Source organism: Oncorhynchus keta, unplaced genomic scaffold (genome assembly GCF_023373465.1).
Source record: "Oncorhynchus keta strain PuntledgeMale-10-30-2019 unplaced genomic scaffold, Oket_V2 Un_contig_23566_pilon_pilon, whole genome shotgun sequence".
Classification (NCBI taxonomy): Eukaryota; Metazoa; Chordata; class Actinopteri; order Salmoniformes; family Salmonidae; genus Oncorhynchus; species Oncorhynchus keta.
The window spans coordinates 1-58,256 of record NW_026283450.1 but is presented as its reverse complement, the minus strand read 5'-3'; the positions used below and the strand labels follow the sequence as shown (position 1 = coordinate 58,256).

The following is a 58,256-nucleotide window of genomic DNA, read 5'->3' as shown; positions in this document are numbered from 1 at the left end:
TTGGAGTGATTAAAACTAGTTTACATACACTTAGGTTGGAGTCATTAAAACTTGTTTTTCAACCACTCCACAAATGTCTTGTTTACAAACTATAGTTTTGTCAAGTCGGTTAGGACATCTACTTTGTGCATGTCATTTTTCCAACAATTGTTTACAGACAGATTATTTCAGTTATAATTCACTTTATCACAATTCCAGTGGGTCAGAAGTTTACATACACTAAGTTGACTGTGCCTTTAAACAGCTTTAAAAATTCCAGACAATGAAGTTCTGGCTTTGTGGTCCTTCTGTAGCTCAGTTGGTAGAGCATGGCGCTTGTAACGCCAGGGTAGTGGGTTCGATTCCCGGGACCAACCATACGTAGAATGTATGCACACAAGTCGCTTTGGATAAAAGCGTCTGCTAAATGGCATATATACTATATACTTTAGAAGCTTCTGATAGGCTAATTGACATCATTTGAGTCAAGTGGAGGTGTACTTGTGGATGTATTTCAAGGTCTACCTTCAAACTCAGTGCCTCTTTGCTTGACATCATGGGAAAATCAAAAGAAATCAGCCAAGACCTCAGAAAAACAATTGTAGACATCCACAAGTCTGATTCATCCTTGGGAGTCATTTCCAAATGCCTGAAGGTACCACGTTCATCTGTACAAACAATAGTACACAAGTATAAACACCATGGGACCACATACAGCTCAGGAAGGAGATGCATTCTGTCTCCTAGAGATGAAAAGTGCGAATCAATCCCAGAACAACAGTAAAGGACCTTTTGAAGATGCTGGAGGAAACAGATACAAAAGTATCTATATCCACAGTTAAACAAGTCCTTTATCGACATAACCTGAAAGGCCACTCAGCAAGGAAGAAGCCACTGCTCCAAAACCTCCGTAAAAAGCCAGACTACGGTTTGCCAACTGCACATGTGGACAAAGATCGTACTTTTTGGAGAAATGTCCTCTGGTCTGATGAAACAAAAATAGAACTGTTTGGCCATAATGACCATCGTTATGTTTGGAGTAAAAAGGGGGAGGCTTGCATGCTGAAGAATACCATCCCAACCGTGAAGCACGGGGGTGGCAGCATCATGTTGTAGGGATGTCTTAAACAATTTAAAGCCAATGCTACCAAATACTAATTGAGTGTATGTAAACTTCTGAACCACTGTGAATGTGATGAAATAGATAAAAGCTGAAATAAATCATTGTCTCTGCTATTATTCTGACATTTCACATTCTTAAATGTGATGATCCTAACTGACCTAAGACGTAATTTTAACTCTGTTAAATGTCATGAATTTTTACAAACTAAGTTTAAATGTGTTTGGCTAAGGTGTATGTAAACTTCCGACTTCAACTGTATGTAGAACCTAAAATGGTTCTTCGGCTTTCCCCGTAGGAAAACCATAGAAAAACCCTTTGAATAACCCTAGGTTCTACCTGGAACCCCAAAATGTGTTCTGCCTGGAACCAAAAAGGGTTCTCCTATGGGGACAGCTGAAGAACCCTTTTGGAAATCTTTTTTAAAAGATTTTCCTCCACACGACTCCATAGTTTACTTTATATCATAACAGTGGAGAAGTATTTAACATAATATAAACGGGTAGCGTTTCAGGCTGTGTACACACACACACAGCCAGCCAGCCAACCAGCCAGCCAGCAGAGGCTGCTGACAAATGGCAGTCCAAGGGTATTAATCTCCCTGCAGTTCGTTTGCACTGACTGTCTTCTACATGCAACAAATGTCACTCCCCTTTGCCAGAAAAGCACTCTTACTTAGTCATGTGTTTCTCCAAACCAGGGACAAGGGAAGAGGGAGGGACCTTTTGTACAGTTTAAACCATTTTAAAAGTATGTTCCTCCAGTGTTGATGTACCCTCTAAAAGATTTCTCCTCACATGAACTGCCCTGCAGAATACTATGGACTAGAGGAAGGTAATGGTGTGCATCTCAGCCCTGTACTTGAGGATTGCCTTTTGGTTGTATTGTGGTTGTCAGACCAGGGTCAACCATATATGTTAAATACTTTCAAATACTTGAGCTACACTTGATTTAGTGTGCAATTGAACCAATGGAGTGGTCGCACAAGGCCAATCAATATCCATGCTACATCAGGTATCTAGAGGTATTTACCATTTGACCCAGGTCTCCCTCTGGTTTGACTTGTGTGATTGTGTTTCTGTCATTTTCTTTCATTTTTGCCAAACTAGCAGTAGATGTAGTGTTTTGATTGATGTATTGATTGTTGGTGAATAGACACTGTCCAGCCCAGAGAAAGATGAATAGTGCAGCCAGGCTGTCCTATTGACCCGTTATGGATGGAAGGGACCACAGCCACTAGTCAGACACAGTACTGCTGCAGCAGGGCCACTCACTGGCCCTCCAGAATATGTGCAAAGTTAAGAAGAAAACAAAGATCATTTGACAACATCATACTGTTTAACAATGTTTTACATTTCAAGGGTAAAATATGATTATGGCTTGGCATGTCTGGTGAAACGTTTTGCATGGTGATTTCATATTGACAATATGATTGTATTTATTCAACAAATCAGCCATTGCATGCAAATCCATGGACAGCCTTGGCAGTCCTGATTTGAATGGAATTGCATGATTGCATGCTGTACTGTGATCTTCAGTGATCAGCTAAACCCAGATTGATTTCACAATCAATCAGATTATACAGTCAGTGTGTCTAATGCTGTGTTGTACCCAGCCAGGGACTATGAGATTATACAGTCAGTGTGTCTAATGCTGTGTGTTGTACCCAGCCAGGGACTATGAGATTATACAGTCAGTGTGTCTAACGCTGTGTGTTGTACCCAGCCAGGGACTATGAGATTATACAGTCAGTGTGTCTAATGCTGTGTGTTGTACCCAGCCAGGGACTATGAGATTATACAGTCAGTGTGTCTAATGCTGTGTTGTACCCAGCCAGGGACTATGAGATTATACAGTCAGTGTGTCTAATGCTGTGTGTTGTACCCAGCCAGGGACTATGAGATTATACAGTCAGTGTGTCTAATGCTGTGTTGTACCCAGCCAGGGACTATGAGATTATACAGTCAGTGTGTCTAATGCTGTGTTGTACCCAGCCAGGGACTATGAGATTATACAGTCAGTGTGTCTAATGCTGTGTTGTATCCAGCCAGGGACTATGAGATTATACAGTCAGTGTGTCTAATACTGTGTTGTACCCAGCCAGGGACTATGAGATTATACAGTCAGTGTGTCTAATGCTGTGTTGTATCCAGCCAGGGACTATGAGATTATACAGTCAGTGTGTCTAATGCTGTGTGTTGTACCCAGCCAGGGACTATGAGATTATACAGTCAGTGTGTCTAATGCTGTGTGTTGTACCCAGCCAGGGACTATGAGATTATACAGTCAGTGTGTCTAATGCTGTGTTGTACCCAGCCAGGGACTATGAGATTATACAGTCAGTTTGTCTAATGCTGTGTTGTACCCAGCCAGGGACTATGAGATTATACAGTCAGTGTGTCTAATGCTGTGTTGTAACCAGCCAGGGACTATGAGATTATACAGTCAGTGTGTCTAATACTGTGTTGTACCCAGCCAGGGACTATGAGATTATACAGTCAGTGTGTCTAATGCTGTGTTGTACCCAGCCAGGGACTATGAGATCATACAGTCAGTGTGTCTAATGCTGTGTTGTATCCAGCCAGGGACTATGAGATTATACAGTCAGTGTGTCTAATACTGTGTTGTACCCAGCCAGGGACTATGAGATTATACAGTCAGTGTGTCTAATGCTGTGTTGTACCCAGCCAGGGACTATGAGATTATACAGTCAGTGTGTCTAATGCTGTGTTGTATCCAGCCAGGGACTATGAGATTATACAGTCAGTGTGTCTAATGCTGTGTTTGTACCCAGCCAGGGACTATGAGATTATACAGTCAGTGTGTCTAATGCTGTGTGTTGTACCCAGCCAGGGACTATGAGATTATACAGTCAGTGTGTCTAATGCTGTGTTGTACCCAGCCAGGGACTATGAGATTATACAGTCAGTTTGTCTAATGCTGTGTTGTACCCAGCCAGGGACTATGAGATTATACAGTCAGTTTGTCTAATGCTGTGTTGTACCCAGCCAGGGACTATGAGATTATACAGTCAGTTTGTCTAATGCTGTGTTGTACCCAGCCAGGGACTATGAGATTATACAGTCAGTTTGTCTAATGCTGTGTTGTACCCAGCCAGGGACTATGAGATTATACAGTCAGTTTGTCTAATGCTGTGTTGTACCCAGCCAGGGACTATGAGATTATACAGTCAGTGTGTCTAATGCTGTGTTGTATCCAGCCAGGGACTATGAGATTATACAGTCAGTGTGTCTAATGCTGTGTTGTACCCAGCCAGGGACTATGAGATTATACAGTCAGTGTGTCTAATGCTGTGTTGTATCCAGCCAGGGACTATGAGATTATACAGTCAGTGTGTCTAATGCTGTGTTGTATCCAGCCAGGGACTATGAGATTATACAGTCAGTGTGTCTAATGCTGTGTTGTACCCAGCCAGGGACTATGAGATTATACAGTCAGTGTGTCTAATGCTGTGTTGTATCCAGCCAGGGACTATGAGATTATACAGTCAGTGTGTCTAATGCTGTGTTGTACCCAGCCAGGGACTATGAGATTATACAGTCAGTGTGTCTAATGCTGTGTTGTATCCAGCCAGGGACTATGAGATTATACAGTCAGTGTGTCTAATGCTGTGTTGTATCCAGCCAGGGACTATGAGATTATACAGTCAGTGTGTCTAATGCTGTGTTGTATCCAGCCAGGAACTATGAGATTATACAGTCAGTGTGTCTAATGCTGTGTTGTACCCAGCCAGGGACTATGAGATTATACAGTCAGTGTGTCTAATGCTGTGTTGTATCCAGCCAGGGACTATGAGATTATACAGTCAGTGTGTCTAATGCTGTGTTGTACCCAGCCAGGGACTATGAGATTATACAGTCAGTGTGTCTAATGCTGTGTTGTATCCAGCCAGGGACTATGAGATTATACAGTCAGTGTGTCTAATGCTGTGTTGTATCCAGCCAGGGACTATGAGATTATACAGTCAGTGTGTCTAATGCTGTGTTGTACCCAGCCAGGGACTATGAGATTATACAGTCAGTGTGTCTAATGCTGTGTTGTATCCAGCCAGGGACTATGAGATTATACAGTCAGTGTGTCTAATGCTGTGTGTTGTATCCAGCCAGGGACTATGAGATTATACAGTCAGTGTGTCTAATGCTGTGTGTTGTACCCAGCCAGGGACTATGAAATTATACAGTCAGTGTGTCTAATGCTGTGTGTTGTACCCAGCCAGGGACTATGAGATTATACAGTCAGTGTGTCTAATGCTGTGTGTTGTACCCAGCCAGGGACTATGAGATTATACAGTCAGTGTGTCTAATGCTGTGTTGTATCCAGCCAGGGACTATGAGATTATACAGTCAGTGTGTCTAATGCTGTGTGTTGTACCCAGCCATGGACTATGAGATTATACAGTCAGTGTGTCTAATGCTGTGTTGTATCCAGCCAGGGACTATGAGATTCAGAGACAGAGGATTGAGCTGGGTCGCTGTATCGGAGAGGGACAATTCGGGGACGTCCACCAGGGAGTCTACATGAGCCCGGTAGGCCTAGGCTGTGTCCCAATTGGCTCCCTATTCCCTATTTAGCCGACTGCTTTTGACCAGAGCCCTATGGGCCCTGTTCTAAATAAATGCTCTACATAGGGAATAGGGAGCCTACACATTTGTGTAAAAACAAGACACAATCCTGTTAGACTTGATTTATTTAAAGGACCATTTTCTGATGTTTTATTTCTCTCTGTAGGAAAACCCTGCTCTGTCTGTGGCCATCAAGACGTGTAAGAACTGCACCTCTGATAGTGTCAGGGAGAAGTTCTTACAAGAAGCTCGTAAGTAACACACCTCCTCCTGTCGTCCTTCTTGATCACAGCACATACGACCTCTTCCTCTTCATACATCAGTTGTGTGTATACTACTGAGGGTTGAACACATGACCTTTTAGTTGCGTCTAGGGCGCATTCTCAGCATAGCAATCTCAGACAGATATTTCTACCTTTTTAGGGCTACCACATGCAGAGATTTAGAATACAGCCCAAATGGCACCCTATTTCATATATAGTGCACTTTATAGAGATTATGATGCCATTTGTGACTCAACCTTAGTGTGCAGTGGGTTTTTGAACAGCAGAAGACTGGTCTTCAGCTCCAGTGGGTTTTTGAACAGCAGAAGACTGGTCTTCAGCTCCAGTGGGTTTTTGAACAGCAGACGACTGGTCTTCAGCTCCAGTGGGTTTTTGAACAGCAGAAGACTGGTCTTCAGCTCCAGTGGGTTTTTGAACAGCAGAAGACTGGTCTTCAGCTCCAGTGGGTTTTTGAACAGCAGAAGACTGGTCTTCAGCTCCAGTGGGTTTTTGAACAGCAGAAGACTGGTCTTCAGCTCCAGTGGGTTTTTGAACAGCAGAAGACTGGTCTTCAGCTCCAGTGGGTTTTTGAACAGCAGAAGACTGGTCTTCAGCTCCAGTGGGTTTTTGAACAGCAGAAGACTGGTCTTCAGCTCCAGTGGGTTTTTGAACAGCAGAAGACTGGTCTTCAGCTCCAGTGGGTTTTTGAACAGCAGAAGACTGGTCTTCAGCTCCAGTGGGTTTTTGAACAGCAGAAGACTGGTCTTCAGCTCCAGTGGGTTTTTGAACAGCAGAAGACTGGTCTTCAGCTCCAGTGGGTTTTTGAACAGCAGAAGACTTGTCTTCAGCTCCAGTGGGTTTTTGAACAGTAGAAGACTGGTCTTCAGCTCCAGTGGGTTTTTGAACAGCAGAAGACTGGTCTTCAGCTCCAGTGGGTTTTTGAACAGCAGAAGACTTGTCTTCAGCTCCAGTGGGTTTTTGAACAGTAGAAGACTGGTCTTCAGCTCCAGTGGGTTTTTGAACAGTAGAAGACTGGTCTTCAGCTCCAGTGGGTTTTTGAACAGCAGAAGACTGGTCTTCAGCTCCAGTGGTTCTGACAGAGAGAGGCTCCTTTATCCAGATGAAATGCCCAGACAAGGTGGGACTGAGCTACACCCCCATGTATGAAAACACAGCAGGAATGTGTGGAGGCTGCAGGGGGACTGGGGAGGACAGATCACCGCTTTAGAGAGGGATGGGTTTTAAGAAAGTGGGTTTACACTAGTACAGTCCTGCTGATTTCCCACGTGCAATACACATCCCTTCACTTCCCCTTGCTGAAGTCTGAGACACACCCCTTCACTTCCCCTTGCTGAAGTCTGAGACATACACCCTTCCCTTCCCCTTGCTGAAGTCTGAGACACACACCCCTTCCCTTCCCCTTGCTGAAGTCTGAGACACACCCCTTCCCTTCCCCTTGCTGAAGTCTGAGACATACACCCCTTCCCTTCCCCTTGCTGAAGTCTGAGACACACCCCTTCCCTTCCCCTTGCTGAAGTCTGAGACACACCCCTTCCCTTCCCCTTGCTGAAGTCTGAGACACACCCCTTCCCTTCCCCTTGCTGAAGTCTGACACACACCCCTTCCCCTTGCTGAAGTCTGAGACACACCCCTTCCCTTCCCCTTGCTGAAGTCTGACATACACCCCTTCCCTTCCCCTTGCTGAAGTCTGAGACACACACCCCTTCCCCTTGCTGAAGTCTGAGACATACACCCCTTCCCTTCCCCTTGCTGAAGTCTGAGACACACACCCCTTCCCTTCCCCTTGCTGAAGTCTGAGACACACACCCCTTCCCTTCCCCTTGCTGAAGTCTGAAACACACACCCCTTCCCTTCCCCTTGCTGAAGTCTGAGACACACACCCCTTCCATTCCCCTTGCTGAAGTCTGAGACACACACCCCTTCCCTTCCCCTTGCTGAAGTCTGAGACACACACCCCTTCCCTTCCCCTTGCTGAAGTCTGAAACACACACCCCTTCCCTTCCCCTTGCTGAAGTCTGAGACATACACCCCTTCCCTTCCCCTTGCTGAAGTCTGAGACACACACCCCTTCCCTTCCCCTTGCTGAAGTCTGAGAGACACACCCCTTCCCTTCCCCTTGCTGAAGTCTGAGAGACACACCCCTTCCCCTTGCTGAAGTCTGAGACACACACCCCTTCCCCTTGCTGAAGTCTGAGACACACACCCCTTCCCTTCCCCTTGCTGAAGTCTGAGAGACACACCCCTTCCCTTCCCCTTGCTGAAGTCTGAGACACACACCCCTTCCCTTCCCCTTGCTGAAGTCTGAGACACACACCCCTTCCCCTTGCTGAAGTCTGAGACACACACCCCTTCCCGAAGTCTGAAACACACACCCCTTCCCTTCCCCTTGCTGAAGTCTGAAACACACACCCCTTCCCTTCCCCTTGCTGAAGTCTGAAACACACACCCCTTCCCTTCCCCTTGCTGAAGTCTGAGACACACACCCCTTCCCTTCCCCTTGCTGAAGTCTGAAACACACACCCCTTCCCTTCCCCTTGCTGAAGTCTGAGACACACACCCCTTCCCTTCCCCTTGCTGAAGTCTGAGACATACACCCCTTCCCTTCCCCTTTGCTGAAGTCTGAGACACACACCCCTTCCCTTCCCCTTGCTGAAGTCTGAGACATACACCCCTTCCCTTCCCCTTGCTGAAGTCTGAGAGACACACCCCTTCCCTTCCCCTTGCTGAAGTCTGAGACACACACCCCTTCCCCTTGCCCCCCCTTGCTGAAGTCTGAGACACACACCTTCCCTTCCCTTTGCTGAAGTCTGAGACACACCCCTTCCCTTCCCCTTGCTGAAGTCTGAAACACACACCCCTTCCCTTCCCCTTGCTGAAGTCTGAAACACACACCCCTTCCCTTCCCCTTGCTGAAGTCTGAGACACACACCCCTTCCCTTCCCCTTGCTGAAGTCTGAGACATACACCCCTTCCCTTCCCCTTTCTGAAGTCTGAGACACACACCCCTTCCCTTCCCCTTGCTGAAGTCTGAAACACACACCCCTTCCCTTCCCATTGCTGAAGTCTGAGACACACACCCCTTCCCTTCCCCTTGCTGAAGTCTGAGACATACACCCCTTCCCTTCCCCTTTGCTGAAGTCTGAGACACACACCCCTTCCCTTGCCCTTGCTGAAGTCTGAGACGCACACCCCTTCCCTTCTCCTTGCTGTAGTCTGAGACACACACCCCTTCCCTTCAACTTGCTGAAGTCTGAAACACACACCCCTTCCCTTCCCCTTGCTGAAGTCTGAGACACACACCCCTTCCCTTCCCCTTACTGAAGTCTGAGACACACACCCCTTCCCTTCCCCTTGCTGAAGTCTGAGACACACACCCCTTCCCTTCCCCTTGCTGAAGTCTGAGACACACACCCCTTCCCTTCCCCTTGCTGAAGTCTGAGACACACACCCCTTCCCCCCTTGCTGAAGTCTGAGACACACACCCCTTCCCTTCCCCTTGCTGAAGTCTGAGACACACACCCCTTCCCTTCCCCTTGCTGAAGTCTGAAACACACACCCCTTCCCTTCCCCCCTGCTGAAGTCTGAAACACACACCCCTTCCCTTCCCCTTGCTGAAGTCTGAAACACACACCCCTTCCCTTCCCCTTTCTGAAGTCTGAGACACACACCCCTTCCCTTCCCCTTGCTGAAGTCTGAAACACACACCCCTTCCCTTCCCATTGCTGAAGTCTGAGACACACACCCCTTCCCTTCCCCTTGCTGAAGTCTGAGACATACACCCCTTCCCTTCCCCTTTGCTGAAGTCTGAGACACACACCCCTTCCCTTCCCCTTGCTGAAGTCTGAGACACACACCCCTTCCCTTCTCCTTGCTGTAGTCTGAGACACACACCCCTTCCCTTCCCCTTGCTGAAGTATGAAACACACACCCCTTCCCCTTGCTGAAGTCTGAAACACACACCCCTTCCCTTCCCTTTGCTGAAGTCTGAGACACACACCCCTTCCCTTCCCCTTGCTGAAGTCTGAGACACACACCCTTCCCTTCCCCTTGCTGAAGTCTGAAACACACACCCCTTCCCCTTGCTGAAGTCTGAGACACACACCCCTTCCCCTTGCTGAAGTCTGAGACACACACCCCTTCCATTCCCCTTGCTGAAGTCTGAGACACACACCCCTTCCCTTCCCCTTGCTGAAGTCTGAGACACACACCCCTTCCCTTCCCCTTGCTGAAGTCTGAAACACACACCCCTTCCCCTTGCTGAAGTCTGAAACACACACCCCGTCCCTTCCCCTTGCTGAAGTCTGAAACACACACCCCTTCCCTTCCCCTTGCTGAAGTCTGAGACACACACCCCTTCCCTTCCCTAGCTGAAGTCTGAAACACACACCCCTTCCCTTCCCCTTGCTGAAGTCTGAGACACACACCCCTTCACTTCCCCTTGCTGAAGTCTGAGACACACACCCCTTCCCTTCCCCTTGCTGAAGTCTGAAACACACACCCCTTCCCTTCCCCTTGCTGAAGTCTGAAACACACACCCCTTCCCTTCCCCTTGCTGAAGTCTGAAACACACACCCCTTCCCTTCCCCTTGCTGAAGTCTGAGACACACACCCCTTCCCTTCCCTAGCTGAAGTCTGAAACACACACCCCTTCCCTTCCCCTTGCTGAAGTCTGAGACACACACCCCTTCCCTTCCCCTTGCTGAAGTCTGAGACATACACCCCTTCCCTTCCCCTTGCTGAAGTCTGAGACACACACCCCTTCCCTTCCCCTTGCTGAAGTCTGAGACACACACCCCTTCCCTTCCCCTTGCTGAAGTCTGAGACACACACCCCTTCCCTTCCCCTTGCTGAAGTCTGAGACACACACCCCTTCCCCTTGCTGAAGTCTGAGCCACACACCCCTTCCCTTCCCCTTGCTGAAGTCTGAAACACACACCCCTTCCCTTCCCCTTTGCTGAAGTCTGAGACACACACCCCTTCCCTTCCCCTTGCTGAAGTCTGAGACACACACCCCTTCCTTCCCCTTGCTGAAGTCTGAGACACACACCCCTTCCCCTTGCTGAAGTCTGAGCCACACACCCCTTCCCTTCCCCTTGCTGAAGTCTGAAACACACACCCCTTCCCTTCCCCTTGCTGAAGTCTGAGACACACACCCCTTCCCTTCCCCTTGCTGAAGTCTGAGACACACACCCCTCCCCTTCCCCTTGCTGAAGTCTGAGACACACACCCCTTCCCCTTGCTGAAGTCTGAGCCACACACCCCTTCCCTTCCCCTTGCTGAAGTCTGAGACACACACCCCTTCCCTTCCCCTTGCTGAAGTCTGAAACACACACCCCTTCCCTTCCCCTTGCTGAAGTCTGAAACACACACCCCTTCCCTTCCCCTTGCTGAAGTCTGAGACACACACCCCTTCCCTTCCCCTTGCTGAAGTCTGAAACACACACCCCTTCCCTTCCCCTTGCTGAAGTCTGAAACACACACCCCTTCCCTTCCCCTTGCTGAAGTCTGAGACACACACCCCTTCCCTTCCCCTTGCTGAAGTCTGAAACACACACCCCTTCCCCTTGCTGAAGTCTGAAACACACACCCCTTCCCTTCCCCTTGCTGAAGTCTGAAACACACACCCCTTCCATTCCCCTTGCTGAAGTCTGAAACACACACCCCTTCCCCTTGCTGAAGTCTGAGACATACACCCCTTCCCCTTGCTGAAGTCTGAGACACACACCCCTTCCCTTCCCCTTGCTGAAGTCTGAAACACACACCCCTTCCCTTCCCCTTGCTGAAGTCTGAAACACACACCCCTTCCCTTCCCCTTGCTGAAGTCTGAAACACACACCCCTTCCCCTTGCTGAAGTCTGAGACACACACCCCTTCCCCTTGCTGAAGTCTGAGACATACACCCCTTCCCTTCCCCTTGCTGAAGTCTGAGACACACACACACATGTGTGCATGCCCACACACACACTCTCTCTCTAACACTACACACATGGGCGCACACACACAGAGACAAAATCCAAACACACACACACGCACACACTGCTCTAAAACACGTCAAATAGCACATCACCACTTTAAACTATCTCCCCTCCTCCTCCTCTCCTGTCCTCTCCTCCCCTCCTCTCCTGTCCTCTCCTCCCCTCCCCTTCTGTCCCCTCCTCTCCTCCCCTACTGTCCCCTCCTCTCCTCTAACCCCAGCCTCTCCTCCCCTCCTCTCTCCCTTCCTCTCTCCCCTCCTCCCTTCTCCTCTCTTCCTCTCCTGTCCCCTCCTCCCCTCCTCTCCTGTCCCCTCCTCCCCTCCTCTCCTCCCCTCCTGTCCCCTCCTCCCCTCCTGTCCCCTCCTCCCCTCTAACCCCAGCCTCTCCTCCCCTCCTCTCTCCCTTCCTCTCTTCCCTCCTCCCTTCTCCTGTCCCCTCCTCCCCTCCTCTCCTCCCCTCCTGTCCCCTCCTCTCCTCTAACCCCAGCCTCTCCTCCCCTCCTCTCTCCCTTCCTCTCTCCCCTCCTCCCTTCTCCTCTCTTCCTCTCCTCCCTCCTCTCCTGTCCCCTCCTCCCCTCCTCTCCTCCCCTCCTGTCCCCTCCTCCCCTCTAACCCCAGCCTCTCCTCCCCTCCTCTCTCCCTTCCTCTCTCCCCTCCTCCCTTCTCCTGTCCCCTTCTCTCCTCCCCTCCTCTCCACACGGGGTGCTCAGCAGGAGCAGGGTTGATGACATGTTATCTGAGAAAAAAACAAAGATGGCGGTTTGAGTCTAAGTCATCCTAAAATAGCCCACTGTAAACATGGGCCTGCTTCCTTCATAACAGCCTTGATATTTATTATCAACATTAATAATAATCCACTATATAATCAGTCTTACTTTTCCACTCTACCTTTTCGCCCTACATACAGTAACCTGATTCTATAAACCGTAGCCTAGCTAATCCCTGGTCTATTCAATTACAGTGAATAGAATGTGTGTCTGTGTGTGTCTGTGTGTGTGTGTGTGTGTGTGTGTGTGTGTGCATGTTGTCCCCATGCAGTGACCATGCGTCAGTTTGACCACCCCCACATAGTGAAGCTGATTGGAGTGATCACAGAAAACCCCGTGTGGATCATCATGGAGCTGTGTACACTGGGAGAGGTACAGAACACACACACAATACAGTGCTTTAATACAGGAATCAGTTTAACAGTGATGACCTCAGGCTCTGTAACAGTAAACTATGGATCATGCTGAAGAGGACTGTAATTTGAGTTTTTAGATTGTTTGCACCCATTTAGTCTTGGATGGTACTTCTACCTTTCACATGGTTTCAGCTGTTAGGGATGGCCATCTAGTGGTGGATAGAGGCATCACATTCTACGTTCAATTTCGAGGTTTATACAGTACACTGGAGAAGGCAGTCTATGTTATATGTGATCAGGGTCAGATTAAGAAATCATAGGCCCCAGGCTTTGTTTTTTCTATAGCTCCTCCTTCCCGGTACACCATCATTTTCTGTAAACAAATCCATGAACCAAGATGCAATTGGAAGCGTGTTACATTTACTGTTGAGGAAAGAGGCCCTAAAGCCAGAATAACATTTGGCATGTGGCATAGGCTATAGTTGAGCAGAGATGTTTTTAGAATTTCCACATATGAGGATAAAAAAACAACACATTTCATGCATTTCTATGTCATTTGCATGACAGAAGACATTAAGCACAATATTTTTTAATACCACACAAATGACTGAAATCAGTGTCTACTCTGACTGACAAACTGAGATCAATCTGGTCTGGAATTCACAACAAACAATAGCCCAGGCCAATGAAGTCACACACAGATTGTACATTATCAGGAGGTAATATATGTATATATATATATATATATATATACAGTATATATATCACAGTAGCCTACAAAATGTAATGTCCAGTGGCACACTGACTCCCCTAATGATGAAGATGAAGCTATTGTCGTGTCTTTACTATCATTAAATTGAAGACTTAGTTTTATCAAAGATTCTCTGTAATTAGTATTACACGATTAAACTGATTAATCATGTAACTGGAATTAACTAGGAAGTCGGGGCACCAAGGAAAAATATTCAGATTACAAAGTTATAATTTCCTAATATAACTTTTCAGATATTTTATATCTGATCAATTCGTCTTCAAATTAATTAATGATTTACTTTACCTCACGTTAGTCTCATTCCAAATGTCGTAAATTGTTGGTTATCTGCACGAACCCAGTCTTCACTATGAGTCATCCATACATCAATTGTCTTAAATCATTTATTTACTAACAAATGAATAAACACACAAATGAATAATGAATAAACACACAAACAAGAAATGATAGGGGAATGTTCCCTAGTGGGCTAAACCGGCATCGTGGCTTGTTAGACAAAAGGGAAGTGGGGTTCGACTGAGAAGACAACGTACAGTTGATAATTCTAACAATTGAAATGCTAAACCTTTGCACATGAACGCTCACTCATTCGGGAAAAACTTCAATCAATACATATATATACGCCCAGTGTGTCGTCTGGATCTCTGCTGAAAAGTTAGTTTCTGTTGGAGAGTTTCCACCTCTCTTTCTCTCTCTGTCGTGGGTAGTTCAGAGTGATATTCATTCATGTTGTTGACACACCTTTCAAGCTTAACATCCTTATCATTTATCGCCCTCCAGGTCCCCTCGGAGAGTTCATCAATGAGCTTGATGCCTTGATAAGCTCCTTTCCTGAGGACGGCTCACCTCTCACAGTTCTGGGCGACTTTAACCTCCCCACGTCTACCTTTGACTCATTCCTCTCTGCCTCCTTCTTTCCACTCCTCTCCTCTTTTGACCTCACCCTCTCACCTTCCCCCCCTACTCACAAGGCAGGCAATACGCTCGACCTCATCTTTACTAGATGCTGTTCTTCCACTAACCTCATTGCAACTCCCCTCCAAGTCTCCGACCACTACCTTGTATCCTTTTCCCTCTTGCTCTCATCCAACACTTCCCACACTGCCCCTACTCGGATGGTATCGCGCCGTCCCAACCTTCGCTCTCTCTCCCCCGCTACTCTCTCCTCTTCCATCCTATCATCTCTTCCCTCTGCTCAAACCTTCTCCAACCTATCTCCTGATTCTGCCTCCTCAACCCTCCTCTCCTCCCTTTCTGCATCCTTTGACTCTCTATGTCCCCTACCCTCCAGGCCGGCTCGGTCCTCCCCTCCCGCTCCGTGGCTCGACGACTCATTGCGAGCTCACAGAACAGGGCTCCGGGCAGCCGAGCGGAAATGGAGGAAAACTCGCCTCCCTGCGGACCTGGCATCCTTTCACTCCCTCCTCTCTACATTTTCCTCCTCTGTCTCTGCTGCTAAAGCCACTTTCTACCACTCTAAATTCCAAGCATCTGCCTCTAACCCTAGGAAGCTCTTTGCCACCTTCTCCTCCCTCCTGAATCCTCCTCCCCCTCCCCCCTCCTCCCTCTCTGCAGATGACTTCGTCAACCATTTTGAAAAGAAGGTCGACGACATCCGATCCTCGTTTGCTAAGTCAAACGACACCGCTGGTTCTGCTCACACTGCCCTACCCTGTGCTCTGACCTCTTTCTCCCCTCTCTCTCCAGATGAAATCTCGCGTCTTGTGACGGCCGGCCGCCCAACAACCTGCCCGCTTGACCCTATCTCCTCCTCTCTTCTCCAGACCATTTCCGGAGACCTTCTCCCTTACCTCACCTCACTCATCAACTCATCCCTGACCGCTGGCTACGTCCCTTCCGTCTTCAAGAGAGCGAGAGTTGCACCCCTTCTGAAAAAACCTACACTCGATCCCTCAGATGTCAACAACTACAGACCAGTATCCCTTCTTTCTTTTCTCTCCAAAACTCTTGAACGTGCTGTCCTTGGCCAGCTCTCCCGCTATCTCTCTCAGAATGACCTTCTTGATCCAAATCAGTCAGGTTTCAAGACTAGTCATTCAACTGAGACTGCTCTTCTCTGTATCACGGAGGCGCTCCGCACCGCTAAAGCTAACTCTCTCTCCTCTGCTCTCATCCTTCTAGACCTATCGGCTGCCTTCGATACTGTGAACCATCAGATCCTCCTCTCCACCCTCTCCGAGTTGGGCATCTCCGGCGCGGCCCACGCTTGGATTGCGTCCTACCTGACAGGTCGCTCCTACCAGGTGGCGTGGCGAGAATCTGTCTCCTCACCACGCGCTCTCACCACTGGTGTCCCCCAGGGCTCTGTTCTAGGCCCTCTCCTATTCTCGCTATACACCAAGTCACTTGGCTCTGTCATAACCTCACATGGTCTCTCCTATCATTGCTATGCAGACGACACACAATTAATCTTCTCCTTTCCCCCTTCTGATGACCAGGTGGCGAATCGCATCTCTGCATGTCTGGCAGACATATCAGTGTGGATGACGGATCACCACCTCAAGCTGAACCTCGGCAAGACGGAGCTGCTCTTCCTCCCGGGGAAGGACTGCCCGTTCCATGATCTCGCCATCACGGTTGACAACTCCATTGTGTCCTCCTCCCAGAGCGCTAAGAACCTTGGCGTGATCCTGGACAACACCCTGTCGTTCTCAACTAACATCAAGGCGGTGGCCCGTTCCTGTAGGTTCATGCTCTACAACATCCGCAGAGTACGACCCTGCCTCACACAGGAAGCGGCACAGGTCCTAATCCAGGCACTTGTCATCTCCCGTCTGGATTACTGCAACTCGCTGTTGGCTGGGCTCCCTGCCTGTGCCATTAAACCCCTACAACTCATCCAGAACGCCGCAGCCCGTCTGGTGTTCAACCTTCCCAAGTTCTCTCACGTCACCCCGCTCCTCCGCTCTCTCCACTGGCTTCCAGTTGAAGCTCGCATCCGCTACAAGACCATGGTGCTTGCCTACGGAGCTGTGAGGGGAACGGCACCTCAGTACCTCCAGGTTCTGATCAGGCCCTACGCCCAAACAAGGTCACTGCGTTCATCCACCTCTGGCCTGCTCGCCTCCCTACCACTGAGGAAGTACAGTTCCCGCTCAGCCCAGTCAAAACTGTTCGCTGCTCTGGCCCCCCAATGGTGGAACAAACTCCCTCACGACGCCAGGACAGCGGAGTCAATCACCACCTTCCGGAGACACCTGAAACCCCACCTCTTTAAGGAATACCTAGGATAGGATAAAGTAATCCTTCTCACCCCCCTTAAAATATTTAGATGCACTATTGTAAAGTGGCTGTTCCACTGGATGTCATAAGGTGAATGCACCAATTTGTAAGTCGCTCTGGATAAGAGCGTCTGCTAAATTACTTAAATGTAAATGTAATGTAAATTTTGTTATAGAATGGATGTTTTGGCGGTTGTCGTTCTTTGCGTTCAATGATACCGAATTCTTAGCTGCAGACTAGTAATTCATATCAAAGACTTGTTCTTATTCTGTCGGTATCGACATTCTAAGAGTTTAACCATGTGGTATGGTTAAAAGATTCAGCAATCGTCTCAACCTTTGTCCTCCTAATGGAGAAAAACATGGTCTGTTGAGGAATTCTCAAGGTTGGGGTTTATTTGGGAATTGCAGAAAAGGGCCTGTCCCAGGATGCCTGACCCTAACTGGACTCATGGGCGGTCCTCTGATTTAGTTAAACACAAAAGGGAATTGGAGTTTCCTTCATTAAACAGTCCAAAATCACATGACACAATTTTACAAACATCCTCACTCATTCATCTTATACAGCAATAAGATGCAAACCTCATATCTGAGGCTATGATATAAACAGCGTTATGGTAATGTGGCCGCACCGTATCCCATGAGTTTTACCAAGTTGTAACAAACGGACCAGTTCGTAGCTGGATTCTTCACTGATCTTTTATACCTTCTCCAGAACATAAATGTTGTTCAGACCTCAAGTTCTGTGAGGTCGAAGAAATTCCTTTGTTCTCTATGAAACTTTACTCTGTCTCTATACTGTGTGGCCATGAGGCAGGATCTTCCTGGAATTTACGACCTCTCTGACCACAGCAGCCTAGTTGTAGGAGGCAGGGAGAGGGGGATGGGGGTTGCTGTACCCAAAGAGGGCAATGTCATGACACTACCCAAGGTGATGGCCAATGCGCTCGTCGTGGCAATAGCCTGTCTCAAGAAAAACAGTGCTGCTGTCATTTGTTGAGAAATGTGTTTCCATTGGTTCTATAGACCGATTAGTCTTATTTTTTCAGCAGTAGGCATTTGCTTTCCAAAATGATTGTATTTTGAAATCTGTAAAAGGCAAACTGACATCCGCAACCAACCATAGAAATATAATCCATAGATGTCAGTTCCCTGGCACCCATTGCTAGTGTACCATTAGGGCTCCCGAGTGGTGCAGTGGTATAAGGCCCTGCATCTCAGTGCTTGAGGCGTCACTACAGACACCCTGATTCGATTCCAGGCTGTATCACAACCGGCTGTGATTGGGAGTCGGGCCTCCGGAAAGTGGAGAACAACACTTATGCACTTCTACTATGCAATGTCTTTCAAAAAAGCCCTGTTAGAATGGATTACCTACACATACTGACCACTTCATGTTATAGACAGAGGCCTGCTACATGGCAGACCAGTCTGAACTCATCTCTCGGCATGTCCAGCCCACTCATTATCTCAGCCAATCATGGCTAGTAAGAAGGTTGCTGCCTTTTTCTGTGGCTAAACTAACTAGGCTTGTAATTTAACCATTTTTTCGTATTTACAGATGGTATACAAGTTTGTTATTAAGGCACATGAAAGTTCACATGTTCCAGGAGGCATTTCTGCCAAAAACACATTTTTATAATATTATTTTTTTTACTCTCCTGTGTAGTAGTGATGCGCGACATGCGCCTAGTTTCCTGAAATTGTGCTCTCTGGTGTATTTTGAACATTGAGAGCGGGCTCCTGTGGTTGGATAAAAAAATATTATAATAATACAAAAACATTTTTTGTTCCAGCCCCTGACTTACACAATTGACCAGTCACATTTATTTATTATGCAGTTTTTATTTTTTTATTGTGTTAAATTCATTAGTTACCCAATCAAGGCAGGGCCCCCAGTTACCCACATGGCACCCCCTACCTCCTCTCCTCCCCCCATCTGATGATTAGCAGAATGGCATCAGGCTGTCTACACTCAAAATATATACTACATATTTATAAATACTGTATATATCTCCTTTATTATTATTATTCTACATTTTAAATGTTTTTATTCCTCTCTTGGGCCCCCAACAGGCCTGTGCCCAGGGGCTTCAGCCCCAGGAAGCTCCTACATTAAACCATCCCTGTATGTAATGTACAGGCTAAAGTGACTATTATCTTTTGTTTTCTCTTCCATCATTACAGCTACGCTCCTTCCTGCAAGTGAGAAAATACAACCTCGACTTGGCATCACTGATTCTCTATGCTTTCCAGCTAAGCACAGCACTTTCCTACCTGGAGAGCAAGCGGTTTGTACATCGGTAAGCCCTCACCCCAACCTAGCCTTATTAATATGGCGTTGGTGTGTTTCCTGTAAACACACTACTCTTCTCTTCTCCATTGTAACCATGTCTGCGTCTTGAAGGGATATAGCTGCCAGGAACGTGCTGGTATCCTCAGTGGACTGTGTTAAACTGGGAGACTTTGGCTTGTCTCGATACATGGAGGACAGCTCCTATTACAAAGGTAGGACTTTCACCTGTTCTGGAGACTAACTGTCCACAGTCAGCATGCCAGAGGAGATCACTTTCTGCTGTTTATGTTATCAGTAAGTCATTCATTAGGCTCCTCACTCTTTAAGCAGACAGCTGTGGCTGCTGTCATCATGGACATTATAAACATGGAAATATCTGTTGCACGTATGCATGGGGCGAGTGAAGGAAACTCAACAGCTCTTTTCATCAGCGTATGACTCTGTGAGACTGCTATTGTGAACCACTCATCTAACTATGGCTTAGGGAAGTCCTGTGGGAGGGGAAGTGTTTGTCTTGTTACTTGTTGCATTGTTCATGTGTAACTGTCTAATCAATCACAATAAAAACACTTGATCACAAAAAATCTAAGTCCTGCTTTCACCTCTCCTCCCAGCCTCCAAAGGGAAACTGCCTATCAAATGGATGGCACCAGAGTCTATTAACTTCAGACGCTTTACCTCAGCCAGTGACGTGTGGATGTTTGGTGAGTATGGGAATTTGATACAGTACTTATCAAACAGTGCTCTAAAACTTTTAAGTTCAAGGCTGTATGTTATTAGCTGATAAATTAGGGTTTAAATATATATATATATATGTTCCTCTGTACTCCAGGTGTGTGTATGTGGGAGATCCTCATCTACGGAGTCAAACCCTTCCAGGGGGTGAAGAACAACGATGTCATCGGGCGGATAGAGAACGGAGAGCGTCTGGCCATGCCCCACAACTGCCCCCCTACCCTGTACAGCCTGATGACCAAGTGCTGGGCCTACGACCCTAGCAAGAGACCCTGCTTCACAGAGCTCAAAGCCCAGCTCAGGTATGGCCGTCAGTCGGTCTATCTGCATGTACATTGCTGTAGTGCATGGTGCGTTATCATACCTTGAAGAATATCTCCTACCACTACAATGTCATAAGATCTGAACTGAGGTACATTGACTGTGGAGGAACAATAATACATATCTATCAGGGTTGGAGTTCATTCCATTGTATTAATTGAGTCAGTTCAGGAAGTGAACTGAAATTCCAAAAGTTTCTCATAGAGAGTGTGGGGGGGGTTGTCTAATAATTCTAATAATTTGTACACTGCAAATTGACCACAACTAAGCCCAAAAAGAGGTTGTATTTTAAAAGAACAATAATTCCATACCTTTATTATGTTGAAACACGATCACGTCTCTTTTTGTATTTGTGAGACTACTTGGAAACAGATTTCCTGAAATAAATAGATAACGAAAATATAGATATTTTTAAACAGGCCACCTGTTGCCGACCCCATCTAGATAGATTTTCATTCTTGGTCACTAGATGGCACCAAAGCATCCACACATTTCAATCGTTGAAGGTGGAATTGACTGGCTTGTTTGTACAGTTGGTTTCCACTAGATAGCACAGCCACAAAGTCAAAATTGGCTATAAAATTCATGAAAAAAAATAGCTTTTTGATCTTAATTTACAGTTCGGGTTCAGCATCAGGTTGTGTGGAAAGGTTAGGGTAAAGAAAGGTTTAAAATCACATTTTAAGAAGAGAAATTGTTGGAATAGTTGGGGTTAATGGCTTTGTGGCTGTGGTGACCAGTGATGACCCTCTCAGTAGCTCTGACTTGTCAGACCGTGCCCGTCTGTCCCACTTCCTGTCTGGGATGACCTCATTGTTGGTATGGTAACTGAGAGGGACAGTGCCAGGGCCCTACCCTCACCTTCTATCCTTAGGTTTCCATTGGTGAGGGAGTCAGACCTGTGCGTTTGATTTAGCTTGGAGTTTTGGGGACTATTATATTGGTTTCATTTTATGGGGCAAACTATATTGAGTGGAGCTCAAGTGTTTGATATGTGTCTGACCCAGGTTTATTGAGGACGTAGTGAAAGAGACAATTACAAATGGCCACCGGCCACTGTTTTGGTAAACAGCTGAGGAACGAGGCTAGAGAATTGTAATCTCACTCACATTCATAGACAGAGCTATGGATGCAAGGACTGACCATCCATGATATCAGTTTGAACCATGTTTTTGAATCTATACAGTGTTAACAATTACATTGTTTAAATACAATGAAGAGAACAAGCTTATATGTTAGGTATTGATGGGTGAACTAAAGCTCTTGACGTGTTCAGAAGTTATATTCTTCAACAATCAATGAGGATATATCATTTATTTAAATGTCCAAACATGAATGTAGCAGTTGCAGAAAGGTCAGTATGTGATAGTGGTGAGGAAAGCACTTTCAGGTAATCCTTCACAAGAAAGGTCAGTATGTAATAGTGGTGAGGAAAGCACTTTCAGGTAATCCTTCACAAGAAAGGTCAGTATGTAATAGTGGTGAGGAAAGCACCTTCAGGTAATCTTTCACAAGAAAGGTCAGTATGTAATAGTGGTGAGGAAAGCACCTTCAGGTAATCCTTCACAAGAAAGGTCAGTATGTAATAGTGGTGAGGAAAGCACCTTCAGGTAATCCTTCACAAGAAAGGTCAGTATGTAATAGTGGTGAGGAAAGCACCTTCAGGTAATCCTTCACAAGAAAGGTCAGTATGTAATAGTGGTGAGGAAAGCACATTCAGGTAATCCTTCACAAGAAAGGTCAGTATGTAATAGTGGTGAGGAAAGCACCTTCAGGTAATCCTTCACAAGAAAGGTCAGTATGTAATAGTGGTGAGGAAAGCACCTTCAGGTAATCCTTCACAAGAAAGGTCAGTATGTAATAGTGGTGAGGAAAGCACCTTCAGGTAATCCTTCACAAGAAAGGTTAGTATGTAATAGTGGTGAGGAAAGCACCTTCAGATAATCCTTCACAAGAAAGGTCAGTATGTAATAGTGGTGAGGAAAGCACCTTCAGATAATCCTTCACAAGAAAGGTCAGTATGTAATAGTGATGAGGAAAGCACCTTCAGGTAATCCTTCACAAGAAAGGTCAGTATGTAATAGTGGTGAGGAAAGCACCTTCAGGTAATCCTTCACAAGAAAGGTTAGTATGTAATAGTGGTGAGGAAAGCACCTCCAGATAATCCTTCACAAGAAAGGTCAGTATGTAACAGTGGTGAGGAAAGCACCTTCAGGTAATCCTTCACAAGAAAGGTCAGTATGTAATAGTGGTGAGGAAAGCACCTTCAGGTAATCTTTCACAAGAAAGGTCAGTATGTAATAGTGGTGAGGAAAGCACCTTCAGGTAATCTTTCACAAGAAAGGTCAGTATGTAATAGTGGTGAGGAAAGCACCTTCAGGTAATCCTTCACAAGAAAGGTCAGTATGTAATAGTGGTGAGGAAAGCACCTTCAGGTAATCTTTCACAAGAAAGGTCAGTATGTAATAGTGGTGAGGAAAGCACCTTCAGGTAATCTTTCACAAGAAAGGTCAGTATGCAATAGTGGTGAGGAAAGCACCTTCAGGTAATCTTTCACAAGAAAGGTCTAGACAGACAACCTGGTAACTGCCTTTGAATTCCCCTCTGATGCAATGCTGGACATTTTTCCGTCATTGACAGGGTAGGGTCTCTGTGTCAGTCATTTCCATGCAGGCTGAGGCTCGTGTTGCTAGGCATCTGGATGTCCAGGTAAGATACCCTGGGGCCACGATGAAGTAGTTTAACTTCACTCCATGACGTAGGGATCTGTCTCCTTTCCATCAGTGACTGCTATAGAACAGACCTGTAGCTGCTGTATCTGTGTGAGCTGTGCTGCTGCCTGCCATGCTGTCTCCCATCACAGTGGCCTTGGTTTACACAGACAAGACATGTCGGAAAATAAGAGTGCTGTGCTTTTATTATCCTGTTTAAAACTCAGCATGAGTCACACCTCCACTTTCTACTTGTCTTCCTAAGTCCCACCACATCGGTCATGTTCTGGTGCTCCAGCAGCATGGAAGAGAGGGCTGTGTCCTGGAAACCATGTCAATATTTACACTCTTAATACTCTTTATATGAAAAGCCAGGCCCTTGAAAGGCATTTGATGTGGGGTTCGTTGGTTGAGACTTGTTTTATATCATCATATAAATTAGGGAGCACAGCTGCCAGAAGTGTGTGTGTGTGTGTGTGTGTGTGTGTGTGTGTGTGTGTGTGTGTGTGTGTGTGTGTGTGTGTGTGTGTGTGTGTGTGTGTGTGTGTGTGTGTGTGTGTGTGTGTGTGTGTGTGTGTGTGTGTGTGTGTGTGTGTGTGTGTGTGTGTGTGTGTGTGTGTATACCCTTACATGCCACCACTGTCATATACCCTTACATGGTACCGCTGTAATATACCCTTATACCCTTACATGGTACCACTGTCATATACCCTTACATGGCACCACTGTCATATACCCTTACATGGCACCACTGTCATATACCCTTACATGGTACCACTGTCATATACCCTTACATGGCACCACTGTCATATACCCTTACATGGTACCACTGTCATATACCCTTATACCCTTACATGGTACCACTGTCATATACCCTTATACCCTTACATGGTACCACTGTCATATACCCTTACATGGTACCACTGTCATATACCCTTACATGGTACCACTGTCATATACCCTTACATGGTACCACTGTCATATACCCTTACATGGTACCACTGTATTATACCCTGACATGGTACCACTGTCATATACCCTTACATGGTACCACTGTATTATACCCTGACATGGTACCACTGTCATATACCCTGACATGGTACCACTGTCATATACCCTTACATGGTACCACTGTATTATACCCTGACATGGTACCACTGTCATATACCCTTACATGGTACCACTGTATTATACCCTGACATGGTACCACTGTCATATACCCTTACATGGTACCACTGTATTATACCCTGACATGGTACCACTGTCATATACCCTTACATGGTACCACTGTCATATACCCTGACATGGTACCACTGTATTATACCCTGACATGGTACCACTGTATTATACCCTGACATGGTACCACTGTCATATACCCTTACATGGTACCACTGTCATATACCCTTACATGGTACCACTGTATTATACCCTGACATGGTACCACTGTATTATACCCTGACATGGTACCACTGTCATATACCCTTACATGGTACCACTGTCATATACCCTTACATGGTACCACTGTATTATACCCTGACATGGTACCACTGTATTATACCCTGACATGGTACCACTGTCATATACCCTTACATGGTACCACTGTCATATACCCTTACATGGTACCACTGTCATATACCCTTACATGGTACCACTGTCATATACCCTTACATGGTACCACTGTATTATACCCTGACATGGTACCACTGTATTATACCCTGACATGGTACCACTGTCATATACCCTTACATGGTACCACTGTCATATACCCTTACATGGTACCACTGTATTATACCCTGACATGGTACCACTGTATTATACCCTGACATGGTACCACTGTCATATACCCTTACATGGTACCACTGTATTATACCCTGACATGGTACCACTGTCATATACCCTTACATGGTACCACTGTCATATACCCTGACATGGTACCACTGTATTATACCCTGACATGGTACCACTGTATTATACCCTGACATGGTACCACTGTATTATACCCTGACATGGTACCACTGTCATATACCCTTACATGGTACCACTGTATTATACCCTGACATGGTACCACTGTCATATACCCTTACATGGTACCACTGTATTATACCCTGACATGGTACCACTGTATTATACCCTGACATGGTACCACTGTATTATACCCTGACATGGTACCACTGTCATATACCCTTACATGGTACCACTGTATTATACCCTGACATGGTACCACTGTCATATACCCTTACATGGTACCACTGTCATATACCCTGACATGGTACCACTGTATTATACCCTGACATGGTACCACTGTATTATACCCTGACATGGTACCACTGTCATATACCCTTACATGGTACCACTGTATTATACCCTGACATGGTACCACTGTATTATACCCTGACATGGTACCACTGTATATACCCTGACATGGTACCACTGTCATATACCCTGACATGGTACCACTGTATTATACCCTGACATGGTACCACTGTATTATACCCTGACATGGTACCACTGTATTATACCCTGACATGGTACCACTGTCATATACCCTGACATGGTACCACTGTATTATACCCTGACATGGTACCACTGTATTATACCCTGACATGGTACCACTGTATTATACCCTGACATGGTACCACTGTCATATACCCTTACATGGTACCACTGTCATATACCCTTACATGGTACCACTGTATTATACCCTGACATGGTACCACTGTATTATACCCTGACATGGTACCACTGTATTATACCCTGACATGGTACCACTGTCATATACCCTGACATGGTACCACTGTCATATACCCTTACATGGTACCACTGTATTATACCCTGACATGGTACCACTGTATTATACCCTGACATGGTACCACTGTCATATACCCTTACATGGTACCACTGTATTATACCCTGACATGGTACCACTGTATTATACCCTGACATGGTACCACTGTCATATACCCTTACATGGTACCACTGTCATATACCCTTACATGGTACCACTGTATTATACCCTGACATGGTACCACTGTATTATACCCTGACATGGTACCACTGTATTATACCCTGACATGGTACCACTGTCATATACCCTTACATGGTACCACTGTATTATACCCTGACATGGTACCACTGTCATATACCCTGACATGGTACCACTGTATTATACCCTGACATGGTACCACTGTCATATACCCTTACATGGTACCACTGTCATATACCCTGACATGGTACCACTGTATTATACCCTGACATGGTACCACTGTAGTATACCCTGACATGGTACCACTGTCATATACCCTGACATGGTACCCCTGTAGTGTATTTAGACAGCTCTGTGGTATTGTCCTGCGGATATGACTCCAGCTAGTCTCACTGTGAAAGGAGAACTCTGAGGGGACGGTATTATTAAGTCCCATGGAAAAGAGGGCTGTCCAAACCAAACCCTCTGCCTCTGATCCTGAGCTGTTCTTTCTGCTCTGCACTGAGCTGACCTGAGAGACTGTGTCTGTCTGGCTGCTTGACCACGTCTGGCCAGATCGGCAGGCTTGGCACTAGCGCTGCTTTAACCTCACCGTCACCGAGACATCTTCTCCAGGCTCGATCTCGGCTCCACAGCGGAGGGCTTCAGTTCACCGTCACCGAGACATCTTCTCCAGGCTAGATCTCGGCTCCACAGCGGAGGGCTTCAGTTCACCGTCACCGAGACATCTTCTCCAGGCTCGATCTCGGCTCCACAGCGGAGGGCTTCAGTTCACCGTCACCGAGACATCTTCTCCAGGCTCGATCTCGGCTCCACAGCGGAGGGCTTCAATTCAGCGTCCAATCTTTTAACAAGCCAACCGCCCACCCACCCGCCTGCCTGCGCATTTATTGGACAGATGCCAAGTGTAACCCGCTGCCTGAGTAGCCCAGTAGAGTAAGAGGGAAGGCATGAAGAGGAGACAGCTGATCTAGACTGAACAGACTGAGTCCCCCATTCTTTTCTCTTGTGAAGACTATTTTATTGACTGAGTGCTGTTCCAGTTCTAATAGACCCTTGTTTCTGGGACTCTCTGTCTGGTTGTTTGTCTGGTCTCTGGGACTCTCTGCCTGGTTGTCTGTCCGGTCTCTGGGACTCTCTGCCTGGTTGTCTGTCTGGTCTCTGGGACTCTGCCTGGTTGTCTGTCTGGTCTCTGGGACTCTCTGCCTGGTTCTCTGTCTGGTCTCTGGGACTCTCTGCCTGGTTGTCTGTCTGGTCTCCTGGACTCTCTGCCTGGTTGTTTGTCTGGTCTCTGGGACTCTCTGCCTGATTGTCTGTCTGGTCTCTGGGACTCTCTGCCTGGTTGTCTGTCAGGTCTCTGGGACTCTCTGCCTGATTGTCTGTCTGGTCTCTGGGACTCTCTGCCTGGTTGTCTGTCTGGTCTCTGGGACTCTCTGCCTGGGTATCTGTCTGGTCTCTGGGACTCTCTGCCTGATTGTCTGTCTGGTCTCTGGGACTCTCTGCCTGGTTGTCTGTCTGGTCTCTGGGACTCTGTGCCTGGTCTCTGTCTAGTCTCTGGGCCTCTCTGCCTGGTTCTCTGGGACTCTCTGCCTGGTTGTCTGTCTGGTCTCTGGGACTCTGTGCCTGGTCTCTGTCTAGTCTCTGGGCCTCTCTGCCTGGTTCTCTGGGACTCTCTGCCTGGTTGTCTGTCTGGTCTCTGGGACTCTCTGCCTGGTTGTCTGTCTGGTCTCTGGGACTCTCTGCCTGGTTCTCTGTCTGGTCTCTGGGACTCTCTGCCTGGTTTTCTGTCTGGTCTCTGGGACTCTCTGCCTGGTTGTCTGTCTGGTCTCTGGGACTCTCTGCCTGGTTGTCTGTCTGGTCTCTGGGACTCTCTGCCTGGGTGTCTGTCTGGTCTCCGGGACACTTGGTTCATGCGTACTGGACGTCTCTCCCCTAATGGATTATCTAAGTGGATATGTTCTACTGTTCCTCTAGCAGCACAAGAGGCAGCTCAACTCCCACTGTTGTAAGGTAACAGTCAGGGCTTTTCCTTCCGTATCCTTCTCTCCGTGACTCAGTTGACTGAATATGTCCTATTGAGGTCTGCCTTGAGCAAATGTGGAGAAATGTAGTTGGCTGTGAAGGAATGGATTTGATTCAGGTCCCTCACAATACAGTTTTACAGACTTATTCTGAGCATTGATGATATGGAACTCTAGCAAAGTGACGCTGGTGAGTAGTGAATATGTTTGGACTGTCATTTAGCATGGCATTCAGTGTGTCCCCATTGTAATGCTGTTGAGTTACTGTCAGACTGTTTGATGTTGTTTTTAAAGGTAGTAGCTATTAGCTAGTCAAGAGAAAGTCATACTTTATACAACGTTTTGTCAGCAACACTGTGAACACTTTTGTTATTAGAGGCAACAGTGCTTTGTTAATTTGCCTGTAACTTGTTAACAGACTGGTCAGGTTTGTGTTGTGTGTTGACCAGGACAGGTGGTCCCCATCTTATTGTTCTTGTCTGATTTACTGCTGCTATCACACATTATTTATTTATTTAACCTTTATTTAACCAGGTTAAACACATTGAGTTTAAAACCCTATTTTGCGAGGGAGACCTGGCAAGAAGGCAAAACAGGGAAATAGCAGCGTGTCCATAAAACATCACAGAAAAATACAGAATACACACAAAAGACAAAGTGTCACAAGTTAAAGATACAATTGAAGATAAGAAACAACTGCAGTTTTCACCAACAGTGTTGTCAATCAGAGTCTTAACTGGCAAAGACACTAACTCCTCTAACTTTACAATCTTCTGAAGCATGTTCCAGGATGAAGGGGCATTATGGGAAATGATTGTTTTCCATCTCAGTTCTAGCCTTAGCAACAGACAAGGACAGCAGCGACTGTGAATGAAGACTATATCGAGTGACTGATCTGGTCAGTAAAGAACAGAGGTACAAAGGCAGCATGGCAGCTAGGACTAATGCTGTTTCCACAAATAGCCCTCCCTCCCTGAGAGAAAGACAGAGAGAGGGAGAGAGGGAGTGTGAGGGACAGAGAGAGACTGTGAATGAAGACTATATCGAGTGACTGATCTGGTCAGTAAAGAACAGAGGTACAAAGGCAGCATGGCAGCTAGGACTAATGCTGTTTCCACAAATAGCCCTCCCTCCCTGAGAGAAAGACAGAGAGAGGGAGAGAGGGAGAGAGGGAGTGTGAGGGACAGAGAGAGACTGTGGGGTCATGGGACACAGTTTATTGCCTGTATTTATGCTGGAGGACCCTCCACTTCATATCTGTTCTTTGTTTAGCTGGGAGGAGACACTCCAGAGTTCTCAGCATCCAGAAGAATGTTTGGCTCAGTGAATTGCCTGCATTCTGTTCAGACTGGACATTGGACGACAGAACGGAGAATAGATCACAGAACATTGGGGTCTGAGTTAATGCTGGCTGAAAGGTATTGTCAGAACAGTACAGAACAGTACAGTAGAGTCGACCCACATCTCCTCTCATTGTGTGCTTCTATAAATGGCTTATTCCTCTAATGGCTATTGCAGGTCTGAGGGGAGGGGCGCTGGTTCATGTGTTTGAGCAGTTTCCCCTCTTTTAGTGCCTGTCCAATGGGTTTCCATGTGCTGTGGACCAGAGGCATAACATCACTGTAGCAGATCCAGGCTGGGTGGAGGGGGACCGCTGTCTGCTTTCCCTACTCTGTATTCCTTAATGTCCTGTGTGTGTACCATATTGTCTGACTCTCAAAAGGCTCCCTATTCCCTTTATAGTGCACTACTTTAAACAAGGCCCATAGAGCTCTGGTCAAAAGTAGTGCACTATATAGGAAATAGGGAGCCATTTGGTATGCATCCTATGTACTGTAGCTCAGGGCAAGAGGATGTAGCTGGTTACAGGGGAAGGTTGTTGTAGTAGTCAGCTGTGTGAAACCCACCCTGTCAGCTAACAGGACAGCTCTGGAAACTAAACCATCAGAACGTAGCAGGACTTAACAGTGAAGGACATGGACCTTGTGGCTGTAGCTACGCTGCAACAATATCCATCCCTGAATTCTAGTGGGGAAACCTGTCACCTTGTACAGTAACAGTACAGTACAATAACCTCTACAGTGTTTATACAGGGTATCTCTCATCCTCGTCTCTCCCCTCTCAAAGCCACAGCACCACAGGTTTAGGTCTTAGGAGATGCTAAACTGAACTAAACTATAGTTATGTTCCTGACTCCAGAAGTCTGATAGTATCACACACACACACACACACACACACACACACACACACACACACACACACACACACACACACACACACACACACACACACACACACACACACACACACACACACACAGTGACAGTGGTTTGTTCTGTCTCTCTGCAGTCAGATATTGGAGGAGGAGAAGCTCCAGCAGAAGGAGAGGACACGTATGGAGATGAGACGTCAGGTCTCCGTGTCCTGGGACTCAGGGGGGTCCGACGAGGCGCCGCCTAAAGTAAGAGCTTGCACACACACACACACACACACACACACACACACACACACACACACACACACACACACACACACACACACACACACACACACACACACACACACACACACACACACACACACACACACACACAGATAGAGAGTCACATGCACACTTTTATACATACACAGCAGTACATTAATAGACACACACACACCACACACACAGAAGCACATTAATAGACACACACACACAGAAGCACATTAATAGACACACACACACAGAAGCACATTAATAGACACACAACACACAGAAGCACATTAATAGACACACACACACACAGCAACTTTATGCCTTGGCCACGTGGAGGTCACAGACGTCATCATCAACACCTATCTTGGCAGTCAGTCTGTCAGTTGGCTGCTCACATTACAAGAGGAGTTTTCATGGTATGACATCTGTAAACACTGTACATAAATACAACAGTACAGTCAAGCTTGAAGCTTTAGTCAGTGACTCCCTCAGGAATTACACATAGAGTCAGGTGGGGTCTACATGCTTGGAGCCACAATTTCAGTTCTGTTGGTCAGACTGTCTGTCCGTTAGACATTATTCTGAGGGAAACGTTCTTCGTAGCTTCACCTCTTCCATCCTCTAATGTTATTTAGAGAGCTTTCATTTTCTATCTGATATACTAATGTAATTTCTGTTCCCAGTTTTCTCTCTGCTGCAGCTGTTCGCCTTATCTAAAGCCTTATCTATTGTTAACTCATGGTCCTATTCTCAGGAACTAGTCTCCACCATGGACAAACACTGCTGGCTGCTGTGACTGAACAGCTCTGTGTACAGCCACCATATCAACTCAGCCAAAAAAGAAACGCCTTCTCACTGTCAACTGCGTTTATTTTCAGCAAACTTAACGTCCGTAAATATTTGTATGAACAAAGCAAGATTCAATAACTGAGACATAAACTGAACAAGTTCCACAGATATGTGACTAACAGAAATGTGTCCCTGAACAAAGAGGGGTCAAAAGTAACAGTCAGTATCTGGTGTGGTCACCAGCTGCATTAAGTACTGCACTGCATCTTCTCCTCATGGACTGCACCAGATTTGCCAGTTCTTGCTGTGAGATGTTACCCCACTCTTCCACCAAGGCACCTGCAAGTTCCCGGACAATTCTGTGGGGAATGGCCCTAGCCCTCACCCTCCGATCCAACAGGTCCCAGACGTGCTCAATGGGATTGAGACCTGGGCTCTTCGCTGGCCATGGCAGAACACCGACATTCCTGTCTTGCAGGAAATCACACACAGAATGAGCAGTATGGCTGGTGGCATTGTCATGCTGGAGGGTCATGTCAAGATGAGCCTGCAGGAAGGGTACCACATGAGGGAGGAGGATGTCTTCCTTGTAACGCATAGTGTTGAGATTGCCTGCAATGACAACAAGCTCAGTCCGATGATGCTGTGACACATCGCCCCAGACCACGACGGACCCTCCACCTCCAAATCGATCCCGCTCCAGAGTACAGGCCTTGGTGTAACGCTCATTCCTTCGACGATAAAACCAGAATCCGACCATCGCCTCTGGTGAGACAAAACCGCGACTCGTCAGTGAAGAGCACTTTTTGCCAGTCCTGTCTGGTCCAGTGACTGGGTGGGTTTGTGCCCATAGGCGACGTTGTTGCCGGTGATGTCTGGTGAGGACCTGCCTTACAACAGGCCTACAAGCCCTCAGTCCAGCCTCTCTCAGCCTAATGTGGACAGTCTAAGCACTGATGGAGGGATTGTGCGTTCCTGGTATAAATTGAGCAGTTGTTGTTGCCATCCTGTACCTGTCCCGCAGGTGTGATGTTCGGATGTACCAATCCTGTGCAGAGTGTTGTTACACGTGGTCAGTCACTGCGAGGATGATCAGCTGTCCATCCTGTCTCCCTGTAGCGCTGTTTTAGGCGTCTCAGTACGGACACTGCAATTTATTGCCCTGGCCACATCTGCAGTCCTCATGCCTCCTTGCAGCATGCTTAAGGCACGTTCATGCAGATGAGCAGGGAACCTAGGCATCTTTCTTTTGGTGTTTTTCAGAGTCAGTAGAAAGGCCTCTTTAGTGTCCTAAGTTTTCATAACTGTGACCTTAATTGCCTACCATCTGTAAGCTGTTAGTGTGTTAACGACCATTCCACAGGTGCATGTTCATTAATTGTTTATGGTTCATTGAACAAGCATGGGAAACAGGGTTTAAACCCTTTACAATGAAGATCTGTGAAGTTATTTGGATTTTTACAAATTATCTTTGAAAGACAGGGTCCTGAAAAAGGGATGTTTCTTTTTTTGCTGAGTTTAAAACCACCATTTCTCTTCTAATACTGTGTGATGACTATTGATGGGAACTATTTTATCAAGAGACTATTTTATCAAGGGACTATTTTTCAGGGGACCATTTTATCAAGAGACTATTTTATGTGACTACACTGTCCCCCCCTTAGTGACTACCTTGCTGTTTTCCCCCACTGACGACCCTGCTCTCCGCCCCCATTAGTTCCTCTACCAGCTCTCTGCTTACAGCTTATCACCTAGCTGGCTTTGTCTTCAGCAATGTTCCATCATGTCTCAATGTGCTTGTTGTGCTCTGTCTGTGTGTCTGACCACATCTCCCTGTGTCTCAGTGTCTCTGTTCCCTTGTCTCCCTCCGTCTTGTCTGTCTGGTCCCTCCCGTCTGTCCGGTCCCTCCCGTCTGTCTGTCTGTCTGTCCGTCTGTCTGTGTCATCATCATCATGCTATACCTCCCTGTGCTTTGTCTCTCAGCCCTCCCTGTGCTTTGTCTCTCAGCCCTCCCTGTGCTTTGGCTCTCAGCCCTCCCTGTGCTTTGTCTCTCAGCCCTCCCTGTGCTTTGGCTCTCAGCCCTCCCTGTGCTTTGTCTCTCAGCCCTCCCTGTGCTTTGGCTCTCAGCCCTCCCTGTGCTTTGGCTCTCAGCCCTCCCTGTGCTTTGTCTCTCAGCCCTCCCTGTGCTTTGTCTCTCAGCCCTCCCTGTGCTTTGGCTCTCAGCCCTCCCTGTGCTTTGTCTCTCAGCCCTCCCTGTGCTTTGGCTCTCAGCCCTCCCTGTGCTTTGGCTCTCAGCCCTCCCTGTGCTTTGTCTCTCAGCCCTCCCTGTGCTTTGTCTCTCAGCCCTCCCTGTGCTTTGTCTCTCAGCCCTCCCTGTGCTTTGGCTCTCAGCCCTCCCTGTGCTTTGTCTCTCAGCCCTCCCTGTGCTTTGCCTTTCAGCCCTCCCTGTGCTTTGGCTTTCAGCCCTCCCTGTGCTTTGTCTCTCAGCCCTCCCTGTGCTTTGGCTCTCAGCCCTCCCTGTGCTTTGCCTCTCAGCCCCCCTGTGCTTTGGCTCTCAGCCCTCCCTGTGCTTTGGCGAGCACCCCCTTCCCCACCACAGCTAGTACTACACCCTCCATGCCCCCTGCTGTTGTCAGGTCCTCTACCCCCACCTCCACACTGACAGGCTGTACTACACCCTCCATGCCCCCTGCGGTTGTCAGGTCCTCTACCCCCACCTCCACACTGACAGGCTGCAGCCACTCCAAAAGCAGCAGCTGACCCATGCAGTCCACAGATCCATACATGCCGGTGAGACAGGACAGAGGGCCACAGCATTAAATAGATCAGAGATGTAAAGGTTTTGACATACGCCAGTCTAGTGGTGTCTCTCTGAAAGACACACAGCAGGGCAGGACACTGTCCAGCTCCAATCCAGGGATTTCAGTGTCAAGTTATGTAGAGAAATCACTGGTTGTTTCTCATAGGGCTCCTGTTAGGATGCAACAGTGATCCATTATAGTGCTATTTCACTTTGACAAGAGACACAAAATGGCTTCAAATCTAGTTAGATGATTATTGTGGATTTGTTCAAAGCTGTGGGCTAAATACTTACACTGAATATGATGGCAAACACACTAGAGTAACATGAACTTACATTTAGAATTAAATAATGTTTTGGTCCATCGTAGATTTAGTGATTTTATTTGTTGAATATTGTGACACTAAGCTGTTTGGAAAGCGACATGTTGTCTTAACACATGCTAACACAATGTGCCTTGGCCTTGAGGGGGAAATGCTGTGGAAATGTCCTCAGGTTGTCACTCACTTTCAGAGCCTGTGTAGGATGCTTGTATAATCGTTGTCCCAAATGGCACCCCTTTTCCCTATGTAGTGCACTACTTTTGACCTGGGCCCATAGGCCTCTGGTGGAAAGAAGGGCACTATGTTAGGGAACAGGGTTCCATTTGGGATGCAGTATGCAGTACTGTACAGCAGGGTGACGTCTCCTCCCACCAGATCTTTGGATGATGCAATCTACTGTCATTCTACCATGAAAACATGCTGCTCTCATTGGTCCTTTTTCAACACGGTTGGTTGATGCTTCCGTTGTCGTCATCTTAGCCATCCCAACGTTGTGTACAACCATGTAGAATGTGTCTATTGTACGTATTCTAAATGAGTATCTGAACTCTGTAACTTGCACATCATTTCCTGTTTCATGTCCACCGTGTTGTCACATGTTGTAACTTACAGCCTGTTCTGTTTCGTTCACTGTCTTTTGCTAATCGGGAGGTTTGGCCTCGAGAAGCTTACTGTGAAAAGGTCTGTAAGGTAGATGTCTCACTATGATTAAATATAAGGAAAGTCTGAGTGCAATGCTCAGTGGAGGAGGAGATTGTTGCCTGCCTGCCTATCAACATGTCACCCTGAATTGGAGATGATTATTCTACCCCCCCATCCCCCATCCCGCACCAAAAATAACCATCAACTCTACTAAGTCCAACACCAGAACTCTCATATAACTCTTTTGTGAATGTTGAACTAAACCGCCTGCTTGTTTCATAGCCTTTCTTTGTTTCCCTTTTACATTGCATCTGTATTGTGTGTGTGTGTGTGTGTGTGTGTGTGTGTGTGTGTGTGTGTGTGTGTGTGTGTGTGTGTGTGTGTGTGTGTGTGTGTGTGTGTGTGTGTGTGTGTGTGTGTGTGTGTGTGTGTGTGTGCACCTAGTAACAGGGCTCTCTGTCTCTCTCTCTCTATAGCCCAGCAGACCAGGATACCCCAGCCCACGCTCCAGTGAGGGGTTCTACCCCAGCCCACAGCACCAGGGGCAGCCCACCCACTACCAGGTAGAGCAAGGAGAGCTGGTACATTGTGTTATAAATTACTTATAACAGCATAACCACGAGCAGGTAGAGCAAGGAGAGCTGGTACATTGTGTTATAAAGTAGTTATAACAGCATAACCACTAGCAGGTAGAGCAAGGAGAGCTGGTACATTGTGTTATAAAGTAGTTATAACAAATCAAAGAGCTGGTACAAAACAGCATCAAGGTAGAGCAAGGATTTGGTACATTGTGTTATAAAGTAGATAACAGCTAGCAGGTAGAGCAAGTATTGTGTTATATCAGTTATAACTGACCACTAGCAGGTATAAAGTGCTGTATAAAGTAGTTATAACAGAAACCACAGCAGGTAACCCCAGTATAACCACTAGCAAACAATGCAGGTTATAAAGTAGTTATAACAGCATAACCACAGCAGGTGGGAGAGCTGGTACATTGTGTTTATAAACTAACCACTTATAACAGGCAAACCACCACTAGCAGGTAGAAACCTATAAAGTAGATAACAGAGGAACAGGTAGGCAGCTGGCTGGTACATTGTGTTATAAAGTAGTTATAACAGCATAACCACTCTGGTGTGCAAGGTGTTAGAGCTTATAACAGTGTTACATAACCACTAGACAAGGAGAGCAAGTAAAGTTATAACAGCATAACCACTAGCAGGTAGAGCAAGGAGAGCTGGTACATTGTGTTATAAAGTAGTTATAACAGCATAACCACTAGCAGGTAGAGCAAGGAGAGCTGGTACATTGTGTTATAAAGTAGTTATAACAGCATAACCACTAGCAGGTAGAGCAAGGAGAGCTGGTACATTGTGTTATAAAGTAGTTATAACTGGGTAGAGCATTACATTGTGTTATAAAGTAGTTATAACAGCATAACCACTAGCAGGTAGAGCAAGGAGAGCTGGTACATTGTGTTATAAAGTAGTTATAACAGCATAACCACTAGCAGGTAGAGCAAGGAGAGCTGGTACATTGTGTTATAAAGTAGTTATAACAGCATAACCACTAGCAGGTAGAGCAAGGAGAGCTGGTACATTGTGTTATAAAGTAGTTATAACAGCATAACCACTAGCAGGTAGAGCAAGGAGAGCTGGTACATTGTGTTATAAAGTAGTTATAACAGCATAACCACTAGCAGGTAGAGCAAGGAGAGCTGGTACATTGTGTTATAAAGTAGTTATAACAGTATAACCACTAGCAGGTAGAGCAAGGAGAGCTGGTACATTGTGTTATAAAGTAGTTATAACAGCATAACCACTAGCAGGTAGAGCAAGGAGAGCTGGTACATTGTGTTATAAAGTAGTTATAACAGCATAACCACTAGCAGGTAGAGCAAGGAGAGCTGGTACATTGTGTTATAAAATAGTTATAACAGTATAACCACTAGCAGGTAGAGCAAGGAGAGCTGGATCATTGTGTTATAAAGTAGTTATAACAGCATAACCACTAGCAGGTAGAGCAAGGAGAGCTGGTACATTGTGTTATAAAGTAGTTATAACAGCATAACCACTAGCAGGTAGAGCAAGGAGAGCTGGTACATTGTGTTATAAAGTAGTTATAACAGTATAACCACTAGCAGGTAGAGCAAGGAGAGCTGGTACATTGTGTTATAAAGTAGTTATAACAGCATAACCACTAGCAGGTAGAGCAAGGAGAGCTGGTACATTGTGTTATAAAGTAGTTATAACAGTATAACCACTAGCAGGTAGAGCAAGGAGAGCTGGTACATTGTGTTATAAAGTAGTTATAACAACATAACCACTAGCAGGTAGCCTAGCTACTACAACACACTGACAGAGAGGCATGAGACAGTACCCTGTGTTTATACAGTAGTTATAACAGGCCTTTCCCGAGATGTCATGGGATTCTGTTTTTGTCGTTCGGATTTTGGTTGTTCCTGATCTAAGTAGATACATTACTAATTCAAAGGACCCTGTCCTTCCCAGATGGCAGGATACCCAGGCCCCCACGGCATGCCTTCCATCACCAGTGGGATGTACCCTCCCCAGGCTTCCCACGATCCCCAGGACACCTGGAACCACCACCGGCAGCAGGACCTCCCCATGTGGTCCCCCAACATGGAGGTAAGGATCCGGGGATGGACCAGTGTTGTACACCTGGTGCTCCCAATAACAAGATGGTACTGTAGTAGCGATTTAGGTTGGTGAGGGACAATACATTGATTCTCTATCTCTCTCTCTTTCTCTCTCTCTCAATCTCTCTTTTTCTGTCTGTCTGTCTGTCTGTCTGTCTGTCTGTCTGTCTGTCTGTCTGTCTGTCTGTCTGTCCTCTCTGTCTGTCTCTCTGTCTGTCTCTCTGTCTGTCTCTCTGTCTGTCTCTCTGTCTCTCTCTGTCTGTCTCTGTCCGTCTCTCTGTCCCTCTCTGTCTGTCTCTCTGTCTCTCTGTCTTTCTCTCTGTCTCTCTGTCTTTCTCTCTCTCTGTCTGTCTGTCTCTCTGTCTGTCTGTCTCTCTCTCTCTCTGTCTCTCTCTCTCTCTCTCTCTCTCTGTCTCTCTCTCTCTCTCTTTCTCTCTCTCTGTGTGTCTGTCTGTCTCAGGACAGGGGGTCTCTGGACATGCAGGTGATGGGTCAGGTTCTGCCCCCCCTCCTGATGGAGGAACAGCTGATGATGCAACAGCAGCAGATGGAGGAGGACCAGCGGTGGCTGGAGCATGAGGAACGTTTCCTGGTAATAACACACACACTATACTGTGGGGCAAAAAGTATTTAGTCAGCCACCAATTGTGCAAGTTCTCCCACTTAAAACAATGAGAAAGGCCTGTAATTTGCATCATAGGTACACTTCAACTATGACTGACAAAATGAGAAGAAAATCACATTGTAGGATTTTTTATGAATTTATTTGCAAATTATGGTGGAAAATAAGTATTTGGCCAATAACCAAAGTTTATCTCAATACTTTGTTATATACCCTGTAACTTCTTCTTTAAGAGACTCCTCTGTCCTCCACTCGTTACCTGTATTAATGGCACCTGTTTGAACTTGTTATCAGTATAAAAGACACCTGTCCACAACAGTCACACTCCAAACTCCACTATGGCCAAGACCAAAGAGCTGTCAAAGGACACCAGAAACAAAATTGTAGACCTGCACCAGGCTGGGAAGACTGAATCTGCAATTGGTAAGCAGCTTGGTTTGAAGAAATCAACTGTGGGAGCAATTATTAGGAAATGGAAGACATACAAGACCACTGATAATCTCCCTCGATCTGGGGCTCCACGCAAGATCTCACCCCGTGGGGTCAAAATGACAACAAGAATGGTGAGCAAAAATCCCAGAAACACACAGGGGGACCTAGTGAATGACCTGCAGAGAGCTGGGACCAAAGTAACAAAGCCTACCATCAATAACACACTACGCCGCCAGGGACTCAAATCCTGCAGTGCCAGACGTGTTCCTCTGCTTAAGCCAGTACATGTCCAGGCCCGTCTGAAGTTTGCTAGAGAGCATTTGGATGATCCAGAAGAAGATTGGGAGAATGTCATATGGTCATATGAAACCCAAATATAACTTTTTGGTAAAAACTCAACTCGTTGTGTTTGGAGGACAAAGAATGCTGAGTTGCATCCAAAGAACACCATACCTACTGTGAAGCATGGGGGTGGAAACATCATGCTTTGGGGCTGTTCTACAAAGGGACCAGGACGACTGATCCGTGTAATTGGTGGCTGACTAAATACTTTTTTGCCCCACTGTATATACATACACACAAACCACACACACACACTATATATACATACACACAAACCACACACATACACACTATATATATACATACACACATACCACACACATATACAAGCACACACACACACACTATATATATATACATACACACAAACCACACACACACACACACATACCACACACACCACACACACACATACCACACACATATACAAGCACACACGCACACTATATATACATACACACATACCACACACACACAAACCACACCTATACCTCACACACACACACACATAATCATTGTACAGACCTGCCTCCTGTAACCCCTCTGATGGTGATGCAGGAGATAACAGACCTGCCTCCTGTAACCCCTCTGATGGCGATGCAGGAGATAACAGACCTGCCTCCTGTAACCCCTCTGATGGCGATGCAGGAGATAACAGACCTGCCTCCTGTAACCCCTCTGATGGCGATGCAGGAGATAACAGACCTGCCTCCTGTAACCCCTCTGATGGCGATGCAGGAGATAACAGACCTGCCTCCTGTAACCCCTCTGATGGTGATGCAGGAGATAACAGACCTGCCTCCTGTAACCCCTCTGATGGTGATGTAGGAGATAACAGTCCTGCCTCCTGTAACCCCTCTGATGGTGATGCAGAAGATAACAGACCTGCCTCCTGTAACCCCTCTGATGGTGATGCAGGAGATAACAGACCTGCCTCCTGTAACCCCTCTGATGGTGATGCAGGAGATAACAGACCTGCCTCCTGTAACCCCTCTGATGGTGATGCAGGAGATAACAGACCTACCTCCTGTAACCCCTCTGATGGTGATGCAGGAGATAACAGACCTGCCTCCTGTAACCCCTCTGATGGTGATGCAGGAGATAACAGACCTGCCTCCTGTAACCCCTCTGATGGTGATGCAGGAGACAACAGACCTGCCCCTTCATGTTCTGTTTGCAGGGTGTTTAGTTACAACTGTAATGTCTGACACAAATGTACTTCATCATTCCTTGGAAAGCCCTGTGTTAATTGTGCACAGATGTCGTACATGATGTTTTGCACTGGCTTCATACCCCTCAGTTATTTTAGTAGTACCATATCATTGTCTCTGAGATGTGTCCCAGAGCGCCTCAGTTCATTTTTTACATTCAACGGACAAAGATGTTTTCAGAGAAGAAAGGGGGAAACAAAAACCATCGTCTTGTGTTTTTCAGACCTCAACTTTTGTGTGTTCTCAAAGTTTTGTATTGTGTGTGTGTGCGTGTGCGTACCCAGGTGTGGCTAAAGCAAATTCCTAGCTAATGATAGGTTTGTCCCTCCATGTGCCGTCAAGTATGGTAAACTTATTTTGACCCACAGTTGGTGAAGGCAAATGTTCTTTGCTGGAAAGCTGAGTAGGTTGTATGTAGTTTAGACCCGTAGACTCTTATTTCATACAAGGGGAGGGACTACTAGAAGAAAGGAAGGAGAGGACCAGGGGAGAGAGATAGGGAGGGAGAAAGAGACAGAGGTGGAGAGATAGAGACAGCGAGGGATAGAGAGAGAGAGACAAAGAAGGAGGAAGAGAGAGAGGCAGGCGAACAGAGAAAGACCGCTATCTGGCTGCATGTTCACTTTGTGTGAGTCAGTCAGCGAGCCAGTCAGTCAGTAAGTCAGCGAGCCAGTCAGTCAGTCAGTGAACCAAGCCGTGTAAACAGGAGTAAAAGTGGGGAACCTCTCTCATCCTGTTGATGGAATTCCTAGCAGCTCCATGCTCTCCTCCCAGGCACTGAAACACCCAGCAGAGAACAGCAGTCCAAAGGATGCAGGTTTTCAAGTCCTGCCTGGGAAAACTGGTACAGCATTAGAGAAGGAGGCAGGGAAGGAGAGAGGAATGCGAATAGTTTGGCAGGCAGCTGGCGTGAGACTGAAGTTTTAATAAGTTACCGGGCAGAGCAGCAGCAGGAGTACATTTGCTGCACTGCGGGATTCTAAGCTGTGTACAACTGTTCCTTCTGTGTTGAAGTGCTAGAAAGATAAATCATTGAATTTGCCGACTACTGTAGATGTTAAAATATATTAGCATATTAACATACTAGAAAAAAATATGATCATACTAGAATTGATGCTCATCCAGAAATAACAGCGACAAGGGCACAGGGAAACCATTTAAAAGAACTGTAGGCGCGTTACAGCACATTAGATAAAGTCGCTCAGAAGATGTGGTTTTAGCTGCAATCTAATGTGGACTTTGCTTGTGGAAAACGGTATGAGCGATGTAAGGGTTTTACACATGCACAGTTGTTGGGTCTCGATCCTTCTGCAAGTTGGATGAGCAGCGCATTTACCTCAGCAACAGAAAGTCACGTCAAAGACTAGCTAGCTTACATTAGCTGAAACCCTATATTACAATACAACACACACACAAATAATAATGACCACTCCAAGGATCAAGTGGAGAATGTCTCTTGTTACCATTTTCTCCTGTGTTTACGTAGCAGTGATTTGTATTTGTCATGATATTGTATATTCATTTGGATTTGATCTGACTGATTTGAATATCAGTGCATCAGATGTCATACCGCTGTTATAGCAAGATAATGTCCATTATCACTGTGATATAGAGAAATAATGATTGTTTTCCACGTTGAAATCAGTCTGTTTGTTCGTTCGATCATTCATTTAACCTGCTGTGTCTCTCGGTCTCAACCAGAAGCCGGATTCAAGGATTTCCAGAGGCAGCATTGACCGGGACGACGGCATCCTCCACGGACCAGTAAGTCTCCTCTAGTTACCTGGTTTCCCTGGATGGAATAACAGTCAACGTTATCTCCTGTCCTCTTTACCTCTCTCACAAATATGCAAAATACCTTGGGCTTTCACTCAAAAGAAGTTAAAGACATTTTGTCTGGAGGGGGGGGGGGTTCCTGTCAATGTCTCTCTGTTGTCTGTTCTTGTTGTACCACTCCTAGCCTGGGGTTGTATATGAGTTATACAGTGAGTCAGTGAGTATTACAGTACGTCAGTCGTATAGTGGGAGAGAACACTCCCAGACAGCCTGTGTAGCAACTCTAGAGGCTCAAGTCAATCAAACCAGTATTTCTGTATTTACGCTGTAGTGCAGTATATTAGCAGGCATAAATGTTTTCCTTACTGAATGGTTTTGTGGTAAAATAGCAACAGGCCCCCTTGACAGATAGAAGCTATCAGTTTTTAAAACACGACTTTGGCTCAGAGAGCTTCAACATATAAATGCATAATAGATACAGTGCATTTGGAAAGTGTTCAGACCCCTTCTGTTTTTCCACATTTAGTTACGTTACAACCTTATTCCAACATGTATTAAATTGTCACGTTCGTCGTAACGAGGAGACCAAGGCGCAGCGTGATGAGAATACAGTCATCTTTATTAAAGGAAGAGCACTTAAACAAACTAAGAAAACAACAAAACAAACGTGAAGCTATAAACCCTGGTGTTGACACAGGCAACTAGACATAGACAATAACCCACCAAATACCCAAGGAATATGGCTACCTAAATATGGTCCCCAATCAGAGACAACGATAAACAGCTGCTTCTGATTGACAACCAATCTAGGCAACCATAGACATAAAAACACCTAGACTAGGAACAAGCCCATAAACATACAAAAACCCTAGACAGGACAAAAACACATATATCACCCTCGTCACACCCTGACTTAACCAAAATAATAAAGAAAACTAAGGTCAGGGCGTGACATACATAAATACAAATTCCCATCAATCTACACACAATACCCCATAATGACAAAGCATAACCAGGTTTTTTGAAGTTTTTTCAAATGTATTAAAAATAGAAAACTGAAATACCTTATTTACATAAGTATTCAGACCCTTAGCTAAGAAACTCAAAATTGCACTCAGGTGTGTCCTGTTTCCATTGATCATCCTTGGAGATGTTTCTACAACGTGATTGTTGTCCAGCTGTGGTAAATTCAATTGATTGGACATGATTTGGAAAGGCACACACCTGTCTATATACGGTCCCACAGTTGACAGTGCATGTCAGAGCAAAAGATACCTAAAGGACTCTCCGACCATGAGAAACAAGATTCTCTGGACTGATGAAACCAAGATTGAACTCTTTGGTCTGAATGCCAAATGTCATGTCTGGAGGAAACCTGGCATCATCCCTATGGTGAAACAGGGTGGTGGCTGCATCATGCTGTGGGGATGTTTTTCAGCGGCAGGGACTGGGAGATTAGTCAGGATCGAGGGAAAGATGAACGGAGAAAAGTACAGAGAGATCCTTGATGAAAACGTACTCCAGAGCACTCAGGACCTCAGCCTGGGTTGAAGGTTCACCTTCCAACAGGACAACAGCCAAGACAACTCAAGAGTGGCATTCTCTGATTGTCCTTGAGTTGCCCAGCCAGAGCCCAGACTTGAACCCGATGTAACATCTCTGGAGAAACCTGAAAATAGCTGTGCAGCAACGCTCCCCATCCAACCTGACAGAGCTTGAGAGGATCTGCAGAGAAGAATAAGAGAAACTCCCCAAACACAGATGTGCCAAGCTTCTAGTTTCATAACCAAGAAGAATTGAGGCGGTAATCACTGCCAATGGTGCTTCAACAAAGTACTGAGTAAAGGGTCTAAATGTGATAAAAACCTTGTTTTTCCAAAGTGTGTAAAAAGTCAAGGGGTCTGAATACTTTCTGAATGCACTGGACATGCTTACATCATAGGCATTCCATAAGCAAGTTGTATGTGTTTGTTTTAGCACTCTGGGGATTTACCTTCAACTGGAAAAAGGAATGTCAAGGGGTTAACAGATCCACACAGATCATCTTGGGACCATCAATTGTAAATATATATTGATAATTTAAAAAAACAGAATGGTTGAAGATTTAGCCTTTGCTCTTTGAATTCACGTTAGGATACCATCATGTTTACTGGGCTTAAAAGGAGAATAAAAGAACACTGACTGATATGAAGGAATATCCATCTGTTCTCATGTATATAATATAGAATGTAGAACTATCAGAATATAGAATGTAGAACTGTTTGAACATAGAATGTAGAACTATTAGAATATAGATTGTAGAACTGTTTGAACATAGAACGTAGAACTATTAGAACATACAACTATTAGAACATAGAATGTAGAACCGTTAGAACGTAGAACTATTAGGACATCGAATGTAGAACTATTAGGACATCGAATGTAGAACTATTAGGACATAGAATGTAGAACTATTAGAACATAGAATGTAGAACTATTAGAGCATAGAATGTAGAACTATTAGGACATAGAATGTAGAACCCTTTCATTTGTTCCCTGTCATTGCTCAGTATCATTACATTGAGCTGTATGGACAGCTGTGTTCTGAGCGGCATGGACCATTAGAAGGGTATAGCCCCAAACCAAACCCACTCTTAGTTTAAAACACCGCCCACATTAATGCAGCAGCTCTCATGCAATCCATTATATTTTACTGGGCAATTTGCAAAACCAAAATCTTGCTTCATGGCGCGATAACTGTCAGAATCTGTCTCCCTGATAATAATTATAGCCAGGCAGAGGATGAAGACAGGGACTGATGGATAGCCGTTCAGCATGTTGAGTTGATGCACTAAAATATTGAATACAACTCTCAATAACCTCTAGGCTATTCTGTAAACTTCAATCAGCAAGTGTTTTATTGACTTAAATGTAAACAGGGAATAGTGCATATGGTCTGTTCTACAGTTTGTTTTCAGGCTATCACAGTAAAGCAGAGATGTGTTTTTACTGTGGAACACCGTGGTGGTTGGCTGTGGTCCGGTTAGGTCTGTGTATCCAAGCAGCAGGAGTATTTTGAGTGTTGGTGGAGAGACCACAACAACACAGATGACACCAGAGAGACTGCTCACTGGGATGTTGTGGGAAAACACTGTTGGAAATGTGGAATGAATCCTGCTGGTTTATTTCAACTGCTTGTTTGTGTTTGTTTGTGCAGACAGGAAACCAGCACATATACCAACCCATAGGCAAACCAGGTAATGTCTCAGCCAATGTAATTACAAGTTTACCTTACACTTATTGTTTTCACTGTTCCCCTGGTTCTAACTCTGACGAGCTCTGACTAGCTCTAACTCTGACTGGCTCTAACTCTGACTGGCTCTAACTCTGACTGGCTCTAACTCTGACTGGCTCTAACTCTGACTGGCTCTAACTCTGACTGGCTCTAACTCTGACTGGCTCTAACTCTGACTGGCTCTAACTCTGACTGGCTCTAACTCTGACTGGCTCTAACTCTGACTGGCTCTAACTCTGACTGGCTCTAACTCTGACTGGCTCTAACTCTGACTGGCTCTAACTCTGACTGGCTCTAACTCTGACTGGCTCTAACTCTGACTGGCTCTAACTCTGACTGGCTCTAACTCTGACTGGCTCTAACTCTGACTGACTAGCTCTAACTCTGACTGGCTCTAACTCTGACTGGCTCTAACTCTGACTGGCTCTAACTCTGACTGGCTCTAACTCTGACTGGCTCTAACTCTGACTGGCTCTAACTCTGACTGGCTCTAACTCTGACTGGCTCTAACTCTGACTGGCTCTAACTCTGACTGGCTCTAACTCTGACTGGCTCTAACTCTGACTGGCTCTAACTCTGACTGGCTCTAACTCTGACTGGCTCTAACGCTGACTGGCTCTAACTCTGACTGGCTCTAACTCTGACTGGCTCTAACTCTGACTGGCTCTAACTCTGACTGGCTCTAACTCTGACTGGCTCTAACTCTGACTGGCTCTAACTCTGACTGGCTCTAACGCTGACTGGCTCTAACTCTGACTGGCTCTAACTCTGACTGGCTCTAACTCTGACTGGCTCTAACTCTGACTGGCTCTAACTCTGACTAGCTCTAACTCTGACTGGCTCTAACTCTGACTGGCTCTAACTCTGACTAGCTCTAACTCTGACTGGCTCTAACTCTGACTGGCTCTAACTCTGACTGGCTCTAACTCTGACTAGCTCTAACTCTGACTAGCTCTAACTCTGACTGGCTCTAACTCTGACTGGCTCTAACTCTGACTGGCTCTAACTCTGACTGGCTCTAACTCTGACTGGCTCTGACTAGCTCTAACTCTGACTGGCTCTAACTCTGACTGGCTCTAACTCTGACTGGCTCTAACTCTGACTGGCTCTAACTAACTCTGACTGGCTCTAACTCTGACTGGCTCTCTGACTGGCTCTGACTAGCTCTAACTCTGACGGGCTCTGACTGGCTCTAACTCTGACTGGCTCTAACTCTGACTGGCTCTAACTCTGACTGGCTCTAACTCTGACTGGCTCTAACTCTGACTGGCTCTAACTCTGACTGGCTCTGACTGGCTCTAACTCTGACTGGCTCTAACTCTGACTGGCTCTGACTAGCTCTAACTCTGACTGGCTCTGACTGGCTCTAACTCTGACTGGCTCTGACTGGCTCTAACTCTGACTGGCTCTGACTGGCTCTGGCTCTGACTGGCTCTAACTCTGACTGGCTCTAACTCTGACTGGCTCTAACTGACTGGCTCTGACTGGCTCTGACTCTGACTGGCTCTAACTCTGACTGGCTCTAACTCTGACTGGCTCTGACTGGCTCTAACTCTGACTGGCTCTGACTCTGACTGGCTCTAACTCTGACTAGCTCTAACTCTGACGAGCTCTGACTAGCTCTAACTCTGACTGGCTCTAACTCTGACAAGCTCTGACTAGCTCTAACTCTGACTGGCTCTAACTCTGACTAGCTCTAACTCTGACTGGCTCTAACTCTGACTGGCTCTAACTCTGACTGGCTCTGACTCTGACTGGCTCTGACTGGCTCTAACTCTGACTAGCTCTAACTCTGACTGGCTCTGACTGGCTCTAACTCTGACTGGCTCTAACTCTGACTCTGACTGGCTCTAACTCTGACTGGCTCTAACTCTCACTAGCTCTAACTCTGACTGGCTCTGACTGGCTCTAACTCTGACTGGCTCTAACTCTGACTGGCTCTGACTCTGACTGGCTCTAACTCTGACTGGCTCTAACTCTGACTGGCTCTAACTCTGACTAGCTCTAACTCTGACTGGCTCTGACTGGCTCTAACTCTGACTGGCTCTGACTCTGACTGGCTCTAACTCTGACTAGCTCTAACTCTGACTGGCTCTAACTCTGACTGGCTCTAACTCTGACTGGCTCTAACTCTGACTGGCTCTAACTCTGACTGGCTCTAACTCTGACTGGCTCTGACTAGCTCTAACTCTGACTGGCTCTGACTGGCTCTAACTCTGACTGGCTCTAACTCTGACTGGCTCTGACTAGCTCTAACTCTGACTGGCTCTGACTGGACTCTCTAACTCTGACTGGCTCTACTCTGACTGGCTCTGACTGGCTCTACACTCTGACTGGCTCTGACTGGCTCTGACTGGCTCTCTCTGACTGGCTCTAACTGACTGGCTCTGACTGGCTCTGACTCTGACTGGCTCTAACTCTGACTGGCTCTAACTCTGACTGGCTCTAACTCTGACTGGCTCTGACTCTGACTGGCTCTAACTCTGACTGGCTCTAACTCTGACTAGCTCTAACTCTGACTGGCTGACTGGCTCTAACTCTGACTGGCTCTAACTCTGACTGGCTCTAACTCTGACTGGCTCTAACTCTGACTGGCTCTGACTGGCTCTAACTCTGACGAGCTCTGACACCGACTGGCTCTAACTCCGACCGACTCTGACACCGACTCTGACACTGACTGGCTCTGACTCTGACTGGCTCTGACTCTGACTGGCTCTGACTCTGACTGGCTCTGACTCTGACTGGCTCTAACTCTGACTGGCTCTAACTCTGACTGGCTCTAACTCTGACTAGCTCTGACACCGACTCTGACACTGACTGGCTCTGACTCTGACTGGCTCTGACTCCGACCGACTCTGACACCGACTCTGACACTGACTGGCTCTGACTCTGACTCTGACTCTGACACCGACTCTGACACTGACTGGCTCTGACTCTGACTGGCTCTGACTCTGACTGGCTCTAACTCTGACTGGCTCTAACTGTGACTAGCTCTGACACCGACTCTGACACTGACTGGCTCTGACTCTGACTGGCTCTGACTCCGACTCTGACACTGACTGGCTCTGACTCTGACTGGCTCTGACTCCGACCGACTCTGACACCGACTCTGACACTGACTGGCTCTGACTCTGACTCTGACACCGACTCTGACACTGACTGGCTCTGACTCTGACTGGCTCTGACTCTGACTGGCTCTAACTCTGACTGGCTCTAACTGTGACTAGCTCTGACACCGACTCTGACACTGACTGGCTCTGACTCTGACTGGCTCTGACTCCGACCGACTCTGACGCTGACTCTGACACTGACTGGCTCTAACTCTGACTAGCTCTAACTCTGACTCTGACTGACTCTAACTCTGACTGACTCTAACTCTGACTGGCTCTAACTCTGACTGATTCAGACTCTGACTGATTCAGACTCTAACTCTTGACTCCCTCAACTGTTCTAGCACATTCCTCAACCATTTTAACTGCTAAACTATGTTGACAGGCTGACAATTTGGCTATTTCTGCTAGGCCTGTGTTAGTTTCTGTTGCCATAATAGTAGATATTTGATAGGAATATCGTTGAATCTGTGAGAGTTTGATAAGAAATGCTACAATTCCTGTGCATCTTCCACATAGTCATGCGTTGGTTTTATTCCTTATGTAACTGATGATGGTCCTTCTCCTCCACAGAACATGCATATTGTACTATATGTTGTAGTTTAGGTATCTGTTGATTCTTTTGTACTCCAGTATCTGATGGGTCCTTTGCCTCCACATAACATGCATATATTGTACTATATGTTGTAGTTTAGGTATCTGTTGATTATTTTGTACTCCAGTATCTGATGGGTCCTTCTCCTCCACAGAACATGCATATATTGTACTATATGTTGTAGTTTAGGTATCTGTTGATTCTTTTGTACTCCAGTATCTGATGGGTCCTTCTCCTCCACAGAACATGCATATATTGTACTATATGTTGTAGTTTAGGTATCTGTTGATTCTTTTGTACTCCAGTATCTGATGGGTCCTTTGCCTCCACATAACATGCATATATTGTACTATATGTTGTAGTTTAGGTATCTGTTGATTCTTTTGTACTCCAGTATCTGATGGGTCCTTTGCCTCCACAGAACATGCATATATTGTACTATATGTTGTAGTTTAGGTATCTGTTGATTCTTTTGTACTCCAGTATCTGATGGGTCCTTTGCCTCCACATAACATGCATATATTGTACTATATGTTGTAGTTTAGGTATCTGTTGATTCTTTTGTACTCCAGTATCTGATGGGTCCTTTGCCTCCACATAACATGCATATATTGTACTATATGTTGTAGTTTAGGTATCTGTTGATTCTTTTGTACTCCAGTATCTGATGGGTCCTTTGCCTCCACAGAACATGCATATATTGTACTATATGTTGTAGTTTAGGTATCTGTTGATTCTTTTGTACTCCAGTATCTGATGGGTCCTTTGCCTCCACAGAACATGCATATATTGTACTATATGTTGTAGTTTAGGTATCTGTTGATTCTTTTGTACTCCAGTATCTGATGGGTCCTTCTCCTCCACAGAACATGCATATATTGTACTATATGTTGTAGTTTAGGTATCTGTTGATTCTTTTGTACTCCAGTATCTGATGGGTCCTTCTCCTCCACATAACATGCATATATTGTACTATATGTTGTAGTTTAGGTATCTGTTGATTCTTTTGTACTCCAGTATCTGATGGGTCCTTTGCCTCCACATAACATGCATATATTGTACTATATGTTGTAGTTTAGGTATCTGTTGATTCTTTTGTACTCCAGTATCTGATGGGTCCTTTGCCTCCACAGAACATGCATATATTGTACTATATGTTGTAGTTTAGGTATCTGTTGATTCTTTTGTACTCCAGTATCTGATGGGTCCTTTGCCTCCACATAACATGCATATATTGTACTATATGTTGTAGTTTAGGTATCTGTTGATTATTTTGTACTCCAGTATCTGATGGGTCCTTTGCCTCCACATAACATGCATATATTGTACTATATGTTGTAGTTTAGGTATCTGTTGATTCTTTTGTACTCCAGTATCTGATGGGTCCTTTGCCTCCACAGAACATGCATATATTGTACTATATGTTGTAGTTTAGGTATCTGTTGATTCTTTTGTACTCCAGTATCTGATGGGTCCTTTGCCTCCACAGAACATGCATATATTGTACTATATGTTGTAGTTTAGGTATCTGTTGATTCTTTTGTACTCCAGTATCTGATGGGTCCTTTGCCTCCACAGAACATGCATATATTGTACTATATGTTGTAGTTTAGGTATCTGTTGATTCTTTTGTACTCCAGTATCTGATGGGTCCTTCGCCTCCACAGAACATGCATATATTGTACTATATGTTGTAGTTTAGGTATCTGTTGATTCTTTTGTACTCCAGTATCTGATGGGTCCTTCGCCTCCACAGAACATGCAGCTCCACCAAAGAAACCCCCCCGTCCTGGAGCCCCCAGTCACCTGGGTAGTCTGGCCAGCCTGAATCCCGTGGACAGCTACAATGAGGGAGTGAAGGTAAGCTGATGCTCACATGTTTATTCTACCAATCAAACTTTACACGCCTTCCACAACAATCCAGTGATTTGGCTTTATCGCTCAATTTAAGCCCACAGATTTACATGTCTCAAAGTTGTTTCAATTTATTTGTAGTTTTTGTGTTGGTATTCTACTTTTGCATGTGCTCTCCAAAACTAAGTGTTCATCTGTCATTTTAAAGCTAGAATCCTTGATTGAAATGACAACGAAGTGGTTCACCCCACCTCTGTTTTGGTAAAAGCTGAGGGATGGACCTGGAGAAATGTAACCACGTTCAAATCCATAGACAGAGCTGTGGATGCAAGGACTGACCGTCCATGATATCAACATGATAGTTGTAACCATGTTTTGAGGCTAGACAGTGTTTGTTTACATTTACTTTGTTTACAAACATCAGAGTAAAACAAGTTTGTATGTTGGGTTCTGCTGAGGTACGACAGTTGAACTAAGCTCCTGAGGCATTTACAAGTTATATTCTTCAAATATCAATGGGTATATACACTGAGTGGACAAAACATTAAGGACACCTTCCTAATATTGAGTTGCACCCCCCTCCCTTTTGCCCTCAGAACAGCCTCAATTTGTAGGGTCATGGACTCTACAAGGTGTGGAAAGCGTTCCACAGGGATGCTGGCCCATGTTGACTCCAATGCTTCCACAGGGATGCTGACCCATGTTGACTCCAATGCTTCCACAGGGATGCTGGCCCATGTTAACTCCAATGCTTCCCACAGTTGTCAAGTTGGCTGGATGTCCTTTGTGTGGTGAACTATTCTTGATACACAGGGGAAACTGTTGAGTGTGAAAAACCCAGCAGTGATGCAGTTCTTGACACAAACCGGTGCACCTGGCACCTACTACCAAACCCATGTCTCAATTGTCTCAAGTCTTAAAAATCCTTCTTTAACCCGTCTCCTCCCCTTCATCTACACTGATGAAGTGGATTTAACAAGTGACATCAATAAGGGATCATCGTTTTTCACCTGGTCAGTCTGTCATGGAAAGAGCAGGTGTCCTTAATGTTTTGTACATTCAGTGTTTAATTCATTTATACGTGCAAGAATGGATGTTGCAATTAAGGATTCTATCTTTAAACTGAGAAGTTCATGACTATGCTTCTAAAACATGACTAACTGTCCCTATTTCTGTTAGAACATTCCTACATGACTTTACCATGTTGGCCAGATCACAAAGACTACCACTGTATTTCAACTACACAGACTTCCCCTTTTCTATGACACCCAAAACACCGGAGATGTCACTATTTTCCTCCAGTGATGGTTACTATGGCAACAGTCCGCTTGAGTTTCTCTGTGTCAGCATAGAACATCCAGGAGCGTTACCTTCCCTAAGTTATCCAAACTGTTAGCTCTGTTCTGCTACCACTGCCTTGGTGTCATTAGGATGCGTCACAAATGGCACTCTATTCCCTATATAGTGCACTACAGTACTTTTGACCAGAGTCCTATGGGCCCTGGTCAAAAGCAGTGCACTAAATAGGGGGCCTTTTGGGGTGCACCCTAAGCCTCAGCTAAAGCAGTCCCAGCTGTAGTTCACCCCCTCTCTCCTCCTTCCCCAAACACGCTCATAAATACCACACGATCGACCAGGCAGTCAGGCCTACAATGCACCCTGGGAAGGAACACACTCTTTCCATTACACTGCCTTCTTACCATCAGCGTGGAAAATGATTTAACAAGAGAAATAGTCTAGCTAATGTGGTTCCTTGTTCCTGAGAAAGAAGCCAACATGTAAACACTGACATGGACATTATCAGCCCATCATGACTGGAACTGAGATGGTCAGACTGGGCTATGATATGATGCATCACAAATGGCTTCCTATTCCCTATATAGTACACTGCTTTTGACCAGAGACCCATAGGCCCTAGTGGTAAAACGTTTTGCACTATATAGGAAATCGGATGTCATTTGTGACCCTATACTACTATGTACTACCATGGCAACCTGTACTACCATGGCAACCTGTTCCCTGTTCTGATGAGGGAATTAGTGGGATTCATGCAAAAGATAAACACGTGTCAAATAAAACACAAAGACTACATTTACACAGGCAGCACAATTCTGATATTTTGCCAGTAATTGGTCTTTTGACCAATCAGATCAGATCCTTTGCCAATAATTAGCTACATTTTCAGAATTGGGCTGCCTGTATAAACACAGACAAAGTTTCATGACCACAACATTTGAGTCACCACCTCTGTAGATATTTCAGTATTTACTCAACCAACCTCTCCAAAACCTTGTTTATGTGGATGAAACGTTGCTCTCTGGTGTTGTTGCATGTATTGGTAATGCTTGTTGCATTAATATCTTCTCCCTCTTCTGTCCCTCTTGCCTCTGCCTTACTGTTGTTGAACTTAGCCCTGGCGGGTAAGAGAACACTGTGAATGTGTGTGTGTACGTTCATACACTGTGTGTGTGTGTGTGTGTGTGTGTGTGTGTGTGTGTGTGTGTGTGTGTGTGTGTGTGTGTGTGTGTGTGTGTGTGTGTGTGTGTGTGTGTGTGTACACTGTGTGTGTGTGTGTGTGTGTGTGTGTGTGTGTGTGTGTGTGTGTACGTTCATACACTGTGTGTGTGTGTGTGTGTGTGTGTGTGTGTGTGTGTGTGTGTGTGTGTGTGTGTGTGTGTGTGTGTGTGTGTGTGTGTGTGTGTGTGTGTGTGTGTGTGTGTGTGTGTGTGTGTGTGTGTGTGTGTGTGTGTGTGTGTGTACGTTCATACACTGTGTGTGTGTGTGTGTGTGTGTGTGTGTGTGTGTGTGTGTGTGTGTGTGTGTTCATACACTGTGTGTGTGTGTGTGTGTGTGTGTGTGTGTGTGTGTGTGTGTGTGTGTGTGTGTGTGTGTGTGTGTGTGTGTGTGTGTGTGTGTGTGTGTGTGTGTGTGTGTGTGTGTGTGTGTGTGTGTGTGTGTGTGTGTGTGTGTGTGTGTGTGTGTGTGTGTGTGTGTGTACGTCATACACTGTGTGTGTGTGTGTGTGTGTGTGTGTGTGTGTGTGTGTGTGTGTGTGTGTGTGTGTGTGTGTGTGTGTGTGTGTGTGTGTGTGTGTGTGTGTGTGTGTGTGTTGTGTGTGTGTGTGTGTGTGTGTGTGTGTGTGTGTGTGTGTGTGTGTGTGTGTGTGTGTGTGTGTGTGTTGTGTGTGTCTTTAGACCTAACTTCTCATAGAGTTGTCAATCAGTTGTAATTTGATGCTGAAAAGCAGGCTATGGTTGGGTTGTGTAGTGGGGTGGGACAATGGAGTCCATCTGTATCTCTAGTAACAGTCAACTTCTAATGCATCATCTGATCTGGTGCGCTTTACAAATGGCACCCCATTCCCTATATAGTGTACTACTTTAGACCAGAGGGCCCTGGTCAGAAGTATAGTATATAAGAAATAGGGTGCCATTTGGGACTCAGGGTTCATTCACCTGTTGTCTGTTCACTGAACCACTTTAGCCTTCTCATCCTAATGCATTTCTTCCATTCACCGTACTGAGACAACACCTCTTTACCATCGATTAAGTGGGTCTTATAGTGGGCCATGTAGTGGTCTTATAGTGGGCCATGTAGAGGTCTTATAGTGGGCCATGTAGAGGTCTTATAGTGGGCCATGTAGTGGTCTTATAGTGGGCCATGTAGAGGTCTTATAGTGGGCCATGTAGTGGTCTTATAGTGGGCCATGTAGTGGTCTTATAGTGGGCCATGTAGTGGTCTTATAGTGGGCCATGTAGAGGTCTTATAGTGGGCCATGTAGTGGTCTTATAGTGGGCCATGTAGCGGTCTTATAGTGGGCCATGTAACGGTCTTATAGTGGGCCATGTAGTGGTCTTATAGTGGGCCATGTAGAGGTCTTATAGTGGGCCATGTAGTGGTCTTATAGTGGGCCATGTAGTGGTCTTATAGTGGGCCATGTAGTGGTCTTATAGTGGGCCATGTAGTGGTCTTATAGTGGGCTATGTAGTGGTCTTATAGTTGGCCATGTAGCGGCCTTTTAGCGGGCCATGTAGAGGTCTTATAGTGGGCCATGTAGTGGTCTTATAGTGGGCCATGTAGTGGTCTTATAGTGGGCCCATGGTCTTATAGTTGGTCTTATAGTGGGCCATGTAGTCTTATAGTGGGCCATGTAGCGGTCTTATAGTGGGCCATGTAGCGGTCTTATAGTGGGCCATGTAGCGGTCTTATAGTGGGCCATGTAGTGGTCTTATAGTGGGCCATGTAGCGGTCTTATAGTGGGCCATGTAGCGGTCTTATAGTGGGCCATGTAGCGGTCTTATAGTGGGCCATGTAGCGGTCTTATAGTGGGCCATGTAGCGGTCTTATAGTGGGCCATGTAGCGGTCTTATAGTGGGCCATGTAGTGCTTGTGTATGTTCAGATCTGTGTTTGTGTGGACATAATAATGTGTTTGTCTACGACATTGTTTCAAACAACCCTCTGAATCCTAAATATAACACATTGACTTCTTCCTAAATGGGATCTGTGTACTTTTGACACTTTTGACATGATTTAGGAATAATGCTGAATTGCAAATAACTCCATTATAGAAAGTATTGTTTATTCCAGATGCTGACATCTTCCTAACATAACCTCTAACCCTCTCTAGACCCAATGTACAATTTCAAGGACTTGATTTAGCCCAAACATTTCAAATTCCTTGGGTGTTTTGTCATTGTGATTTACTACCATGAATGAATGTGGTGTTGACTGACTGGTGATATATACTGCCATCTATTGGTGAGAGTTAAGAAATGCAAGGTTGAACATTATATGAATCATCTGACCCGCTCTGTTATTTCTCCATCTCTGCTCACAGTGTATTTTTCTCCTTCATTCAGCTCCAGCCTCAGGAGATCAGCCCACCCCCCACTGCCAACCTGGACCGCTCTAATGACAAGGTCTATGAGAATGTCACAGGACTGGTGAAGGCTGTCATAGAGATGTCCAGTAAAATTCAGCCTGCGCCTCCCGAGGAATACGTGCCAATGGTCAAGGTAGGAGAGACACAGTGTTCATCGTTTCGTTCTTTTTGGAAATGTTTTATCCATTTGACATTTAGCAGACTCTCTTATCCAGAGAGACTTACAGTAGTGAGTCATTTAGCAGACTCTCTTATCCAGAGAGACTTACAGTAGTGAGTCATTTAGCAGACTCTCTTATCCAGAGAGACTTACAGTAGTGAGTCATTTAGCAGACGCTCTTATCCAGAGAGACTTACAGTAGTGAGTCATTTAGCAGACTCTCTTATCCAGAGAGACTTACAGTAGTGAGTCATTTAGCAGACTCATTTACAGTAGTGAGTCATTTAGACTCTCTTATCCAGAGAGACTTACAGTAGTGAGTCATTTAGCAGACTCTCTTATCCAGAGAGACTTACAGTAGTGAGTCATTTAGCAGACTCTTTATCCAGAGAGACTTACAGTAGTGAGTCATTTAGCAGATCCAGAGAGACTTACAGTAGTGAGTCATTTAGCAGACTCCTTATCCAGAGACTTACAGTAGTGAGTCATTTAGCAGACTCTCTTATCCAGAGACTTACAGTAGTGAGTCATTTAGCAGACTCTCTTATCCAGAGACTTACAGTAGTGAGTCATTTAGCAGACTCTCTTATCCAGAGACTTACAGTAGTGAGTCATTTAGCAGACTCTCTTATCCAGAGAGACTTACAGTAGTGAGTCATTTAGCAGACTCTCTTATCCAGAGAGACTTACAGTAGTGAGTCATTTAGCAGACTCTCTTATCCAGAGAGACTTACAGTAGTGAGTCATTTAGCAGACTCTCTTATCCAGAGAGACTTACAGTCGTGAGTCATTTAGCAGACTCTCTTATTCAGAGAGACGTACAGTAGTGAGTGCAAACATTTTCATACTGGTCCCCAGTGGGAATCGAACCCACAACATTGGCGTTGCAAGTGCCATGCTCTACCAGCTAAGCTACACGGGAAAGAACAGATTTCTAGGATTGGTTCATATGAGTATATTTTTGTTTCAGGATGTGGGTCTGGCACTGAGAACACTCCTGGCCACAGTGGATGAAACAATCACGTTACTTCCAGCTAGCACACACAGAGAGGTACGTTAACCAGGCATGGGCCTCTTCTGATCCAGCACTATGTTAGTCCCGTCTGCCCCCTCTTATACAGGACATTTTGTTTTAATTAGTTATATAATACTGGAATATGTGCACCCTGTTCATTCGCTGAACCTATTTTTATTTTATCTCTCAATATATTATAATAATAATAATAATAATATATGGAACATTTCTGTTTTAATAAAGTATTATCTTATCTTAAAGGTGGAGATGGCCCAGAAGCTGTTGAACTCTGACCTGGCGGAGCTGATCAACAAGATGAAGCTGGCCCAGCAGTACGTCATGACCAGCCTGCAGCAGGACTACAAGAAACAGATGCTGACGGCCGCCCACGCCCTGGCCGTAGACGCCAAGAACCTTCTAGACGTCATCGACCAGAGCCGGCTCAGGATGTTGGGCCAGGCCCGGCCGCCACCTCACTAGCGCTGTGGGAGGAGGGTGTGGAGTGTGGGATGAACTGAGTCAACACAAAGCTTCTGTCTGAATGACTGTCTGGACAGATGGAAGCCATGTGAAGGCAGCCTTGGGTTTGTTCACCTGTTCTGTCATGTCTAATCAGTGATTACTTCAAGGAACGGAGGAATGAGGAAGATTTCACTGTGAAGGAATTTGAACGGGATACTGCTTCTACAGGACCATCATATGGACTGGACTCCATGTGCATCACCAGGCAGACTAGCGACCACCTCTGACCCTCACTCCCCAACACACCACTCCTTTTTATAGACTTGGAATCTTTGAAGAGTTGTTTTATTTTATGCTGCACCGATTGTGTCGGCTGACTAACTGAATTCCTACAGTCCCAGATTTCATCTGAAGAAGAATCAGGAGGCACACTTCAGAAACTGCTCCCCCCAGAGGACATATGGAGGATGATGTGGACAACACAACTGAACTGGAACCTCTCTGCTTTAGTAGACAGAACACTGAGCTCCTCACACTACGTCTAACATGTCTGCTTCATTGTTAACACTTGTCACAAGCTCAATAGTGATTCATGGAGGATCACAAACACTGGGATATATTTTGTCTTGGCTCAGTCGGCCATCTTGTCAAATAGGAGAAAATAAAGGATGAAATAAAATGATGACAAA

The 58,256-nt window shown here is 45.8% G+C and overlaps 1 protein-coding gene and 3 long non-coding RNA genes across 10 annotated transcripts; 3 read left to right on the top strand and 1 right to left on the bottom strand.

Moving 5' to 3' along the window:
* Nucleotides 1-1,881: 1,881 nt before the first annotated feature.
* LOC118381619 (focal adhesion kinase 1-like) lies at nt 1,882-58,256 on the top strand. Its single transcript, XM_052505397.1, has 18 exons — nt 1,882-1,933; nt 5,549-5,646; nt 5,849-5,933; nt 12,979-13,079; nt 19,265-19,380; nt 19,485-19,585; nt 19,988-20,077; nt 20,206-20,410; nt 30,494-30,605; nt 35,648-35,734; nt 37,682-37,819; nt 38,291-38,422; nt 42,139-42,201; nt 45,410-45,449; nt 50,949-51,052; nt 55,908-56,063; nt 57,061-57,141; nt 57,367-58,256. Exons 1-18 carry the CDS (start codon nt 1,897-1,899, stop codon nt 57,583-57,585), a joined length of 1,965 nt encoding a protein of 654 aa, XP_052361357.1. The 5' UTR covers nt 1,882-1,896; the 3' UTR covers nt 57,586-58,256.
* On the top strand, nt 21,903-22,903 carry LOC127921799 (uncharacterized). Of its 3 annotated transcripts, none has more exons than XR_008109610.1 (4): nt 21,903-22,113; nt 22,169-22,333; nt 22,499-22,553; nt 22,774-22,903. It is a non-coding gene; the product is annotated as an uncharacterized LOC127921799 (long non-coding RNA). The 3 variants fall into 3 exon arrangements; XR_008109612.1 differs by having other exon boundaries at nt 22,719-22,877; XR_008109611.1 differs by lacking the exon at nt 22,499-22,553.
* Nucleotides 36,382-37,562, top strand: LOC127921800 (uncharacterized). 2 transcript variants are annotated; one of them, XR_008109614.1, is made up of 3 exons: nt 36,382-36,519; nt 36,937-37,062; nt 37,189-37,562. It is a non-coding gene; the product is annotated as an uncharacterized LOC127921800 (long non-coding RNA). The 2 variants fall into 2 exon arrangements; XR_008109613.1 differs by lacking the exon at nt 36,382-36,519 and adding an exon at nt 36,602-36,873.
* Nucleotides 39,577-40,460, bottom strand: LOC127921798 (uncharacterized). Of its 4 annotated transcripts, none has more exons than XR_008109608.1 (3): nt 40,337-40,460; nt 40,112-40,246; nt 39,577-40,066 (listed from the first exon to the last, which is right to left on the bottom strand). It is a non-coding gene; the product is annotated as an uncharacterized LOC127921798 (long non-coding RNA). The 4 variants fall into 4 exon arrangements; XR_008109609.1 differs by having other exon boundaries at nt 39,577-39,976; nt 40,022-40,246; nt 40,292-40,433; XR_008109607.1 differs by having other exon boundaries at nt 40,292-40,433.

What these genes read in the sequence shown, in the direction of transcription:
- LOC118381619 (XM_052505397.1), top strand. Translation starts at nt 1,897, where the DNA reads ATGAACTGCCCTGCAGAATACTATGGACTAGAGGAAG. An exon ending in ATACTATGGACTAGAGGAAG is followed by an intron (nt 1,934 to 5,548) that starts GTAATGGTGTGC and finishes TGTTGTATCCAG; the next exon opens with CCAGGGACTATGAGATTCAG. An exon ending in AGGGAGTCTACATGAGCCCG is followed by an intron (nt 5,647 to 5,848) that starts GTAGGCCTAGGC and finishes TTCTCTCTGTAG; the next exon opens with GAAAACCCTGCTCTGTCTGT.